Source organism: Jaculus jaculus, chromosome 8 (genome assembly GCF_020740685.1).
Source record: "Jaculus jaculus isolate mJacJac1 chromosome 8, mJacJac1.mat.Y.cur, whole genome shotgun sequence".
Taxonomy (NCBI): domain Eukaryota; kingdom Metazoa; phylum Chordata; class Mammalia; order Rodentia; family Dipodidae; genus Jaculus; species Jaculus jaculus.
Genome location: NC_059109.1, coordinates 132,424,952 through 132,495,334, shown reverse-complemented (window position 1 = coordinate 132,495,334; position 70,383 = coordinate 132,424,952). Strand labels below are relative to the sequence as shown.

Here is a 70,383-nt window from a genome sequence, read left to right as displayed (position 1 = left end):
TGGGAAAAGGTCAGGGAAGACGATCCACTTATCCTTGTTTGCCAGTCGGTGTTTTCGTCCTTCTGAGATGATGTCAAAGTTACTCCTCTGAGCAAGTGGGAACAAAACAACGTCTTAATATATGTTTAAGAGGACATGCTGGCTTGATCTCTGTCGAAGTATGTCAACCCAATGTGCTAGCCACATTTAAAAAATATTTATTTATTTATTTATTCATTTTGGTTATATATACACACACACACACACACACACACACACACACACACACACGTATGTGGTGAAAAAAAAAAGTGTATTTAGAATTAACCAGCTGGATCCAGTTTAGATGATCCCAATTTTGTTGGCAACATCCAAAGCATCATAACCGGGAGCCAGCCGGGCACAGGCCTTCTTCTGTCCACCAGGCGTGGTCAGGGCGGTGACTCGGGCCACGTCAGTGTCACGGCTTCTTCGCAGCCTGTCTGATCCGGGGCTTGCTAGCCTCGACCGGCCTTCGTGGCCGAGCTGGTGGCCAGGGGGACTCGGTGAGGGCACCGGGGTCCAGCTCGCTTCTCCTGGGGCGCTCTTCCCAGGGTCTTCAGGCCGCCTCCGGAGGTGGGGGGCCTGCGGATCCTTTTCTTCTTGTGGCCGTGGCCGCCGTTCGGCGCCACCTTCTCGGCTTCCAGGGCCTTTGCTTCGGCTTCCGCGTCGGGAGGAGCCGGAGCTTCCTGCTTCGCTTGCAGCGCCAACTTGGCGAAAAAGTTGGTTTTCTTTTTATTTATTTACTTATTTACTTTTCTTTTTCGAGGTAGGGTTTCACTCTAGCCCGGGCTGACCTGGAATTCACTATGGAGTCTCAGGGTGGCCTCGAACTCACGGCGATCCTCCTACCTCTGCCTCTCCCGAGTGCTGGGATTAAAGGCGTGCGCCACCATGCTTGGCTTTTCTTTTCTTTTTTTTTGTTTTTTTGAGGTAGGTTTTAACTCTAGCCCAGGCTGACCTGGAGTTCACTATGGAGTCTCAGGGTGGCCTCAAACTCACGGTGATCCTCTACCTCTGCCTCCCGAGTGCTGGAATTAAAGGCATGTGCCTTACTGGTCTCATGTTCAGGTCTCAGTTTGAGATCTCAGGTGGGGCTGGGAATGTAGCTCAGTGGTAAGAGAAATTGCTTAGCATGTACAAGGCCCTGGTTTCAATCCCAAGTACCACTAAAAAAGCAATGATGCTGGGAGTGGTGGTGCAGGCCTTTAATCCTAGCACTCAGGAGGCAGAGGTAGGAGGATAACCGTGACTTCGAGGCCACCCTGACACTCCATAGTGAATTCCAGGTCAGCCTAGGCTAGAATGAGTCTGTACCTCGAAAACAAACAAACAAAAAAAGTAATGATAATTGGCGAGACTGCTTAGTGGTTAGTGTATGCCTGCAAAATTGAAGGGCCTGAGTTCAATTGCTCAGTACCCAGGTAAAGGTGGCACATGAGTCTAGAGTTCATTTGCAGTTGCTAGAGGCCCTGGAGCACCCATTCTGTCTCTCAAATAAGTAAATAAATATTTTTAAAATAAAAAGTAATGAGCCAGGCATGGTGGCCAATGCCTTTAATCCCAGCACTCGGGAGGCAGAAGTAGGAGGATCGCCATGAGTTCAAGTATACCTTGAGACTCCATAGTGAATTCCAGGTCAGCCTGGGCTAGAGTGAGACCCTACCATGAAAAACTAAAAAAAAAGTAATGATAACATTATATTGGGAGGAAGGGGTTTAGTGGGAAAGGCAAAAAAGAAAGTAATGGGGTATGATTGAAATACAGCATAAATGTATGAGACTGTCAAAAATAAAATAAATAAGCTGTTGCCTGGACTAGAATGAAATCCTACCTGGAAAAAAAACCAATAAATAAATAAATAAAGTTGGGTGTGGTGGTTTATGCCCTTAATCTCAGCACTTGGTAGGCAGAGGTAGGAGGACTGCCTTGCATTCCAGGTCACCATACAATGACATAGTGAATTCCAGATCAGGCTGGACCACAGCGAAACCCTTCCTCAAAAAGCCAAAATTAATAAAATAAAAGAAATAAAAAAAGAAACCAATATAAAAAAAATAATGATCTCCCCAGTTCTTAGAAGGTGGAGGCAGGCGGATCAAGAGTTCAAAACCAAACTCAGCCACACAATAAGGTCACAGCCAGCCTGGGTTACATAAGACCTTGTCTGTGGTTGGGGAAAATGGCTCAGTGATGAAAAGAACTTGCTTGCAAAGGCTATCTGCCTGGGGTTTGATTCCCCAGGACCCACGGAAAGTCAGACAACAACAAAAAATATGGCTGAGGCATGTGGAGTTTGTTTACAAGGATGAGACTCTAACATGTCCCCCCTGAACTAATAAATAAATTAGAAAAAAAATTTTTTTTACAAGGACCTTGTCTCAACAAAACCAAAACCATTCAGACAAAAACCAAACAAGGCCTCAGGTGACTGGCTCCTGTCATCCTTGAGCCCATCCAGGCTGCGCCACAGTGCAGGCTTGGGTACCAGAAGTCTCTGAGGACCCTTGTGTTCATTTCCGGTTCCCTGACAGGCTTGTCCCCCCCACCACACCCTAATGGCATCCTGGGACAAGTCTCGAAAGCCCACTTAGGCGAGCCAGTGGGTCCCAACTTCCTGGGCCTGCCTCAGGTCCTCCATCCTCACTGAGAGGCATCCCCAGCAATGTTTTAATTTTCATCTTTTGAAAAAATATTTTACTTTTATGTATTTATTTGAGAGCGGGAAAGAGAGAGCGAGAACTCTGGAGAGGAACTCCAGACACATGTGCCACCTTGTGCATCTGGCTTATGTGGGTCCCGGAGAATTGAACCTGCTTCCCTTGGCTTTGCAGGCAAGTGCTTTAACCACTATTTTCATCTTTTTACTTTGAGACAGAATCATTTATCCATGCTAGCCTTGAAATAGCCCAAGCACTCCCTGAATCCATGTTCCTCCTGCCTCAGCCTCTTGAATAGCTGGGATTACAGGCCTCTATCATCAAGCAGTCATTGTGATGGTGGTGTGTGTTTATATTTTGAGCGTGATGGGCTGCTATGCCCTTTATCCCTAAAATGGAAGAAACAAGTCATAGTGAGGTGCCAAGGGTGTCTAAGCCTTGGTGTGAACCTGTAAAGCCAGATCCAAGGGCATTTCCCTTAAGCCCTACGGGTATCACTGCTTACAGAAGAGGCATTCTATGAGTGGTGACCCCTATGCTTATTTTGCCCCAGAAAGGATAGCACTTGACTTGGAAGAGACTCAATCAATGATTACCAACCTCTCGCTCTAGTCTCTTATTCTCTTAATGTCAAGGCCAAAGCCTTAGGTTCAAAAACAACCACATAAATTAACTAGGGTTTTTGGATTGGATTGGAGTAGAAGACCAGTGGTTTTTTGTTTGTTTGTTTGTTTTTTAATATGGAATGCTTCACGAATTTGCATGTCATCCTTGTGCAGGGGCCATGCTAATCTTCTCTGTATAATTTCAGTTTTATGTGCTGCCAAAGTGAGCACAAGACTACTGTTTTCCAACTAGAACGTGAAGAGAATTTAGTAGATCAGAAAGCTAAGTAACCTTGCACAACCTCAGTCTCCTTATCTGAAAGACGATATTTATTTATTTATTGGATTTTTTTCCAAGGTAGGGTCTTGCTGTAGCCCAGGCTGACCTGGAATTCACTACGTAGTCTCAGGCTGATCTCCTCGAACTCCTGAAGAGCCTCCTACCTCAGTCTCCTGAGTGCTGGGGTTAAAGATGTATGCCACCATGCCCGGTGGCATACAGTGGGTATTTATTTATTTACTTATTTGGGTATTTATTTATTTACTTATTTGGGAGGGAAAGAGAGGGAGGAAGAAAATAGGTGAACCAGGGCCTCCAACCACTGCAAACGAACTCCAGACACATGTGCCACCTTCTGCATGTGGCTTACATGGGTCCTGGGGAATTGAACCTGAGTCCTTTGGCTTTGCAGGTAAGGGCCTTAACCACTGAGCCATCTCTCCAGCCCTCTAGTGGGTTTGTTGAACAGGCTGTCACCATGAAGTTCAGGCTGATGACTCTTCTGCATCATCCCCTTCTAAGTGCTGGCCTTACAGCTACATAGTTTATATGTTTGAAAACAATTTATTGACTGGGCATAGTGTTGCATACTGTATTTTTGAGGTAGATGCAGAAGGATTAGGAGTTCAAGAACAATGACATCTGAGCTACCTGAAACCAGGAGTTCCAGGTCAACCTGGATTAGAGCAAGACCGATCTCGAAAAACAAAACAAAACACAGTAATAATAGCAACAACATAACTAAATTAAACCACAATTTATTGTTATTATTATTTTTTTTCTCCCTAAGGCAGGTTCTCACTCAGGCTGACACAGCAGTCATCCTGACTCCCAAACTGGAGTCTAACTCAAGATGACCCTCCTACCTCTGCCTTGTGAGTGCTGGGATTAAAGGCGTGGGCCACCACCCCCAACCCAGCCTGTTTTATTTTTTTTTAACTTAATTTATGTATTTATTTGAGAGAGGAAGATAAAGAGAGGGAATAGGCATGCCAGGGTCTCTAGCCACTGCAAACAAACTCGAGTCGCATGAGCCACCTTGTGCATCGGGCATACGTGGGTCCTGGGGAATTGAACCTTGGTCCTTTGGCTTTGCAGGCAAGCGCCTTAACCACTAGCCATCTCTCCAGCCCTCTGTTTTTATTTTTATTTGTTCATTTTTGCTTAGCCCAGGCTGACTTGGTGCTTGTTCTGTAGTCTCAGGCTGGATCGCAGCAATCCTCCTACCTCTGCCTCCCTAGTGCTGGGATTAAAGGCATGTGCCACCATGCCAGGCTTTGTTATGTTTTTATTTTTTAATTAATTAATAATTTTTCTGGTGCTAGGGATCCAACCCAGAGATTTGCTAGGCAAGTGCTCTATCATTGAACTAAATTGCCAGCACTTATTTTGATTTAGTTAAGATAGCCCACATTGGATTTGAACCTGGTGGTCGTCCTGCTTCGTATTCCAAAGGGCGGGGGTCTCAGGCCTATCCCACCTGGCCTGGCCTGTGCTGAGAACATTAAAAATCTCTTCTAACAATACATACTTAACCATGGTCATGCCGTTCAATCTCCAGAGGTGTTTTCTCCTGTCTAACTGGATTCAGTTACCCTTTGACCAACATTTCCCCATTGAGATATTCCCCACCCCCAATAACCGGCCCTCTATTTTTTGGTTTGTTTGTTTGATATTTTGAGGTAGGATCTCACTCTAGTGCAGGCTGTCCTGGAATCCACTATGTAGTCTCAGATGACTCCTACCTCTGTCTTCTGAGTGCTGGGATTAAAGGGACAACCTACTTTGTTTATTTTGAGAGATGGTCTTTTGTAGCTCAGAATGAGCTTGAATTTCTTACTCTTTTGCCTCCTGAATGCTGGGAGTTTTTGTTGTTGTTTTGAATTGTGTGTGTGTGTGTGTGTGTGTGTGTGTAGGGAGAAATAGAAGAGAGAGAGAAAATGGGCTTGCCAGGGCCTCTAGCTGCTGTAAATGAACTCCAGATGCACGTGCCACCTTGTGCATCTGGTTTATGTGCGTCCTGGGAATTGAACTTGGTCCTTTGGCTTCTCAGGCAAATGCCATAACTGCTAAGCCATCTCTCCAGCCTGTTTTTTTTTCATTCTACTGTATGTCTGTGAGTTCAACTTTTTCAGACTCAACAAGAGTGAGATCATGTAGTATTGTTCATTTTGTGTCTGGCTTATTTCGGGCAAGTATATGTTAATTGACAACTAATTTTCAATTATTTACTTAAAAATATAAATTTATCTTGAGCTGGCTGTGGTGGCCTATGCTTTTAATCCCAGCACTCTAGAGGCTGAGGTAGGAGGATTGCTTTGAGCTCAAGGCTAGCCTATGCTAGAGTGAGTTCTAGGTCAGCTTGGGTTAGAGTGAAACTCTGCTTTAAAAACACCCAAAGTAAGCCGGGCGTGGTGGTGCACGCCTTTAATCCCAGCACTCGGGAGGCAGAGGTAGGAGGATTGCCATGAGTTCAAGGCCACCCTGAGATTACAGAGTTAATTCCAGGTCAGTCTGGACCAGAGCGAGACCCTACCTCGAAAAACCAAAAAAAAAAAAAAAAAAAAGAAAAGAAAAAAAACACACCCAAAGTAAAATAAAGTAAGGGACTGTAGAGATTGTGCAGCCCAGGTTGACATCACCAGTACCCATGCAAAGACAGATTCATGAAATGGCACATGCATCTAGAGTTCATTTGCAGTGGTACAGAGCTTGGTATGCCCATAATCTCTTTCTTTCTGCTTGAAAATAAATAATAAATACAATATTTAAAAACAATAAAAGCAGCTGCACACCTTTAATTCCAGCTCTTGGGAGGCAGAGACAGGAGGAGTTGCTGAGAGGCTACATAGTGAATTCCAGGTCAGCCTGGGCTACTGTGAGACCCCATCTTGAAAACCACCAACAACAAAAAGCAAAACAAAAATAATAAACCAGGAGTGGTGGCACACGCCTTTTTATTCTATCACTTAGGAGGCAGAGGTAGGATCACTATGAGTTCAAGGCCAGCCCATGACTACAGAATGAGGTCCAGGTCGTTCTGTGCTAGAATGAGACCCAACGTCAGAAAAAGAAAAACCACCAAAATTAAAAGTAAATTAAATGAAATAAATAAAGTTGTCTTACAAAAAAAAAAAAAAAATCTACTATCAAACTACCAAATTGTCCTGACTTTCTGGCACATTCCAGATTGAATGACTTTCTGGGTGAGCCTTCCAGACTTTTACATATTTATTTATTTTTCTATTTTATTTCAATTAATGAATTTGTTTTTAGTGTTTCCAGGTAGAGTTTCACTCTAGCTCAAACTGATCTGGAATTCACTGTATAGTCTCAGGGTGGCCTTGAAGTCACAGTCATCCTTCTACTTCTGCCTCCTAAGTACTAGGATTAAAAACATGTGCCACCACGCTTGGCTTTTATTTATTTATCTGAGAGAGAGAGAGAAACAGAGAGAGAGACTGGGCGTTCCAGGCCCTTCAGCTACTGCAGATGAACTCCAAATGCATGTGCCACCTTGTGCATCTGGTTTTTGTGGGTCCTGAGGAATCGAACTTGGGCCCTTTGGCTTTGCAGGCATGTGCCTTAACAGCAAAGCCATCTCTTCAGACCATTTATTTATTTATTTATTGAGGTAGGGTCTCATTCTAGCCCAGGCTGATCTGGATCTCACTCTGTAATTCCAGGCTGGCCTTGTACTCACAGCGATCCTCCTACCTCTGTCCCTGGCGTGCTGGGATTAAAAGTTTAAAGACATGGACCACCATGACAGGTTATATTTAGGTATTATAATCTAGTTTTTTTTTCTTATTGGAAGGGGGTGTCTCTATTTATGTCTATATATACATACAGCACACACACACACACACACACACACACACACACACACACACACATGTATTTATTTATTTGAGAGAGAGAAAGAGGCAAATAGAGAGAGAATGGGCACACCAGGGCATCCAGCCACTGTAAATGAACTCCAGAGTATGCACCACCTTGTGCATCTAGTGGGTAGTGGGAAATTGAACCTGGGTCTGTAGGCTTTGCAGGCAAGTGCCTTAACTGCTAAGCCATCTCTCCAGCCCTGTATATTCTCTTTTTATATACAGGTTCGCATACTGTAACCCAGACTGTCCTGAACTCATTATGTGCCCTGGCTGGCCTTGAACTCATAGTCTCCTGCCTGCCTCAGCCTCTCAATTGCTGGCTTGAGCCTCACACGTGGGAACTGTGTGAAACTACTTATTTTATTGGTTTTTCTGTTTTAAATTTTTTTTTATTTATTTGAGATGGGAAAAGAGAGAGAGAGAGAATGGGCATACTAGGGCCTCTAGCTACTGCAGATGAAATCCAGATGCATGTGCCACTTTGTGATCTGGTTCATGTGGGTACTGGGGAATCAAACATGTGTCCTTAGGCTTTGCAGGCAAGCACCTTAACCTCTAAGCCACCTCTTTGGTTTTTCGAGGTAGGGTTTTGTTCTAGCCCAGGTGGACCCAGAGTTCACTATGTCATCTCAGGGTGGCCTTGGACTCATGGTGATCCTCCTGCCTCTGCCTCCCAGTGCTGGGGTTAAAAGCATGTGCCACCACGCCCAGCCCAAATGTGTGTAGTTATAAACATGCTTGGCATATTTTTTTTGCACATGATTATTTTAGCTCTGGTCTTGGTGATCCGGCCACATGGGGATGTGTGATATGAGTTCACGGCATCCAATTACTGTTTACATTCAGGAGAGTGGCCAGGGCAGAGGGTCTGAGTTTTCACTGTCATGAACAAGCTGTGCTGAACCCCTTTTGTGTGCTTTTTTGCACATGTGTGATGGTCTCTCCAGGGTTGATACTGCGATTACAGACTGGCCTCTAATTTGTGTTTATATTTGATGATTGTCTATTTCTGCTGTAGAAATGGAAGCTTCATAAGGGTTGGAATCTGATGTGTTCTGTGCCTGACTGTAATTACTATTTAGTCAGTCACTTAGGAGAAATGAGTGACCTGTAAATATTTATTGAATGAATCAGGTTGACAGGTTGGCTGGGGGCATAGGGCGGCTTTGCATCCTGGTGTTCTAAAAGTGTACTGTGAATTGTTTTGGTAAAGTAGGATGTTTTCATACAAGATGGTGTCTGAGGTGCTACAATGGCCCTGGGCTAGAAGGGAGCTGGGTGCCGGCCGGGAGGTAGGGGATGAACACAAGTCCAGAAACTCAAGCATGATGGGAACAGGAAGGAAAGGGGTACTGGCATGGTGGGTCTGTGAGACTTACTGTTAGCTTTGAGGGACAAGGGCAGGATCTGGAAAGAAATCTGATGCCTACCTTGGGATTTGTTTTGAAAAAAATTTGACTGGGGTGTTTGCCTGCAAAGCCAAAGGATCCCAGTTCAATTCTCTAGGACCCATTTAAGCCAGATGCATAAGGGGGCACATGAGTCTGGAATTCCTTTGCAGTGGTGGAGGCCCTGGCACACCCATTCTTTCTCCCTTTTTTCTCTCTCCCCCCTCCCTCTTTCTCTCTCTCAAAATAAATAAATAGCTGGCGGCATAGTGGTGCATGCCTTTAATCCCAGCACTGGGAGGCAGAGGTAAGAGGATCGTTGTGAGTTCGAGGCCACCCTGAGACTGCATAGGGAATTCCAGGTCAGCCTGGGCTAGGGAGAGACCCTACCTTGAAAAACCAAAAAAAAAAAAAAAAAAAAAAGAGAAAGAAAAGAAAAGAAAAAAGGTAGGGTCTCAGGGTGGCCTCGAACTCACGACGATCCTCTTACCTCTGCCTCCCAGTGCTGGGATTAAAGGCATGCACCACCACGCACGGCTCTTCTTTTCTTGCTGGGCTACAGCAAGATTCTACCTCTTTTCTTTATTTTCTTTTATATATTTTAATTTATTTGAAAGAGATAAAGAGGCTGAGAGAGAGAGAGAAAGAATGGGTATGACAGGGCCTCCAGCCACTGCAAAAAAACTCCAGATGCCTGCGTCCCCTTATGCATCTGGCTTACGTGGGTACTGGAGAATCGAACTGGGATTCTTTGGCTTTGCAGACAAATGCCTTAACCACTAAGTCATCCCTCCCTCCCTTTTGGTTTTTCAAGATAGGGTTTTGCTTTAGCCCAGACTGTCCTGGAATTCACTATGTAGTTTCAGGGTGGCCTCAAAATCACGATCCTCCTACCTTGCCTCCCGAGTGCTGGTATTAAAGGTGTGTGCCACCATGCCCAGCTTCTTTCTCCCTTCCTTCCCTCCTTCCCTCCTTTTTTCTTTCCCTCCTTCTCTCCTTCCCTTTCTTCCTTGCTTCCCTCCTCCCTCCATCTTTCCTTTCTTCCTTCTTCCCTCCCCCTCTCTCTTTCTTCTTCTTCCCTTCCTCTCTCCTTCCCTCTCTCACTCCGTCCTTCCTTCTTCCCTCCCCCTCTCTCTTCCTTCCTTCCTTCTTCCCTCCCCCTCTTTCTTCTTTCCTCTACCCCTCCCTCCTTTCCTTCTTTCCTTCCTTCCTTCTTTTTTTTTCCAGGTACGGTTAGGTATGCTATGAAGCCTGGCTTTTGTTTTGATTCTGTGTATTTGGAGCAGATCTTGCCATATTGCTCAGGCTGACCATAAACTTACTGTGTAGCCCAGGCTGGTTTCCAACCTGCGGTCCTTCCGCCACAGCATTCTGAACCTGGGATTATGGGCCTATTTCACCGTGCCCGGCTCTGGGAGAGATACATAAATTCTTTTCTTCTTCTTCTTTTTTGTTTTTGTTTATGGTATTTCTAGGTAGGGTTTCACTCTAGCCCAGGCTGACCTGGAATTCACTATCTAGTCTTAGTGTGGCCTCAAGCTCATAGTGATCCTACCTCTGTTTCCAGAGTGCTGAGATTAAAGGCATGCGCCACCAACCTTGGCTTTTTTTTTTTAAGCTGGGTCTCACTGGCTGGCACTTCAGACTGTGCCTCTGAAATAATGGAATGATTAGGTGTATGTCAGCAGGCCCACTGGGATATTTAAATTCTACAAACTTTTTTTTTTTTTTTTTTTCGAGGTAGGCCCTCACTCTAGCCCAGGCTGACCTGGAATTTACTATGGAGTTTCAGGGTGGCCTCGAATTCATGGCAATCCTCCTACTTCTGCCTTCTAAATGCTGGGATTAAAGACGTGTGCTACCACACCCGGCCTTTTTTTTTTTTTGAAGTAGGGTCTCACTCCAGTCCAGGCTGACCTGGAACTCACTATGTAGTCTCAGGGTGGTCTCAAATTCACGGTGATCCTCCTACCTCTGCTTCCCGAGTGCTGGGATTAAAGCCATCAGGCCCGGTTTACAAATGTTTATTGTTCTATGTCTCTGTGAGCAAAGCCCTGAGTCTGCATAACCCTTTTTACCACTTGCAGACATTTCAAGTCTGTTGGGGAACTCAAGGTTTGGGGTGACAAAGAAGGAACCACCTGTGGCTGACTGGTCAACACCTAGAAATTGTCAGGAAATACCCATTAGTGCAGATTTTGTTTATTTTTCACAATTGTGGGATGTATTTATATGGATATAATATAATTTTCTTGGCATAAACAAATATTGCCTTAGGTAGTATGGATGTCCAAACTTTTCCCTGTTTTTTTTTTTTTTTTTTTTTTTTTTTTTCAAGGTAGGGTCTCACTCTAGCCCAGGATGACCTGGACTTCATTTATGTAGTCTCAGGGTAGCCTGGAACTCATGACAATCTTCCTACCTCTGCCTCCTGAGTGCTGGGATTAAAGGCATGCGCCACCAGGGCATTATGCAACTGCAAGTGAACTGCAGTCACATATGCCACTTTGTGTATCTGCTTTTCATGGGTATGGGGCATTCAAACTTGGGCCATCAGGCTTTGCAAGTAAGTGCCTTTAGACACTGAGCTATCTCTCTAGCCCCACTTTCTACCTTTATGATCTGATATTTTGCAGTGGCATCTCATTAGTCTATTTTTCTTTATTTTTTCTGTGGTTTTTCGAGGCAGGGTTTCTTGACAATGCACCTACCTCTTCCTCCTCAGTGCTGGGATTAAAGGGATTAAAGGTGTGTGTTACCACACCCAATTGAGGGTGTTTTGTTTTTTTTTTGTATTTGGAGGTAGGGTCTCACTCCATCCCAGGCTGACCTGGAATTCCCTATGTAATCACGGGGTGGCTTAAACTCATAGTGATCCTCCTACCTCTGCCTTCTGAGTGCTGGGATTAAAGGCGTGCACCACCATGCCCTCCCAGTACCTAGTAATATCTTCACAAGACCCTCATAATAGGAGGAAAAGAGGATGACACCAAAATAAGAGGGACTAATTGAGAGAGGGAGGGGATATGATGGAGAGAGGATTTGTGAAGGGGAAAGTGGGGGAGGGAATTATCAGTTTATTGTCTATTATTATGGGTATTGTCAAACAGTTTATATTTATTTATTTATTTATTAAAGGCATGGGTGCTAAAGAGATGGCTGGCATGCCAATTCTCTCTTTCTCTCACTCTTGCACTAAAAAAAAAAAAAAAAAAAAAAAAAAGAGCTGGGATGGGGAAATGGCTTAGCGGTTAAAGCATTTGCCTGTGAAGCCTAAGGACCCAAATTCAATTCTCCAGGACCCATGTAAGCCAGATGCACAGGGGTGCAATCATCTGGAGTTTGTTTGCAGCAGCTGGAGGCCCTGGTGTGGCCATTCTCTCTCTCTCTCAAATAAAAATAAAACTTGAAAAAAGGCATGGGCTACCACTTTTGACTCTTTTTTAGATATTTTTATTTATCTGTGAGGAGAGGCAGACATAGACAAACAGACAAGTTACATGCTCACTTTATGCATCTAGCTTTATGGTGGGTACTGGGGAATTGAACCCAGTCTGGCAGGCATTGAAAGCAAGTGCCTTTAAAAGCTGAACCTTCTCCTCAGTCTTATCTTTTTTTTTTTTTTTTTTTTTTTTTTATGGTTTTTGAAACAGATTTATCTAGCCCAGGCTGGCCTTGAACTTTCTGTGTAGCTGAGGATGATCTTGAAAGTTTTAAAATGAGTTAAAAAAAAGTTTTGATTATAGCTTGTTATAACTGCTCTATTTTATGGTTAGTTACTATTAAGTCTTGAGAGTGTCTTATTCATAAATTCAACTTTATAGATAGAATGATACACACACACACACACACACACACACACACATATGTAGGCTTTTACACTATCCATGGTGGTAAGCTTTGGAGCATGTTCACTGTAGGTAAGTGGGGTCTGCTATGTCCTGAGTATAAACAGAATGCCTGCCAAACATCTTGCATGTGATAGTTGTTTCGTATATATTTACTCACTTTTGCTGGGCATAGTGGAGCATGGCTTTTTTTTTTGTTTTTGTTTTTGTTTTGTTTTTCGAGGTAGGGTCTCACTCTGGTCCAGGCTGACCTGGAATTAACTCTGTAGTCTCAGGGTGTCCTTGAACTCACGGTGATCCTCCTACCTCTGCCACCCGAGTGCTGGGATTAAAGGCGTGCGCCACCATGCCCGGCTTGGAGCACGGCTTTAATCCCAGCACTCTGGAGGCAGAAGTAGGAGGATCTCTGTGAGTCTGAAGCCAGCCTGAGACTACATAGTGAATTCCATGTCAGCCTGGGATAGAGGGAGACTACCTTGACCCCACCCCAAAAAAAAGAAATTAATCTGGTTTACATGGGTCCTGGGGAATTGAATCTGGGTCCTTTAGCCTTGTAGGCAAATGCCTTAACTGCTTATCCATTTCTCTAGCACAATTTTTTTTTTTTTTTTTCGAGGTAGGCTCTTACTCTAGCCCAGGGTGACCTGGAATTCACTATGTAGTCTCAGGGTGGCCTCGAACTCACAGTCATCCTCCTACCTCTGCCTCTCAAGTGCGGGGATTAAGGGCGTGTACTCCCATGCCCAGCTAGCTTCATGTTTTGTTACATTTTCTTTTATTTTGTTTTATTGTAGTGCTGGATATTGAAGGTAGGATCTGTTGCATGCTACACGAGTCTTATATCACAAAGCCCCCCCCCTTTTTTTGCCTAGTTAAATTGCCCAGGATAGCCTGGAACTCACTCTAACCGCAGGCTCCTTGAATCTAGGCAGTGCTCCTGTTCTGCCTCCCTAGTGCTGGGATTAGAAGTGTGTGTCACCACACCCAGTTGAAGGTTTTTTTTTTTTTTGATTTTTTTGAGGTAGGGTCTCACTCTAGCTCAGGCTGATCTGGAATTCACTATGTAGTCTCAGGGTGGCCTCGAACTCATGGCGATCCTCTTACCTCTGCCTCCCAAGCGCTGGAACTAAAGGTGTGAGCCACCATGCCTGGCGAGCATTTTATTTGAGTTTTTTTTTTTTTAAAAAAACTTAAAAATTATTTATTTGTAAGAACAACCAGGGTCTTCTCCTGCTGAAGGGAACTCCAAATGTATGCTCCACTTTGTGTATCTGGCTTTATATGGGTACTGGGGAATTGAACCTGGGTTGTCGGGCTTTACAAGCAAGTACCTTTAACTGCTGAGGTATCTTTCTTTCCCCAGGTTTTTTTTTTTTTTTTTTTTTTTTTTTTGTTGTTGTGTTTGGTTTTTCGAGATAGGGTCACACTTTAGCCCAGGCTGACCTGGAATTCATTATGTCGGCTCAGGGTGTCCTGGAACTCATGGTGATCCTCCTACCTCTGCCTCCTGAGAGCTGAGATTAAAGGAGTGAGCCACCATGCCCCACCCGTCAATTTTTAATCCTCTTGACTCCACCCTCCCAAGTGCTGATATGTAGACAGCAACCACACCCTCTATTTACCTTTTCATTTTGAGACCAGCTCTGGGTAAGCTGCTAGGCTAGTTTGAAGCTGTGATCCTCTGGCCTTCACTTCCTGAGAGCTGGAATAGGCCTGGGATATCAGGCCCTTTCCATCACTTTCTTTTATAGGTAAGGAACCTGCATTTTCACAGAATAATAATATCTTGCATCTCACAAGCATTTGAGCCACAGGATTAGAAACGTGTGCTCAACCAAGTCACATGTCAGAGCTCTGAACAGAGGGACAGGGCAGACTTCCTGGAGAGAAATGAGGAGAGTGGTGCGGGACAGGGTGATGGCCCTAGTAAGGGAAGGCAGCTGACTGTGTCATAGGACTGTGCTGAGGCGCTTGCAGAGTGGAGGCTGCAGTTCCGCAGGGGTCAAGGGGCTGCCCAAGAAAACTAGATTCTTTTCACCTCTAGGCATTAGGAAATCACTAAGCAGGGCGATGACATGATCTGACAGCCACTGTGAATGTTGCCTTGTGTTTGGGGTGGTGAAGTAACTATGCCCTAGAGAGAAAGTGGCAGATGCCTATTCACTGGCACTATGGGGTTGCAGGAGAGTGGCTGTTCTGTAGAGATGCATATCAGTGGGTAAAGTTGAGATATTTTTAAACTAATTTTGAAGTACTGGGGTTTGAACCTAGGGCTTTGTGGCATGTTAGGCAAGGGCTGTACCAGAGTTGGGAGAAAGGAGAAAAGGAGGATTTCTGTTGTGTGTTTATGTGTTTTATTTTTTGAGGTAGGGTTTCGCTCTAGCCCAGGCTGGAATTCACTATGTAGTCTCAGGGTGGCCTTGAACTCACGGCGATCCTCCTACCTCTGCCTCCACAGTGCTGGGATGAAAGGTGTGTGTCACCACATTGGCTTGAGTGTATGTTTAATATAATTAGACTTCAAGGGCTTCTTGTGTGTGTGTTTTATTTTATTTTGAGGCAGAGTCTTACTGCTGTAGCCCAGGATGACCTGGAACTCACCATGCAGCATAGGCTGGCCTGCAGTTCATGGCAAGCCTACCTCAATCTCAAAAGCACTGGGATTAAAGGATTAAAGTGTGGGCCACCACACCTTGCTTTGCTTTATTTTTTGTTTTGGTTTTCAAGGTAGGGTCTCACCGTAGCCCAGGCTGACCTGGAATCAGGATGGCCTCAAATTCACAGCAATACTCCTATCTTTGCTTCAGGAGTGCTTGTTTTTAAAAGGAAGTTTGTTAATTATAAAGCGACAATGGGCTAGGCTGGGTGGTAAATAGAATTTGGTTTATAACTTTTTTTTTTTGAGGTAGGGTCTTACCCTAGTCCAGGCTGACCTGGAATTCAGTATGGAATCTCAGGGTGGCCTCAAACTCACCGCGATCCTCCTACCTCTGCCTCCCAAGTGCTGGGATTAAAGGCGTGCGCCATCACGCCTGGTTAACTTTTTTTTTTTTTTTTAAGACAGAACCTCATGTAGCCCAGGCTAGGCTTGAACTCATTATGTTGTTGACTGTGGCTTTGAACTCCTGATCCTTCAGCTTCCATGTCCTATGTGCTGGCTTTATAGGTGTGCACCACCATATTTGGCTTCATGGTTTTGGTTTGAGTAAATGGGTGAATAGAAAACAGTTCTTTCCTTTTGTTTTTTTGAGGTGGGGCTCTCTCTGACCTGGAACTCCCTCTGTAGTGGAGGCTCCTACTTCTGCCTGCCCTTCATAGAGCTGGGATCAAAGGCGTGTGCAGCCAGGACAGGCTTGGGAACAGTTCTCTTGATGCAAACTGAATTTCCAGGAAGTTCCTTGCCTTCCTCTTCCCCTTCCTTCCCTCATTCCAAAGACCTCCATAGTAAATACCTGAGGGGAGGTGGGCAGTTTTGGGAGTTGCTGCCAGGGTGGGTCATGGCATGTTACAGGTGTAAATCTTTAAGGAAATTGACCGGACATTTTGGGTGAGGTCAATCTTTGAAAAGGATCCAGGACTTCAGAGGAAAACTTAGTTGTGCTTACCAGGGGAGGGAGAGGAAAACAAACTTGCCAGGGGAGCCCAGGTAGTTAAAAATCAGTGTTCTTAACCCAATCAGGCTTGATTTATTCAATCAAGACGGATTATATCTCAAGCTCTATTTAAATTGAGCTTTATGCCTGGCCCCTCCCTTTTGGGTTTGCCTGTAAGAACCAGCAGTCACATCTTCCTCCAGCATTGTTCTTCCTGGCGGCCAGGTGGAGTGGCAGGCTCCTAGGGTTTCCAGCTCCCGTCGCCGCCTTCCCTCCCGAAAGGTAATTTGTCCTGCGCACTTTTATTATACGCTAAGGAGCTATTGTAACAGAGCCGATGACTTGCGTGGGATAGAGAAACTTGGTGATCTCCGTCCAGTGCTGCCCCCAGCGCCGTCCCCCTCCCCCTCCCCTCCCCCCAGTGTCCTTTCTGGCTCTCCGGGGCCGCGCCGGGGAGGCCCGCCTTCATTTCGCGTCCCTGCACCCCGTCCCGTGCAGCCTTCCAGGTCTCCCCGCGCCCATCACCGACTTCTTCCACCTTGCGCTCTGTTACCGCTCGAGGGGTTGCGTTCGAAGTGTGCTTCTCTAATAAATACTTGAGAGAGAAGATGATCCCACATTCTGCGCCGCTCACTAAGGCTGAGCCCCCCCCCCACACCCCCGCTCCACCCCAAAGCTGGTGCCCATTACGTCTTAAACTGAGAGCACCGTAAGTTTTTGAACGCGGTTGCTTGCTTGTGGTTAAATCTGAGAATGTTGGGGCAGGCGGATCGGGATTAGAAAAATCAGATGTTAGGTGAAGGAAGGAGCACCAAGATTGAGTCAGATAATGGTGATTTCGTAAGCCCACGTTGGGTCTGCTTGGGCGGTGGGAGCTAGTTTGTGGCATTCGGAGGACGGTGACACGTGCGGAGTCGCTGGGGGACCCCCTCCCCCGGGGGTGCTGGTGTGGGGGGGGGGAGGACGGGATGCCCTCTTTGTGTCCGGTGTGTCCTGCGGCGGCACCTGATCCCCGAGGTGGCGGAGGCGCGGGGGGATCGCGCGTGGGCGGGGCGGGGCGCGGACTCCCGGCGTGGGATTTTCGTTTTCGCCCTGCTCGGTCAAGGGGAGTTCTGGACTCTCCCCGCGACGCGCCGCGTTCCGAGACCCCCCGCCCCCCGCCCCCGCCCCCGCGAGTTTCGGACTGGGCACTTGCAGGGGCCTCGCCCGGCACACGCTACCCAGGGCCACGCGACCCCCGGGGGGGGGGACCCGCGCCCCCCGGCGCCCCGCCGCCGCCTGTCAGTCACCCGCTCCCGGAGCTCCTCTCCCGGAAGGAGGTTCTTTGTAATTCTTCACCCAGCCATCGGGATCGCAGGCACCTCTCAGCAGATAATAGAGCAGGGAGTGAGTGAGTGAGTTCGCTTTCAATTCCAAAACCTACTACAGAGTTTTTTTTTTTTCCTTTTTTTCTCTCTCTTCTTTTTTTTGGAAAGGGGAGGAGAAACGGTAACAGTACGGTGCCAAAAAAAAAAGCCTCACAAAGTGGTGGCTTTGGTGAGGGGCAGAGAGAAAAAAAATACACTTTTTCTTTTTGGTGTGTGTGTGTTCCTAAGATATAACTCACTAGTAACAAGGTCTGAGCCAGAAACCTCATTGTTCTTAGTGAAACAATTGTTTGTTAAAATATTTGATTGTTTCCCTTATCCCTACTGAAAAGTTTGGTGGGATGATTTATTACTATTATTATTATTATTACTTTATTATGATTATTATTTTTGCTCCATCTCGACTCCAGGATTGGTAGTTGCGGGCGCTATTGTGTTTGCGGCATCCAGGGTTTCCGAGTTCAAAGGTTATCCATTAACATGTGGAGCGAGGCGGCGGGGTAGCCTCGGCCCCCCGCGCCCGGTCCCCGGTCCTTTGTTGTGCGAGCCGGCTCACCCCATCCTCGGCGTGGAAGAAGTTGCCTGAAGCCTCTGGATCATGAAGAATTAACGTGTTTGAGCCTTGTTAAAAAAAAAAAAGACAGTGAATATTTATATGGCCTTAACACATTATTTTAAGGAAAGAAAACCGGTGGTGCGAAAAGATAACTCTTTAACAAAAAAATCATCATATCCCTGTACTTGAGTGTTTGCTTAAGGATCCACTTCCAACCCCGGGGTAATTAATTTGAGTAACTGATTTACTTCCTTTTCTTTCTTTCTTTTTTTTTTTTTTTAAAGTTAGACCATATGTGGGGTTAGCAGATAACATGTAGCATGGCAGCAAAAACACTGTTCTAGGCGAATTCTCCGCCTCGGCCCCACTTCTCGCATTTCTCTTCCTATTTATTAAGGAGGATTGCCTGGGCCACCAGTTCCGGGTCGGCTGCTTCGCAGTGCCGCCCCCTCCCTCCCTTGGCTGTAGGAAGTAGCACACATTAGCTGCCTCGGATGGGGCTCGGAGGGCTCCCGCCGTGGGTGTGGCACAGGGCCGGTGAGGAGCCGAGGACCACTTTGGCCCCTTTGCTGGCGGCGCCTGGTACCCACCCTGGGCCCGGGACGTCTCTGGGGGCCTTGGCGGCCGTGGCTGCGCCTTGGGGCCCACTGGGAGGGAGCAGGGTCTCCCGGGTCTCCCCCACCTCCATCCTGCTCCTCCTCCTCCTCGTCGTCGGGGGAGGCTCCGCAGAGGGTGGGCGCAGCGCGGGAGGGGCAAGAGGCTTTCTGTTGTCTCGTCCCTCTGCAGCCTGGCTGCGCCCAAGTGAGTGGGGTCAGGACCTGGGTGCATGCTTGGCACCTCGACCCCCGTAGAAATCAGAAGTTCCAGCACAGGCGCCGTCCCAGCGTCCCGAGGAAAAATTAATAATGATGATGATGCCAGCCCGCTTCCTGGAAGGTACCGGGGAAGGGATGTGACCGTCTCCCTCCCCGGCCTTGCTCACCCCGGGCAAATCTGCACAATTGTTTGCGGCACACGGCTACCTCTTTATTTTTTATTATTGTTGTTGTTGTTGTTTGCCATTCGTAGTGACCCAGGAGTTGGTGACCGGCCCCTCCCCTCACCCGGGCGCACCTTGCGAGGGAGGGGGCGGCGGCGAGGGCGAGGGCCGGGTCTGCGCCTGCGCAGTGCCCTCGCGGCTCCCCCTCCCCGAGTACCTGTCACTTGGAACCGCCCGTGCGCGAGCCCGCCACGTTAGGCCGGATGGCGGGAGGCGCGGGGGGAGGAGGGGGGAGTGGGCGGCCAGGGGCGCGCGTGCGCGGGAGGCGCCGGAGGGGGGGGGGTGCGCAGGGGGGATGCGCGCGCCGGCCTTGCGGGCTCGCGCCCTGGAGGGCGGGGCCCGCGGGAGTGGGCGGGGCGGGGGCGCGCCTGCGCAGACCACGTGGGCGGCGGGCGGGGCGGGGCCAGGGCGGGGCGGCGCGGCCGGTGGAGGCCGGAGGCGGGGCGTCAGCGCGGCGGGGCCGGGGGAGGGCGCAACAGCTGCTCTGGAGCACTTTCTGACCCAACAGTCCCCCAGCGCTGGACGCGCCGCGCCGCGCCGAGCCGGGCGGCTCTAGGGACCCCCCGCGCCTGCACTGTCCCCGCGCGGACGAGTAGGGGGCGCCCGCGCCTCTGCCCCGTGCGCACCCCGCCCCGGCTCACCTTAGCCCCGCGCCCGAGGTGAGCCCGGCTCCCCCCACTACCTTCCGGCGGGGCGGGCGCGGGGCGGGCGGTGGGGGTGGGGAGCGCGGCCGGGTCCGCCGTGGGGAGGGTCTCGGCGGCGCGGGGACCCCCGCCGTCCTGCCCTGTGCGGGGGGGGGCTCCCCCGAGTGTTTTGTGGGGGGAGCCGCGGTGGGCGCGGGCTCCGCGACGGTGTGCTCACAAAAGGCCGAGGGAACTCGCGGCGCCGCTCCGCTCCGCTCCCCGCCCCCTCGGGCCCCATTCAAACCGCGGCGGGCGGGCGGGCGGCGCCGGGGACCCCCGGCCGGCCGTGCGGGTCGCGCTCGCTCGCTCCGCTTCCGCTCCCGCTCCAGGGCGCCCCTCCCGGCGGGGGCGTGCGGCGCCGCGCCGGGGTGTCGGGCCGGCCGGGTCCCCCAGAAGTTGGGAGACCCGCGGGCCCGTCCCTCGGGTTGAGGGGCGCAGCCGGGCGGGGTCCGGGGGAGGGCGCCGGCAAGTTGGGAACAGCCAAAACAATGCGACCCAGTAGGCGTCCCCTAGACAATGGCCCGCCGGGCCCCTCCGGTCGGTCGGTGGGTCGCGGTGGGGGGGGGGCTCGTCTCCGGCCCGGCCCCCTCCCCCGACCCCCCCAAGTCTCCCCGGGAGTCCGGCGCCCCCCAGCCCCGCGTGTCCCGGGCGTGTGCGCGCGCGTGTGTGGGAGACACGGCGGCTCGGTCACTGGGATCTGCCCAAAGCACAGCTCGTAACTTCCACGTCCCTGCCGTCGGCTCGCGGAGAACGCGGCCGGGCTGCGGGTCGCCGGGGGCCGCCCGCCGTTTAAAGGGCCGCCGCGCGCTCGGACGCCGCCCGGTGCGTCCCTGGCCGGCGCGCGCCGCGGGGACCCGGCTCGTAGTTGGGCTGGGCCACCGAGGACGGGAAACGCATTCTTGAGCGGCTCGGGTGGGGTGGGTGGGGGTGGGGAGAGCCGGCGGGAGTTTTCCCAAAAGGTTTGGTTACCGGAGACGCCCCCTTTTGGTCCCCCCCCTCCAGTAGCCTGTCCTCAACACCGAAACTTTTTCCTCACTTTTTCTCATCCCATCCCCCCCCCCAAAAAAAAAACGAGTGGCCGTTTAAGGCTTCAGTATGTTGTTAACACTTTGCAATTCTTTGAGCCTCGGTTTCTCTTCCTGAAATCATCCTTGTGAGACTTGACCATTCCCGAGGGCGCAAGGGGCGACGAGCAGTGGTCCCTGGGCCAGCTTGGGGTCCTGTATTGTGGGCCAACGTGTGGGTCACAGTTTCCTGCTTTGGAGATGGGTTGGAACCATTAAGCTGTATGTTTTAAGAGGCCCAGGTCTGATTTAGTTCAGGTTGATTCAATTATGTCTTCATCGCTTTTGAGTTGGTTGAATAACTTGACATGAGATTAAGGCCAACAAAAGAGGAGGCAGGGGAACAGCTGCTGGCCAGGCCTGGCGACTAGGTAGGGGCCTCAGGGGGCCTTTCACCTTCCCTTTGAATGTGTCAAGAAGTTTGCTCGCACCCCCCACCCCAGTGGATATCAGATCAGACTTAAAAATGCTAAGTTTTATAATACTTTGAGGATGAGTAACAGGTCTGGGGTTTCTAAAAAAGCTCTTCTGTATCTGAAGTGACAAGTGCAGAGAAATAATCTCAACTGCTTTTTGCCTTAAAAATTGTAACAGTCAAACCACTAGTTAATGTGTGCTGAGAACTTTTAAGGTGTGTCTGTAATGGTAGACGACTCTTCCTTCTGAAAAGCTGTTTGTTTTAGATACTGTTTTTCGACTTGAGACTGCTGTTGTGTTTTGGTTTTTTAAGGCTTATTTTTTAATTGTAAGTTTTAATGCTGTGTTATTAAAAGTCACACCCCTGGTCTCCCAAATTGTCATTTATGTCAGTTTTAAGTTTAAGAGGCAGTGTCTTCTTTAAAAATTTAAGTTGCCAATAGTTACCAGAAAGATTTGTAGTAAAAATTATTAGAATAGGATCAGTAGTCACTGGGAATTTTGTTTATATCCTTCAGAGTTGTACACTTATCTGCACACAGGAGGAGGAAGTAGAAGGAAGATGGCTTTTATTGGTGAATGATTATGCACATTTCTTTCCAGTATCTTCTAACCCCTTTATTTACCCTTCACACCACCTCTCTACCAACCACTTTGCAGTTTGACCATTGGTTTTAATAACTAGTGAGCTTGAAGTTTAGTAATTGTCTTGCGCTCATATTTCATTTCTTACTTTTTAGAAAAAGGAACTAAGATACCATTTAGAAAAAAAAAATTTCCCCATTTATGCTGAAGAATCTATTTTAACAATAGTTCCTTTTCCCCCTTTCCTCAGGTGGCGGGGGGGAGGAGGAGGGGAGAGAGCCTGACTTTGGCCGCCTTTCTTTAGATGGGGAAGATTTGCATTCTCTTTGGAATCCTCCATTTTTGGCAGTAGAGCTTGAGGGAATAGCAGCCCATAATCCTTTTCCAGTGGACCTGTTTTAGAGGAAATCTGAAAATAAGACTTAATCATCACTTCTTATAAACTGATGAAATAATTAAGGCATACAATGGCCGACGGTGACTAAAGTCTCTATCTCCTCCTGGCAGAGAAGTGCTAATCACCTTTTTTCTCTTTTCACATCATTTATTATGAAATGGTATGCTTTTGCCACAGCAGGGTTGCCATTCCGACCCTGGAGCCCTCTTAATTTTGAGATGCCTGATTAGAGCCTCGGGGGTCCCAGAAGATGAGCTATTTCTCCACTTTATCAAATAACATTCTCTTCTCACAGTTTTCACAAACATGATATTGGTTGATAAGAACTTTGGAGTAGTTTTAATGACCCTTGACTGACTAAAACATACTACTTTAAAAAGGACAGACTATTATCTGACTCACACAAATAAGTAATTGGGACTTAAAATGTTTTCTGTGCAGCTGGGTTTCCATTTGCTCAAAAACAGTTCAGTTTCGACCCGTCTATCTCATCTGACGCATGGCCTGTTCATTTTAGGTGGTTGGGGATGGTTTCTTTTTCTTTTTTTTTTTAATTTTTATTAACATTTTCCATGATTATAAAATATATCCCATGGTAATTCCCTCCCTCCCCACTCCCACACTTTCCCATTTGAAATTCCATTCTCCATCATATTAGGGGATGGTTTCTTTAACAGGCCCATTCTCATTTCCCACCGCAGTTCAATCCCTTGGCCCTCAATATAATTGATAAATTCGAAAGTTGAGGCTGAATTGCTGAAAAATGGCTATAGGTTTTCAAGATTTAGAATTTTATAAGTAGGAATGAAAAACACAAAAGATGGTTGTGTAAAAATACATGTGAAGAGATTATAAGTTAATGATGATAATTGACTGTGGGATTGTTTTTGTAGCACTAGTGATTATATAGAGAGCAGCTACCAGACCTGAATTATGTGAGATACCTAAGTAGGAAGGGTCTAGCTGCAAACATGGAAATTCAAGCTGTGAGGATGGAAGAGATTCATTCCCACACCTCCAGGTTTTGGGGGAAGGGTGGTAATAGTTTCAATGCAGTGGAAGGAAGAATGTATTACTACACAAAGACAGCAGGAAATGTCTCACATTTGGGCGAGGGAAGTCTGTTTCAGCATAACTTCATGGCCTCATTTTGGGGGCATGGTTAGGACGTTCCTGAAATGCTGGCTTCGCAGAGGTAGGGGATCTGCATGAAGGTCCCGGAGCCAGGAATACAGTCAGGCAGACTTGCAGTGGTATGTGGGGCAAAGGCTTTTCAATTCAGACCACGAGGGCAGATAGAAATCTGTCTTTCAGGAAGTAGAAGGCTGGGGGAGGGCTTCTTTCCTTAAATTGACAGCTCCTGATGAGCAAGCTAGATTCTTGGACACATCTATCTTGCAAATAAATAGGGGAGAGCCCCTGTTAACCAGCTGCCCCCACAAGCACCCTTTAATGTTCTCTAAAGAACTTTACATTTGAACATTTGTTGATGGCACTGTTCTAAACAGCTTCCTGCCTAGGCTATCAACATAACTGGTTTACTGGAAATTTGGGGCCAGTTTGGTAATTTCATGATAAAATTGAGAAATAAAATTACTAAACCTGGAAAGAGAGCTGAGTAAGTTGTATGAGAGTTTACTTTCCCTTTGTTCTTAAGCCTTACCAGTTTTTTGACCTACACTACCCTAGTCAGGCTAGGTTTTTTTTTTTTTTTTTTTAATGGATTTGTGTAATGATCTTTCAAATTTAAGATGTTCTTGAACCAGTGTTAGGAAAAGCACTGTTTTTTTTTTTAAACCTTACATATATCAAATGAGGACAGCTTAATTTAGTGATATCAAAAGAAGTGGTTTTTGTTTGACATTCAGTGCACATGTAATTTTACAGTTTAGTGTATAACTGATTTGTACTGTTACTTGACTTTTTTCTTCATTTGAATAGCTAATAGGTGACGTGAAAGTGCTGTCTGCTGGTGCCGTTTGTGTGGTAAGGAGGTCCTGGGCCTTACAGGAGAGGCGGCTGGGTGCCTAGCCTGAGTGATGAGACTGGGTCTGGTCTGTAAGCTGCCTTTTTGGCCTTCTGAAAAAGTGGCATATTGTGTGTGCAATGGGCATGGCTGTTTGCCTGTTGTGTGTATGTATGTACATGCATACAGATATTTAGTGTTGTCTTGTAGAACTAAAGAATATAGGTGAAAATATTTGCTTTTTAAATTTTCCCTGAGTGAAGTTAATCCTATTACATCTCAAAATCTTTAAGGTGGTTCTGGTTAGCTAGAAGAAAGAATGGAGAAGTCACTGACAGCAGTGTTCACCTTGTCTGATAAAAAGTGTTAGAAATGTCATTTTCTCTCATAGCTCCTTTTCTCCCCCTCCCCCCAGGTCAACATGGAGGGTTTTTGTTTTTGCTTTTTCTTTGTGTCTTTTTTTCCGAGGTAGGGTCTCCATCTAGCCCAGGCTGACCTGGAGTTCACTAGTGGTCTAAGAGTTGCCTTAAACTCACAGTGATCCTCCTACCTCTGCTTCCCAAGTGCAGGGATTCAAGGCGTGCGCCACCACACCCAGCTTGTTTTTGTTTTGTGGTAAGGTCTCACTGTAGACCAGGCTGACCTGGAATTCATTATGTAGTTTTAGGCTCCTACCTCTGCTTCCCCAGTGCTGGGATTAAAGGACTGCTCCACCATTCCCAGCCAACATGGAGTTTTTGAAGCCAGTCTACACATTACAATATCTTTTGAAAGTAAAACTAATGTTAAGTGCTTACTTAGGTCCTGTAGCTGAACTGATTTGGCCTGAGTCAGGCAGTTTCTAGTGAAGATGCTCCAATGATTTTTTTGTTTGTTTTATTTATTAGATATGGAGGGAGGGAGAGAGAGAAAGAAAGGGCGTGCCAAGGCCTCTAGCCATTGCAAATGAACTCCAGATGCATATGCCATGATGTGCATCTGGCTAATGTGGGACCTGGAGAATTGAACCTGGGTCCTTAGGCTTCATGGGCAAGCGCCTTAACCGCTAAGCCATCTCTCCAGCCCTCACATTGGATGGTACTTTGGTCTTCCTGTTTAGAAGTTGAGCATTTTTATATAATTATAAGAAAAATAGGTGGTTGTGTGTGGCGGTGCGTGCATTTTTATATAATTATAAGAAAAATAGGTGGTTGTGTGTGGCGGTGCGTGCCTTTAGTCCCAGCATTCAGACTGAAGTAGGAGGATCACTGTGAGTTCAAGACTAGCCTGGGACTACTTGGTGAATTCCAGGTCAGCCTGAGCTATAGTGAAACCCTACCTCGAAAAACCAAAAAAGGGTCTGGAGTGATGGCTAAGTGGTTAAAAAGCTTACTGCAAAGCCTGAACACCCAGGTTCAGTTCCCCAGTACCCACATAAAGCCAGAGGAACAAAGTGGAGCATGTGTCTGAAGTTCATTTGCAATGACTAGAGGCCCTGATGTATCTATTCTCTCTCTTTCTCCTTGCAAATAAAATTTTAAAAGTAACCCCCTCCAAATAAGAGATTATTTTCTCTAGACTATTCTAAAATTTTACCTGAATAATCTTGCCCATAATGGTTTTAGTGGTAATACTAAACATCAACTTTGAATATTTAACTTTTTCTTCCTCAGATCTTCCCCCCCCCCCAAGAGTCTTGCTTTAGCCCAGGCTGACCTGGAATTCACTATGTAGTCTCAGGCTGGCCTTAACTCAGAGCAGTCCTACTACTACCTTGGCTTCCTGAGTGCTGAGATCAAAGGTGTGGGCTACCACACCCAGCTTTCCTTTTTTTGGTTTTTCAAGGTAGGGTCTCCCTCTAGCTCAGGCTGACCTGGAATTCACTATGCATTACCAGTGTATCCCCAATCTCGCGGCGATCCTCCTCCCTTGTGTTGGGGTTAAAGGCGTACTTCACCACACCTGGCTTAAAATTGAATTTTTAAAAATATCTTACTGGAGAGAGAGAGGCAGAGAGAGAATGAGAACAGGCATACCAGGGCCTGTAGCCTCTGTATTGAACTCCATACACATGTGCCACCTTGTGCATCTGGCTTTACTTGGGTATTGGGGAATCGAACCTGGGTCCTTAAGCTTTGTAGGCAAGCATCTTAACTGTTAAGCCATCTCTCCAGCCCCCTTAAAGTTGAATTTCTGAAGACCATTTATTTGGACACTTAACTTGGGGGACAATCGAGTTGTGGGAATGTTGGAAACTGCTTGTAAATAGATGTTTGAATGTGCTTTTGCCAGTTCTTGAGGTCTTTGCACACCTTACTGCTCTGCATTGTGGTCTTGTGAGAAGACCGGTAGTAGCTGTGGGGGGACCTGACCGATGACATAGAAGGCTCACGGCTGAGCACATTTGTGCAGAGTCTTGTTGTCAGGTGGCGGAATGGCCAATAAGGTGGCTCTTGGGCTTGGTGTGTTGAACTTGACCAGTGTTTATTGGGCTTTGTATGACATAACGTGTAATGTGTAGCATTGCTGATTTTACAACCTTCATTCAGATACTGGTAGAATTCATAAAGCTTAATCTCAAATCAATGTCTCATGGCTTAGAGAACATTAGATATACTTCAGCAGTTTAAGCAATATGGTTCGTACTGAATTTCAGATTGTTGTGGTATAGTGAAAAAATTAACTGAGCAGTCACAATGCAGATGAAGCTCTTGTCTGCTCAGAATGTATGAGTTTATTGAATAGTCCTCCCTGACTTCAGAGGCTGGGGTGTAGTGGAGGTTTAAAATTTGCAAAGTCCCTTTTAACACGCTCTCTTGTCAAAATACTCCCTTCTTGCAAACTAAATAACCATTAGCATGTCTACTGACCTTTCTCGTTGCTTCCCCCCCCCCCCCCCCCACCAAGTAGAGTCTCGCTGTAGCCCAGGCTGACCTGGACTTCACTTTGCAGTCTCAGGGTAGCCTCGAACTCACAGCGATCCTCCTACCTCTGCCTCCCGAGTGCTGGGCCCGGCTCTCTCCTTGCTTTGTCAAGATGGACAGTCAGTGCTTGGCCGTGGGCTTGCTGTGCTCCTGTGCTCTGGGTTGGAGAAAGGCTAGAGAGTTCTGGCAAAGGTCTGTGAGCTAGCACACCCCATTTGGTTAGCTCATGTCTGTTCTGATAAGTTCTGATATGCTCGTCTGCTGGTGTTGAACAAAGGGGTTTAGGGGCTGTAGTCCTTGTGTCCACTTGCTACTTTACAGTTGAGTGTAGAGAGGCGGCCATTTGCTAGCATGTGTCTGCAGCATGTCTCTCTTGATGGGCCCATCACAGGACAGTAAAAATTCAAGTGACAGGTTGATTTATTTTGCAGAAAGAAAGAGAGGGCGTACCAGGGCCTCCAGCCACTGCAAACAAACTCCAGATGTGTGCGCCCCCTTGTGCATCTGGCTAACATGGGTCCTTGGGAATTGAGCCTCGAACTGGGGTCCTTAGGCTGCACAGGCAAGTGCTTAACCACTAACCCATCTCTCCAACCCTCTTTTTTTTTTGAGGTAGGATCTCTGGCCCAGGCTGACGTGGAATTAACTATGTAGTTTCAGGGCTGCCTGGAACTCACAACGATCCTCCTACTTCTGCCTCCCGAGTGCTAGGATTAAAGGTGTGTGTTACCACACCTGGCTTTTTATTATTATTATTATTGACAACTTCCATAATTATAGAAAATCATAATTATAGAAAATCAAACATAATTCCTTCCCCCACTTTCCCCTTCACAACTCCACTCTCCATCATATCCCTTCCTCCCAATCAGTCCCTTCTTTTGTTACCATCTTTTCTTCCTGTTATACTGTTCTTGTGTAGGTAGTGTCAGGTACTATAAGGTCATGGATATCCAGGCCATTTTGTGTCTGGAAGAGTGCATTGTGAGGAGTCCTGTCCTTCCTTTGGCTCTTACATTCTTCCCCCTACCTCTTCCACAGTGAACCCTGAGCCTTGGAAGGTATGATAGAGATGTTTCAGTGCTGAGTATTTTTTTTTTTTTTTTTTTTTTTTTTTTAAATTTTTATTTATTTATTTATTTGAGAGCGACAGATAGAGGGAGAGAGAGAGAGAGAATGGCGCGCCAGGGCTTCCAGCCTCTGCAAACGAACTCCAGACGCGTGCGCCCCCTTGTGCATCTGGCTAACGTGGGACCTGGGGAACCGAGCCTCGAACCGGGGTCCTTAGGCTTCACAGGCAAGCGCTTAACCGCTAAGCCATCTCTCCAGCCCCAGTGCTGAGTATTTTGTTAATTCTCAGCACTGTGGTGCCTTTTGAGTCATCCCAGGGGTCACTGGCATCTGAAAAGAGAAGCTTCTGTAACCAAAAGTGAGAGTAGCATTAACATATGGGCATGAACATTAAGAGAAGTGCTTACTGGACAGTTTGCTGAGCATGATATATGCATTTGGCTAGACTCCAGCAGATGTTACATCTCTAGGGCTCATGACTTCTCTGTCATAGGTTTTCAGTATTAGACATGTATTCCCTTCCATGGAGCAGGCCTCCAGTCTAATTAGAGAGCAGTTGATTTCCCCATAACAGACATGCCACTATTGCACCTGTTGGCTCATTTGGCTTAGGTGGCCCAACTTAAGGCTTGAAGTGTCCACTGTTTACCTCCACTGATGACTTCTCTCTCCCATGGAGCTGCATGCAGCATAGCTTTTTCCAGCTTTCTATCAGCTGGTCTACATTGAGGAGGTTTTCAGCTCATCTCCAGCAAGATTTTTCAGTGACCTTGCTGCCTGAGCATGTGGTGTCCTCAGTAGTAGGGTCTTAATCATCTATTTCTGGTGGGAAACCAAGAGCTTTGGTAATCCGATAGCCTGCAATATTTTTAGGGCAGCAGGGGCCTCCCTGGCCAACAAATCACTGGAAGGTATCCCATCCCTGGGACTGCAAATTTATAATAATAATAATAATCTATGGCTTCTGGATGCATCATTGTCCAAAGTAGGTTTCCATACAACTTACTCATACCTCTTAGGTTTTGATTAACCTTCGTCCCACCCTTCCTTTACTCACTCTCCTTCCCTGACCTCACTTAGGCCTCTCCACCTCCAGTAATCTGCTTTTCTTCCATATATCAATACCACCCCCTTAAGTCCTCCCATTTCCCCCCTCCCTTACAGCCCCTTTCTGGCTTACTCGCCTGTGCTACTGAGTTTTATTCCAACTTACATACAAGTCCAAACATTTGTAGCTGGTGTCCACATATGTCTTTACTTTTTAAAATTAAGGAAAAATTGCAAACACAGAAAGAAAGGGAGAGAGACAGATTGGGCGCTTTAGGGCTTCTTACAGCTGCAAATGAACTCCAGGTGCACGGGCCACTTTGTGCATTTGACTTTACGTGGGTGCTGGAGACTTGAACTTGGACCATCAGGCATTGCAAGCGACTGCCTAACCCACTGAGTCATTTTTCCAGCCCACCCTCCCTTTTAAAAATTTTTTTAACATTGATCTACTTCCTCATGGCATGATTTTGAGTATCTATGGGCAGCAATATGTGCTGGAAGGTGGTTAGGAGCTGCTTTGGGCAGTGGCTGGGGTAGATGGACCCTTGCAGCTGAGTCCTAAGAGTTGTTCTAACTGAAATCCTTTTCTGCTAGGTTCGTTGGGCACAGCTGTGACTATGAGAATCTGTTCTTGAAGCTTCCGTGGAGGAGGAAGCAGTGATTGCGCTTTGCTGGGAGGGGCTCTTCACTCTGACTCTGAGAACCTACTGGCCCAGCGCACCTTGCCCTGTCCCTTTTCTCTGCCCAGGTGAAGGCTGGAGCCTTTTGTGCCTTGTGCCCATCACTTGGAACGATGTCTTAGGAGGTTTTTATTATTTTTCAGTTTTTTTGAGGTAGAGTCTCACTCTATCTAGCCCAGGGTGGCCTTCAGCACATGGCGGTGACCCTCCTACCTCAATCTTCTAAGTGGTGGGGTTTATAAAGGTGTGCGCCACCACGCAGCAGGCTTAGGAAGTTTTCCTTCAGAGAGCCATGGCTGTCTGCAAAGCCTGATTTGTTCAGAGATAAAGACTGGAATGAAAGTAGCTTTTTCCAAGATACCTGTTAAACTATTACCCCAGGTGATAAAAGGAGGGTCAGTTCTTCATAGTTCAGTCCAAGATGTGTAATCTAAGTTTGGTGCCTTTTTGGAAAGGATGCTATAGATAGAACAGGAAAGGGGGGCTTAAGTTTAATGTTTTTGAGACAGGGACTCACTCTGACTCATACTTATCTGGTCCACATTCTAGTCCAGACTAACCTTGAAGTTACAGCCATCTTCCTACATTACCCTTTTGAGTGTTGGGTGTGCACCACCATGCCCAGCATGTCATTTTTAATTTTTCATATTCTTATGTATGAGAGAAAGAGAAAAGTATACGTGCTTCCACTGAAACATCAGGCATACACTTGGAAACGGATCACCATGGCAGCACTGGTTGGTTCAATGGCCAGGAGCTAAAAGAGTAATGCCCAGAACATTGGCATTCATAGGTACTGGTGAGGCATGACTGTGTAGAGACCTAATGCACTCCATATCCAGGCCATCACTCAGTGCCCCTTTGTAGAACCGTTCAGCATTCCCAAGTGTGGCTGCATCCCGCAGCGCTAGTTTTGGAAGGTGTAAGCAAGCCTGTGTTTTACCTACCACATCAAGTGTACGTAGACAGGAGGCATGTGGCAATGACAGTTGAAGGTTGTGAATGAGACTGGAATTCAGGTCGGTGTCGTGTTCTGTTATGTCACAGACTGGTGACTGACCCATGTGTTTGTGTGCCCTTGTGATGGCAAGAAAGAGAAGGCTGGAAGTGAGGCAGACACTGCAGTGTTCTTCCTACAGCCTTCAGTTTGAATCTCGTGTGGAATCTCTTGCTGTTAAAGCTCTTGTTTATTCAGAAGTGAAGATGGCAAGGGAAGGACATTTTACTGAGTGTAATGAAGCAAAAGAGATGGCCTCTGAGCTTCTGGGCCCTCTCTGACGAAGTTGTACAAGAGAAAAGAAGTTATCTCATTTGTCTGATGTGGACTGCTATGGGCCCTCTGCATGCCTTTCAGATTACTTGGGTAGAATGAAGTGACTTCAAGTTACTGAGTGGAAACTGTTTCAAAACAAGTCCTCGGGCTGGCGAAATGGCTTAGCAGTTAAGGCATTTGCCTGTGAAGCCTAAGGACTCTGGTTTGATTCCCCAGAACCCATGTGACAGATGCACAAGGGGGTGCATGCATCTGGAGTTTGTTCGCACTGGCTGGAGGCCTTGGCATGCCCATTCTCTTTTTCTCTCTGCCTCTTCTCTCTCTCTCAAATAAATAAAAAAAATTAAAAATATTAAAAAAATAAAAATAAAATAAAATAAAACAAAAGTTGGAAAAAAAAAAAAAGAAAAACAAGCCCTCTGCTTGCCGTGGGTGGAGGAGGGGATTGATATATGGGCTGATTCTCCAAGAGTGAGAGCTGTCCTGAGTGCGCACCTGCCCAGCTAAGTGAGCCCGCTCCACCTGGCCACCGCGTCAGTGTATTTAGAAGAAGCAGGCAGGTGGGCCTGGAGAGGCTGCTCAGCGCTTCAGGGCCTTCCCTGCAAAGCCTAAGGACCTGTTGTTGATCTCCAGATCCCACATAAGCCAGATGCAAAAGGTGACACCAACACAGGTCACACCTGCACAGTAGGTGGCGCAAACTAATGGAGTTTAATTGTGGTGGCTGGAGGCCCTGGTGCGCCAATTCTCTCATTTGCTCTTGCCGGCTCTCATATAAAAAAGAAAAAGTCAGGCACGGTGGCGTACACCTTTAATCCTAGCATTCAGGAGGCAAAGGTAGGAGGATTGCCACGAGTTCAAGGCCACTATTAGACTACATAGTGAATTGCAGGTCAGCCTGATCTAGAGTGAGACCCTACCTCAAAAAAAAAAAAAAATCAAAACAACACAAAAACACAAAGGCAGGGATCTCTCTTCTGCTCAGTGAGCCTCATGGGCAAGGTGTGTGGAGGGGTTGTGTGCACACGTGTGCACGCAGAGTAACAAGTGAGTGGCCTAGGGAGGCTCCCTACTGCAGGCAAAAGTTGTTAGGAACAAACAGATTTGGAGAGAGGACTGACGTTTGCAACATCCAGTAACCCAGTACATCCAAGTTGCCAGTGCAAGCAGCCATCCTGAGGTGTTCTGTGGATGGGAAGAAAGGCTCCTTCCTCTGTCTTGTGTTTGTTCTTACAATTTTTTAAATTTTGTTTTTATTTTCGAGATAGGTCTCACTGTAGCCTGGACTGACCTGCAATGCATAGTTTAAGGCTGGTCTTGAAGTCACAACAATCCTCCTACCCCTGTTTCCCAAGTGCTGTTAAAGGTGTGCATAACCTACCTTACCCTATTTTTAAAAATATTATTTATTTATTTGAGGGGGGCCAGAGAATGGTCATGCCAGGGTCTCCAGCTGCTGCAAATGAACTCCAGACACATGCACTACCTTGTGAGTCCTGGTGAGTTGAACCTAGATCCTTTGCTTTGCGGGCAAGTGCCTTAACCACTGAGGCATCTCTGCAGCCTGTGCTTAACGTTTTTAGCTTCATTGTAATCCTTGGGCATTTTAGTATTTGCTTCTTGTGCACATATTTGGGGTGGGAACAGTCTTAAGTGCACTATCTTCTAATGTAGACCTGAAGTTGTCTAATCTTTTCATAACTCTTTTGTAGTCTTCAGATTTTTGGAAGTTGTATATAGGATGTGCTGCTTTTTAGCGACACTTTAAAATGTATTCAGGAGCTGGGGAGATGGCTCAGCAATTAAAGGCATTGGCTTGTAAAGCATGAGGCCTGGGTTCAATACCCAATAGCCTTGTAAAGCCAGATATAAAAAGTGGCGCAAGCATCTAATGTTAGTTTGTAATGACAAGAGGCCCTGGTGTGCCCATAAAATAGTAAACAGTAAGTAGAACATATACATTTGAATTTGTTTCCTAGCTAAATGCCATTTATTTACTTCTATTTTTTTCTGAGGTTGTGTCACCGTGTGTAGACATGCTGGCCTTGAACTCACTTGTAGCCCAGGATGGGCTGTTACACATGATTTCCCCTGACTCACGGATGTTGGGATCACAGGCCTGAGGCTACTACCATGTCTTGTCTGCAGCCGACCCTTAGGTCTCACTGAAGCACCATATTCTCAGTTTCTTGGCTGGTTGGAACTGCACTCCTCACTTACTGAGGCTGCTGGCTCTCTGGGGAATATGCTGATGACTTAATTAGCAAACGTGTAACTGGATGCATTATGGGTTGGTTAGAGGTGAAGCAGTTGAATTTGGTCCCTTGGCCACAAGGAAAAGACGGTGACTCACCCTAACAGCCTCTGTCTCCTCTAGCCTTGCCCACCCTGCTCACCCGGTCTCTCTGTCCCTCCAGGTTTTGAAATCCCTGGTCTCCACACCGCCACGACTTCCTGCTGTGCAGCCGCTGCCCAATGGAGGCCCGGAGAGCTGGGAGCTCCGTGCGGATTCCCGTGTGACTCAGGGCGCGGGCCGGCTGCACGCCTTGCTTGTGGACCGTCTGCTGAGCTTGCACGGAGGTCCTGAGGAACATCCACTTCCCACTGCACTTGCTGGTAAATACTTGCTCACGTTTTGAAGTCCAGGGCTGCCAGAGGCGTGTGTGTGACAAATCTTACAAGTGACCTTATTCCATCTTAAATTCTCCAGGGGACCCAGTAAGGGTGACCCTAAAAAGACCGGAAACATGCCGACTCAGTCCCTCCTCGTGTACATGGACGGGCCGGAGGTCATCGGCGGGGCTCTGGGCTCGCAGGTGGAGATGGATGACGCCATGGTCGTCAAGGGGACAGCGTCCGTGCCATGTCGTGCCGCGCAGGAGAAGAGCGTCCTGCAGCTGGACGGCTGCATCCCGCTGGACTGCATGTTTTGCCAGCAGACCTTCACGCACTCGGAGGAGCTCAACCAGCACGTGCTGCTGCAGCACCGGCCCACGCTCTGCGAGCCGGCCGTGCTGCGGGTGGAGGCGCAGTACCTGAGCCCGCTCGACAGGAGCGAGCCCGGGCCGCCCGCCGAGCGGCCCTGCGGCCAAGGCCAGGGCGAGGGCGAGAGCGAGGGCGACGGCGAGGGCTTCAGCTGCGAGGTGTGCGGGCAGACGTTCCGGGGCCCCTTCGACGTGGAGCTGCACATGAAGCGGCACAAGGACTCGTTCACCTACGGCTGCGGCCGCTGCGGGCGGAGGTTCAAGGAGCCGTGGTTCCTCAAGAACCACATGCGCGCGCACAACGGCAAGGCGGGCACCCGCAGCAAGCTGCCGCCGGGCCCCGAGAGCCCCGCCACCATCAACGAGGTGGTGCAGGCGCGCGCGGCCGGCGTCGCCTCGCCCTACAAGATCTGCATGGTGTGCGGCTTCCTCTTCCCCAACAAGGAGAGCCTCATGGAGCACAGCAAGGCGCACGCCAAGGACGCCGCGCGCCCGCACGCCCCGCAGGATGCGGCGCCCGCCCTGTCCCCCAGGGAGGAGCTGCTGCAGTTTCTGAACTTGAGGCCCAAGTCGCGCCCCGAGGCCACCCGGAAGCCCGTCACCTGCATACCTCAGCTCGACCCGTTCACCACCTACCAGGCCTGGCAGTTGGCTACCAAAGGCAAAGTGGCCATTGCCCAAGAAGAGGTGAAGGAGTCGGGCCAAGAAGGGAGCACGGACAACGATGATTCGTGTTCGGAGAAAGAGGAGCTGGGAGAAATCTGGACCGGGAGTAAGTCTGAAGGCTCTGGAAAATCCAAAACAAACAGGAACAGTTGTCCAGGCCTCTCACAAGACAAAGAAAAGTCCAGACATGCCAACGGCGAAGTGCCTTCCTCAGATGCTGACTCCAAGTTGCCCACCAGCAAGGAGAAGCCCACACACTGCTCTGAGTGTGGCAAGGCCTTCAGGACCTACCACCAGCTGGTTCTGCACTCTCGGGTGCACAAGAAGGAGCGCAGGGCCGACGCCACCTCGCCCACTGTGTCTGTGGACGGGCGGCAGCCTGGCACGTGCTCGCCAGACCTTGCTGCCACTCTGGACGACGGTGGGGCTGTGGAACGAGAAGGGGGCTCCGAAGATGGGTCTGAGGACGGGCTCTCCGAAGGGCTTCATTTGGGTGAGTCTCCTGCTTACCCCAGGCAGCCGTGCAGAGAGGCTAGGGGCTGAGTGTGAATCCCTGCCCTTCCCTTGTGGTACACCCTTCAGCAGTCAGTCAGGGCACATGTCAGGCTTCCTACTTCCTTTTTATTTCTGTAATAAGAGGTTGAATTAAAACTCTGTCCAGGTTTCTTGTTCAGAAAAAGATCTCAAAAATGTTCCCTCTCTACCCCCAAGGTAGGGTCTTGCTCTAGCCCAGGCTGACCTGGAATTCACTATGTAGGGCCTCAAGCTCACAGCGATCCTCCTATCTCTGTCCCCCAAGTGCTGGGATTGATTACAGGTGTGCGCCACCACTCCCGGCTTCACTCTAGCCTAGGCTGACTTGAAATTCATGCTGTAGCCCTGGGATGGTCTCAAATTCACAGAGATCTTACCTTTGCCTCCTGAGTGCTGGGTTAAAGGTGTCTTCCACCACACCCAGCTTCAAATAAGTTTTGTCCCCAGTGAACATCTGGCAGTGTCAGAAGACATTCACCTACCTAACCTGACCTGTGTGAGGTTACGTGTGCTCATGGGTAGAGGCCGTGGATGCTGGCACAGGACACTCCCCCAGCAGAGGGTATCCATGGCATCAAGATGGAGAGACAGTAGCCTTCACCTCAACTTCTCTAGTATCTGTAAAATCATAACTGCTAAGGTCCAGGTCTCTTTCCCCCCTCCCCTCATTTAGGGTCCCACTCTAGTCCATGCTGACTTGGAATTCACTATGTAGTCTTAGTCTGGCTATGAACTCAGCGATCCTCCTACCTCTGCCTCCCAGTGCTGGGATTAAGGGCGGTCACTGCCGTGCCAGGCTCCCCCCAGGTCGGGATCTCACTCTAGCCCAGGTCATCATGTAGTTTAGGGCTGGCCCTGAACTCACTCTGAGCCTCCTACCTCTCCTCCTGAGTGCTGGCATTAAAGGTGTGTGCCACCATGGTTCAATTTTCACACATTTGTTCAAGGTGAGGTTCCTCATGGTCCCGGGAGGGCCTGGAAGGGTTTCTGGCTAAGCCAGCGCTCCTGGGGATCGTTTGGTGTGTTTTGACCATCACTCTGTCCTGGAAGCCTGCTTCCAGCTGCTTCCACCTTGGGAACAGAAGGGCCTGCATGGCTGCTATGCAAACTCTTCAGCAGTTTAAAACGCCTCAGAGGTGCATGTGTGCAAAGGGAAATGCAGAAGGCATGCATGGGTCTGAGAGACATTTCCTTGCTTAGAATTTAACTCCTTCTCATCTTTCTTTCTTGTGACTTGACTGTGTGTTAGAAGTCTTCGTAAGACCATGGACAGTGACAGGCAGGCTTGTCACTTGCTGTGCACTTGAGCCATTATCCAGGTTTTTATCTGGTCATGTGACTGGTTTGATATCAGATATTTAATAAGCTGAGTTTCCTGGGGCAGGAAGCCTCTCAGCGCGCTCCCAGTCTTCTGTTCCCATCATGGTGTCTGTGGCATCGCAGCAGTGACCTCACACAAAGCCTTTGGACACAAGCCTACATTGTTCGTTTGTGTCAGCGCTGTCCGTACTCCCCACTGGCCCTGGGCAAGTGACTGATTAGCCATTAGTGCTGTAGAAGCCTCGGGCTGGTCCTCCAGGAGTGCTGTATAGTCTTGTCATGCTGTGGTTCTGGTTCTGCCCACGGGTTGTAGATAGGCACATCATGTAGCCTTTTCTCTGCTGGTTTCTGTTTGTGGGCCCCGTCCTGCACCTCCCAAGGATACTGTCAGCAACAGTTCGCTCTCCCTGTGAAAGTCCAGTGGTGGCTAGAAGACAGCAGCTAGATGTGTGACATCCGGTACTTCAAGTAAAGGCATTTCTTGACTCGGGATGCAGCGGACACAGATGCCCACGCCTTTGCAGGAAGAGAGGAGACACTGGACTGCACCCTAAAACCCAGCTATTGGGCATGGCTAGGAAAGCAAGCTTGTGTCCCTCTGTAGGAAGTTGATTTTTGTGAGTTTACTGTGTGGCTTCCTGGTTCCAAGTCGACTGCACCAGCACCCTGCTTTCTTCAGGTGCTCTTATTTTTTGAGGTAGGGCATCGCTGTGGCCCAGGCTGACCTGGAATTCACTGTGTCGTCTCAGGCTGGCCTCACATTCAGCGATCCTCCTCTCTGTGCCTCCCAAGAGCTGGGGTTGAAGGAGTGGGCCACTATGCCCCACTGTGTCGCTTTTGTGCCTGGTTTTTCATGGTGTTGAAGAATTGAACTGGTTAAAAACACTTTGCAAATAAGTGCATTTAGCCTTGAAGACCTAGCCCCTAATTATTCTAAATTTTAAGAGATGACCAGATTTTTGATATGGTCATGAGCTGTGAAAGGGAGTACCTGGAGCTAACACATTCTCCCAGGAGCAGTCTTTGGTTGACCTGTGTGTGTGCGTGCGTGTGTGCGCGCGCGCGCAAAACATCATGGGTTTTTAATTAGAGCCCGTATTTGAATCCCTGCTTCTACTACAAAGATTGACCATCAGTCTTTCACCTTGCCTTTGGGGGCAGATTTTGCCTGGTCAGATGTAGCTGGCATGCGAAACTGCTTTGGCCATACCTTTGCTTTTCCCAAAATGCCAAGTATCTGGAACATTTCTAGGGGTGCTTGTCCTGCACCAGGTCATTTGCTCTTGTGCCTGCTGCCCTCTGCTGGTCACTTGCTTAATCTTTGGTGAGCTGTTTTCTGCAGGTGGTTTGCAAGGATAGTTGGTATTGGCCTCCCGGGAGGACAGTGACAAAAATTGCTCTTTTGGTTCATCATTTCCTGGGCACTGTGCTGGCCCCAGAAACCAGAATGCACATGGTGTAAGACCTGAAATACGTCGTGTTTATCTGGTGTGTTTCTAGCCTTTCTTTGTTTTTTCGAGGTATGGTCTCGCTCTAGCACTGACTGACCTGGATGGAATTCACTCTATAGTCTCAGGGTGGGCTCGAACTCACGGCAGTCCTCCTACCCTGCCTCCCAAGTGCTGGGATTAAAGGTGTGTGCCACCATGACCGGCAGAATATTTATCTTTTCCTCCTCCTCTTCCTTCTCCTCCCCCCCCCTTTTTTTTTTTTGTATGTGTGTGTTTGTAGCCTTTTGAAACTTCTACCCCAGCACTAGATAAACTTCTTCCATGGTTTCCCAAGATGTGCAGATGAAGAGTGTTCAGGCGCCATGCCTGACTCGGCGTGTTCTAACTTGTCTTCTCACACAGACATTTCTGTTTCTGCTTTAAGAGAAAAATGATGATGGAGGAAAAATGAAGCAGCTCACATCCTCGCGAGAGTGTAGTTACTGTGGCAAGTTTTTCCGTTCAAATTATTACCTCAACATTCACCTCAGAACGCACACAGGTAAGGGACTTGGGCTTAAAGCATGTGTTAATGAAAAAAATGGCATGTGGCTGTCTGCTTCAAGAGTGAGTGAGCTGGATGTGGTAGCTGCCCTTCCGCTCTGCTCGCTGCAACCCTGAGAACTGCCCATGGCTGACATGTCCCACCTCTCCTCTCATTCCGACCGCTGATGTTTGTTCATGCCACGTTCCCTCTGTTGTCATTAGCTTCACGAGTTAGGGAGACAGGAGCTTGTGTGTGTACGTACATACCTACGTCTGTGTCCCTGTGGCAGAGCGTAGGCAGTAGGAGCTGTAGCAGTGCATCGCCTCCTCTTCCCTGCTGTGAAGGCTAGCACATGCAACCAAGCCTCTCCATGACCTGTTTTGTTAGCTGGGATAGTGTGATAATCATTTCCATGGGGCTGTAGTGAAGATTAAATGAGTTAAAAGTGACACTATTAACTCTGGATTTTAGAGGTAGGATTTCACTCTAGCCCAGGCTGACTTGGAATTCACTATGTATTCTCAGGGTGGCCTCGAACTCATGGCAGTCCTCCTACCTCTATCTCCTGAGTTCTGGGATTAAAGGCGTGCACCACCACAACTGGCAAAATAATGACTTTTTTTTTCAATTTTATTTATTTGCAAGCAGAGAAAGAGAATATGAGAATATGGGTGCATCAGGGCCTGTAGCCACTGCAGATGAACTCCAGATGCATGCATCACTGTGCATCTGGCTTTACATGGGTACTGGGGAATCGAACCTTGACTGTTAGACATTGCAGTTCAAATATAAGTGCTATACATGAAGATGGGTAGATAGAAAGAAGGCCACATTGTCAGATTCCCAAGGTTCTACTTTGACTGTCTTAATTAGCTGGGGTAGTGACTGTGGCATTTTCCATTCTAGGTGAGAAACCATACAAATGTGAATTCTGTGACTATGCCGCCGCCCAGAAGACCTCTCTGAGGTATCACCTGGAGAGACACCACAAGGACAGGCAGGTGGCTGACAATGCTGCCGAAGTCAAGAGCGAAGGCAAAACCCAGGAGACCGGAGAGGCACTGCCGAGTGCTGACTGTGACCAGACCAAAAATTTAAAGAGACTATTAGATGGCGCCAAAGATGTTAAAGGCGGTCCACCTGCCAAGCAGCCCAAGGAGACACCGGCTCTGTTTCCAAGTGCTCTGGGCAGCGCCATCCTCTCACCAGCACACAGGGCTACTCAGGATTCCCATAAAGGTGCCGCTGACAATGGTGCTGAGAAAGTGAGCAGAAGTCCCGCCCCCACTTACCTGGATATGCGGAAAAGGAAACCAGCGGGCGAGTCTCAGACCACTGGCCCTGCTCATGAGCCAGAGGGGAATGGGGCCCTGCGGGAGACTGTGACCGACGGCAAGTACAAGCCTGTGGCGGACTACCAGGACAGACCCCTGAATTTGTCCCTGGGGGCCCTCCACGCCTGCCCTGCCATCTCTCTGAGCAAGACTGTCATCCCTAGTATCACCTGCCCCTTCTGTTCCTTCAAGACCTTTTACCCGGAAGTTCTGATGATGCACCAGAGGCTGGAGCACAAGTACAACCCGGACATGCGTAAGAATTGCAGGAGTAAATCTGTGCTGAGGAGTAGACGCACGGGGTGCCCTCCCGCCTTACTGGGGAAGGATGTGCTTCCACTGTCCAGTCTGCACAAGCCCAAGGCCAAGCCTGTCTGCCCAGCGCAGCCCAAGTCCCTGCCAGCCGAGAAGGTGCGACAGGGCCCCTCGGGGCATGGCAGAGTGACCCCTACTTCAGGGCCAGACTCCAGCACTTTAGCCCCAAGTAACCTAAAATCTCACAGGCTGCAGCCCAGTGCTGGGGGCCCGGGAGCCACCAGGTCGCAGCAGCCTGAGCTGTTACCTAAGACCAGTGTTTCTCCTGCTGTGGATAAGACGAAAAGACCTGAGCTGAAGTTGAAATCCCTGCCAGCCACCCCTTCTCAGTCCCCTCTAGGCAGCAGTAGTGAGAACGGTTCCATCGAGTACCCCCCGAAGGGTGATGCCCCATGGGCACCTCAAGGGCGAGACTATTTCTGTCATCGGAGCACCAATACTGCCGCAGCCGAGTTGGGCGAGCCACTTCCGAAAAGACTCAAGTCCAGTGTGGTTGCCCTGGAAGCCGAGCACCCGGGGCCCAATGGCAGACGGAGTTACGAGCTTCCCAAGTACCACGTGGTCAGGAGCATCGCCTCACTGTTGCCACAGGAGTGTGTGTGCCCGGCCCCGGTGCTGCCCACCAAAGCCAGGTTCCTGAGCTCGGGCGAGGTTGAGTCACCAAGTGTACTGGCCATTCAGAAGCCTTACAGCAACTCTGGGCCCCTGTATGCCTGTGGAGCCGCGGGGCACCTGGCACCCAGCCCGGCGCTAGAAGGTACTGCAACGGGGATCTCTCTGTGTCGGTGATAATTCGTTAACAGTGGGGCACAAGGGGCTCAGGCACATTCTTGCATGTCTGATGCGGCATTGGGTTCTGGTTCTGTAAAGCTTAATTCTCCAGAATTAAGTCTGTGTGATCATGAACGCCTGGCCTAATGGTGTCCTTTCGTTGCTGGTGCCAGCTGGGTGGGGTGGCCCATGCCTGTAACCCCAACACCTAGGGAGGCTAAGGCAGGAAGGTAGCTGAAAGGCCAGTGTGGGCCACACAGGGAGATTGCTTCCACCCTTGAAGCTCAAAGCAACTCAGATAGGCCTAGTAGCTTACTCCCTTCTGATAGCTCCTTTGCATGCAGTCATCTTGGCCTGCCACGCGTTGCAGCTCTTTCTTGCAGGTCTCCCTTCCCCCATATGCTGGACCTGGAAGAGTTGCATCCATGCCAGGGGCTTCTGCTTGTGGGAGTGTGGGCAGAAGGGCCCCCTGCATATCAGAGCAGAGGGAGTGGGAGCTGCTCGCAGAGCATCCTGAGCAGGGCTCGATGTTGCTCTTCTGCCCCAGCCGGGCACGCTGACTTCTGCGGCAGCACTGTGGTTATTTCATCGTTTTGTCTGGCACATCCAGGCACACAGGACCTTGGCACACACAACCGTTTTCCCACCCTTTACTCTAGTATGCAGTTTGGTTCATGTTAAGCGTGCTTAACTCTGTTAGAATTTTCTTGTAGCTTTCTGATTTTTTTTTAAAAACTATTTATTTATTTGAGAGAGACAGAGAGAATGGGCACACCAGGGGTTCCAGTCACTGCGAATGAACTGCAGATGGATGTGCCACCTTGCGCATCTGGCTTATTTGGGTACTGGGGAACTGAACCGAAGTCTTTTGGCTTTGCAGGCTAGAGAGATGGCTTAGCGGTTTAGCCTAAGAACCCCAGTTCAAGGCTCCATTCCCCAGGACCCACGTTAGCCAGATGCACAAGGGGCACATGCATCTGGAGGTCCTTTGCAGTGGCTAGAGGCCTTGGCGTGCCCATTCTCTCATCTATCTGCCTCTTTCTGTCTCTGTCGCTGTCAAATAAATAAATAAAAAACAAGAAGTTAAAAAAAAATAAAAGAGTGGGGGGTCTCCAGCTGGTGAGACGGTTTAGCAGTTATTAAGGTATTTACCTGTAAAGCCAAAGGATGCCAGTTCAATTCCTCAGGCCCACGTCAGCCAGATGCACAAGGGGGTGCGTGTGTCTGGAGTTTGTTTGTAGTGGCTGGAGGCCCTGGCATGACCATTCTCTCTCTGCCTCTTTCTCTCTCTCTCTCAAATGAATAAATAAAGTTCTTTTTATGCCTGGTGTGGTGGTGAATGCTTTTACTCCCAGCACTTGGGAAGCAGAGGTAGGGGGATCACCATGAGTTCGAGGCCACCCTGAGAATACAGACTGAATTCCAGGTCAGCCTGGGCTAGAGTGAGACCCTACCTCAAAAAACCAAAATAAATAAACAAAACAAAAGGAAGAGTTGGCGGGGGAGGGTGGGTTTCACTGTTGCCCATGCTGGCTGTAAGCACATGCACATGGTGGTCCCCTTGCCTCAGCTTCCTGTGTTCTGGGATTACAGATGTGATCCATCGCTCAGAGCTTGACTTTTTAATTCTTAACTAATGGCAAACCTGGAAGGTAGATATTTTGAGTTACTTAAGATTCTGTGCTAAGCCAGGTGGGGTGGCCCACGCCTTGACTCGTAGCACTCCCGAGGCACAAGTGAGAGGAGTGCCGTGAGTTCACAGCCAGCCTGACAGTGCAGAGGGCATTCCAGGTGAATCTGGGCTACAGCAAAACCTGACCTCGAAAAACCAAAAAATAAAATAAAATAAAAACAAACGAAAAACAAAACAAGATTCTAATGAATGTTGTCAAAAATCTTTCACAGGAACTTTGCAGACACAATGACATGTCTAGTGTTGGGAATCTGTGTGCCCACCAAGCTAGTGCTTGAACTTTACGCTGATGACCTTTTACCTTTCTCTTTAAGCAGGGAAGAGGCCTGTGTCCTACCAACACTTACCTAACAGCATGCTACAAAAGAGAAACTATGAGAATTTTATTGGAAATGCCCATTATCGACCAAATGACAAAAAAACTTGAATTCCTGTTTTTGAGGGAAAGAGGTGAGCGTGTTTTAGTTAAATATCATGTATTGGTTTTACTTACCATTTAGCCTTTTCAGTGAAATGCAAAATAATTCAGTTTTACTCTTTTTGTTTTTTAAGGCGCTTTGAAATTCAAAGTTCTAGAGGGCAGAAAAAAATGCAAGAGCTGCCTACCCAGGGTGGTGGGAAGGTGTATTCTTAGACATAGTCCTATCACAGACAAACTGCCACATTCATGACCCCACGTGATTACTGATCACCTTGCCTCTGAGGAGGGCCCTCAGTGGAATGGGTGGGGGGAGGGAACCTAAGAGTATCTATAACTTGATGGGAATATGACCAAATTGTATTATGTTCATATATTCAAGTTGTCAAGCCAGGTGTGGTGCATGCCTTTAATCCCAGCCACCTGGGAGGCAGAAGTAGGAGGGTTGCCGTGAGTTTGAGGCCAGCCTGGCACTGCATAGTGAATTCCAGGTCAGTCTGGGCTAGATGAGACCCTACCTCAAGAAAGCTAAAACAACAACAAAAACTCAAAAAGAAAAAAAAGAAATTATTATACTGATAAGAACAGATACTGCCCTTGATCATAGCCAAAAGGCTGAGAAGTGATCAAAAAGGAATTCTTTCAAAATAATTAACCCTTAAATTTTTATTTATTTATTTGTTTGCAAAAGGAGAGAGAATATGAATTAGAATGAGAATGGGTGTGCCAGGGCCACAAGTGAACTTCAGATGCATGTGTCACTTTGTGCATCTGTATTTACATAGGTACTGGGGAAATGAACCCGGGTCCTTAGGCTTTTCAGGCAAATGCCTTAACTGTTAAGCTGTCTCCAGCCTCTGAGCCCCTCCCCCCCCTTTTTTTTGAGGTAGGGTCTCAGGTGTGGCTCAGGTTGACCCGGAATTCACTATGTAGTCTCAGACTGGCCTCCAACTCATGGCGATCTTCCTACCTCTGCCTCCTGAGTGCTGGGATTAAAGGCATGAGCCACCATACCCGGCTTGAACACATTAAAAAAGTTAAGAGTACTTCATGGTCTTTATATTAGTGGTGGTATTAGTCAATCATAATGGCTTATAGTACTTAGTGAGCATTTACCTTGAACCAGTGAGTGAACTGGCCTTTATTTCTTATTTACTTTTTATTGTGGTGGGGTCTCATTCTCTCCCAGGCTGACCTGGAATTCACTGTGTAGTCTCAGGCTGGCCTTAACTCAGTGCAGTTCTCCTACCTCTGCTGAATACTGGGATTAAAGGTGTGCACCACCACTCCCAGCTTGAACTGGTCTTTTTGGTTTTTCAAGATAAGGTTTCACTGTGGCCCAGGCTGACCTGGAATTCACTATGTAGTCTCACAGTGATCCTCCTACCTCTGCTTCCCAAGTGCTGGGATTAAAGGCGTGTGTCACCATGCCCAGCTCTTTGAACTGGCCTTTTAAACAACAATTTTTTTTTTAATTTTTAATTAATTTATTTGAGAGCGACAGACACAGAGAGAAAGACACAGAGGGAGAGAGAGAGAATGGGCGCGCCGGGACCTCCAGCCACTGCAAAGGAACTCCAGACGCGTGCGCCCCCTTGTGCATCTGGCTAACGTGGGACCTGGGGAACCGAGCCTCGAACCGGGGTCCTTAGGCTTCACAGGCAAGCGCTTAACTGCTAAGCCATCTCTCCAGCCCTGAACTGGCCTTTTGATCTTTTGAAGAGAATCCCCCTCTCCTAGGTAGGGTCGCACTTTAGCCTAGGCTATCCTGGAACTCTGTAGTCTCAGGCTTGCCTCACATTCACAGGAACCCTCCAACCTCCGCCCCCCCAAGTACTGGGATTAAAGATGTTCACCACTCCTCCTGGCCTGTGAAGGTTTCAGTGAGATTCAGTCATGCTCCTGTGTTTACTGTCATGGCTGCTTCCCTGCTGCAGCAGAAAAGTGGGTATGTCCTTGTGACCGTGGGTGACCACAGGGCGTGCAGAGCTGAAAACTGACGCAGTGACTTAGGGCTGGGAGGCGCTCACTGCCACGTGCAGAGACCCGAGGCTTTGCGTGTGGGTGTGCCAGAGTTCCTCTTCTGCCCACCTGTGACATGGAGCTTGGCTTTGGAACTGGGTTTGTACAAATCTAAACCTGTGCTTAGCCTTCTAGTTTGAGTTTATTCATAGCCTTTTCCAGTCTATGTCTCCAGAGGGGGGGAATTGGGCCAAAAACAAGCAGAGATGTGTTGACTTGTGTCTCACATGTCAGAAGTGTAACTGAGCAGTGGAGGAGCTCTGGAGTGTTCCGAAGGCTCAGCAGTGTAGGCCTGTCAGCTTAGACTTCACAGTGGGTCAGTGACCAGGACATCTTCATAAGAGCCAACACCCAGGACTCTGAACAGTGCAGTTGCATGACAAGAACCGGGCTCCTGAACTAGAGGTAGCTCGTTTAGGCCACTCTAGTCCTATGAGCCAGGCACCAGGACTTGGGTGAAAAGGTTAGTATTTTCATGATACACAAGGATGAAGTTGCCCCTTGTAGTGACTTGAGTGAGGAGTGCATTACTGCAGTACTGAGGTTACACCTGCCCCGTTAGTGATGCCTTCGGAGGCTGAAGGTAGGAGTCAAAGAAGCACCATCCGCGGCCATGCACAGCCCACTGATGGCCAGTCTGCCTCTCAGCACCGGGCTTCTTGCTGCCACGGGAACATCCTGCAGCACAGCCTTTTGCTGATGCTCCACGGGGACCAGTTCACCAGTCATTTCCGTCAAGTGGCTGCTAGGAACTGGAAACATGCCCTTTTTTATGTTTCTTCTGCACGTGATCCATCTCTTTCATCCCATCTTCTTACCACAGGACCACTTTGCTCAGCACCTACTGGTTGTCTGCAGCTTCCTCCACATGAGCCAGATGGGGGCTGAAGCCCACCTGGGCTGCGGTCAGCTTCACGCTGCTGCAGGGAACACCTGACCGAGAGCAGCTGGTGGGAGGAGAGGGTTGAAGTTGGCCTATAGACTTGGGGAAGCTCCGTGATGGCAGGGGAAAATGTGGCATGAGCAGAAAACAAGATAGTGTGCCAAACACTGACAAGGGGAAGCTGGCTATAACACTCAAAAGCCCACGGCCAACAATACATCACCTCCAGGAGGATCCAGTTTCCAAATTGCCACCAGCTGGGGACCTGGCATTCAGAACGCCTAAGTTTACGGGACCCTGAATCCTGAGCACACACCGTTTTCACGGAGGGAGCTCATCTGAATTACGCTCAGTTCTAGTTCAGTCCATACTGCTTATGTAACGCTCTGCAGGAAGGATTTTTAGTTTTTTTTTTTGAGGCAAATTCTCACTCTGGCCCAGGCTGACATTCTGCATTCTGTAGTCCCGGGATGGCCTGGAACTCACAGTAATCCTTTGAGCTCTGCCTCCTGAGTCATGGGATTAAAGGGTCTGCTACCACGCCTGGATCCAGAGGTGGGGATTGAGACAAGGGTATGCAAGTGTGCCACTGAGCCAGTTCTCTAGCCACGTTATTTCAGCTCCCCACCCCCCGAAGAGCTCATTGTGTAGCCTAGGCTGGTTTTGAATGTTTCCATCCTCTTTCCTCTACCTTAGTGCTGGAATTACAGGAGCGCACCTCTGTTTCTGGTTTCAACGCCACAGTTTCTGATAGGGGGCGCTGTGCTTGCCAGGTTCTCAGTACTACAGTGTACATGGAAGCCTGTGTTTCTGGGCCCCGCTAGTTCTGTTAATTTGTGCAGTACACTTTGTTTTTAAAGTATTATTGCTTTATTCAAGAAAGGATCTACTGTAGCCCAGGCTGACCTGGAATTCACTGTGTAATCTCAGGCTGGCCTTGAACTCACGGCAATCTTCCTACCTCTGCTTCCTGAGTACTGGGGATTAAAGGCGTGTACCACCACGCCCGGCTAAACTGTTAATTTTTAAATTAAACTTAATAGCTCTTTAAACTTTTCTTTTCCTCCTAGATCTTGCTGGATATAAATACATACTCTCCATGACATGAAACTTGAGTTCATCTTCTGAGAAAGCAACTAGTGAAAGCTACTGAAGCAAGCTGTGATTGTACTGTCCATAGTCCATGTGAGGAACACTACACTTTTGTAAAGTTGTTCTGTTAACTTTTGTACCAAATAGCAATAAAAACTACTTGCAACAGTTGGGCTGTATACAAATGGGGACTGGAAATCTCTATTTTGTCCCTGAATAATATATATATATTTTTAGAATTGACCAAATGAGTTTTTTGCATACTTGAGCGCTGCTGAAAGGAACTGTTTGGGGCGGGTGGGCGGGGAGAGTCTGGCTGCTTCACCTCAGGTAACCTCCGTGCGTATGTACCTGCGCCTAAGCCTGCCTGTTGAAATACTGTGCATTCCTTTTCCCTGATGGGGCTCAGTGCTTGGAGCAGTTTCTGCTTTTCATGCTTTCATTTAGAACGTATGTTTTAAGCGCACCCCGTGACCCATGCTGTGCAGAACCCCTCAGCCTGCTGTTGGTCTTCATAAACCAGTTCACGGGATGTTGGCCTTTGTGAAGATGTGCTGTGGACCTTGAGTCGGCCGCTGCGCCTGGCCTTCTTAGTGTAGCGGCACTGGCACCGGAAGACACGGCCCACGTCGCCTGGAGCCCCGGCGCCCTTCGCTGCGGCTGGCGTGCAGGGCTTTCGAGCGAGTGTGCCTACGGCCAAGCCTTGCCTCTGTGGGGCAGCCAACGCAGCGACGAGCGCGGCTGCCTGCGGGTGTCTCTGTCTCCCACCGATTTGCCGTTTCTGTTGGGAAAGTCAGTTTCTTGGGGTGTTGCCTAAATTAGTCTATAAGAATGCCAAATTTACAAGTGTGAGGTAAAAATACTGGAGACAACTTTAAAGGAAATCAAAGGTTTGGGGCATTTTAGGTTGCATTTGGAATCTTGGTGTGTCTGGCATTTGCTGAAGTGTGGGGCACGCTGGAGGAAGTTAACTGTAGACACGTTGAGTCTGAATAAGGAGCTGCCGGCTGAGCCTCCCCGAGGTGGGCGGAAGGAACAGGGCTGTTTGTGGACCTCAGTTCAGTTGTCTTCCCAATTTTGGTTGTTTCGGAGCTGTGGCATTTTCACAGGGCACATGCAGTTTGGGTTTTAGGGAGGACAGCCACCAGGTGGTTATAAGTATTTTAAACTTGTGTTCCTTTAATGTCTGAGTTTATTCAGCAGTTCATGGGTTTAGACAACCCAAAATATTTTACTAAGAAACTGTTTCAAAAATAAATTTGCACTGCTCAGTTTTCTTGCCCCGCCCCTCTCTGTGGACCAAGGGCGAAGTGCTCAGAGTCCTGATCCCCCCTTTTCATTATGCAACACGAGGGTCCTCGGGAGCTGTCTGCTGGCAGTGCAGGAAGTGCTTTGTTCCGGGAAGTGGACACTAGGACCTGCTGTCTTCCCACAAGCTGAGCCATATGTACATAATCGAGACTTTGTTTCCATAGTTTTGCACTTTCATAGCCTATTTTTGAAGATGAACACATTTGCAAGATGATTGACTCAGTCTTTGCTTACACCCAGCAAGTGTTCTGGAAGCTTGCTCACTAGAATGCGAATCTATGGGGTGTGATGAGAGGGACCTGTATTTAAACCTGTATTAAAAAAAATCACCAAATCTATTTGAAAACAAGTCAGTATGTTATGCTGAAATCTTTAGGGGCTTTCAGATCTCCAACTACATTTCTGAATGCATAAACATACCAGTTTTTTTTTTTTTTTTCTAAACAGCCCTTTGTACTTCAAAACATGTTTTATTTTTTTGGTCCATCAGTATTAACTATTGGGAACTACTGGTTTTGTATGTTTTTTCCTTTAAGACAACAGTACATATAATAGAGGTACAATTCGTTGGATTTTTGTTTATGTATTTATTTCATTCCAGTTTGATTTATTTTAATTGTTGGTAAGTTGTCAAACAGTAGACATTACTTGTTTTATTTATGATATAATTCTGCTTAAAGTTATGTTATTATCTGTGGATGTAAATATAGATTTGGTGTTTTGCAATCCTGGCTTTCTGGTCTTTTATTGTGTGCTTGATTTTTTTTTCTTTAAACTTTTTAAAAAAATTCTACAAACTCAACTTTAAAAAGCTTACAAAGTAACCGGTTAGTGTAACAAATCCCCATGTTCCTATCAGCTCTTTTTGCTGTTCTCCAGGCCCACTCAATTAATCATTTATATTTGGAGGCAGGGTCTCAGTAAGTAGTCTGGGCTGGCCTGGAACTCTGTTCCCCCCGCCCCCAATTTCTGACATGGCTGTCACACCCAGCTTCTCCCTGGAGTACTATGTCCCTAAACCACCTTAGTGTATTGAACAGACAGGGACCGGGGACTTGGGGTCTCGCTTCCCTGCATAAGAAGCCATTCTCACCAACCTCTGGCCAGTTCACCTAGTTCCTGTCTGCCTCAGAAATGTCTTACAGAGCTGGGTGTGGCCGCACACCTCTTTGATCACAGCACTCAGGAGGCAGAGGTAGGAGGATGGATCACCAGGAGTTGGAGACCATCCTGGGCTACAGAATGAGTTCCAGGTAGCCTAGACTAGAGTGAGACTACCTTGTTTCAGAAAAAGTAAACAGAAGGCTCAGCCAGGCTTGATGGCACATACTTTTAATCCCAGCATTTAGGAGACAGGTAGGATTGTCATGAATTTGAGGCCATCCTGAGACTCCATAGTGAATTCCAGGTCAGTCTGGGCTAGAGTTGAGACCCTACCTTGAAAAAAATGAAACAACAGAGTCTCGACTGGAGCCAGTTCTGCAGCTGGTTGGTTTCTTACCTGCTGAGCACAACCACTCCCTCCACAGCACCCTTGATGTAATGCTGTATTTATTGGTGAAGAAACTGGGTTGTTCCCAAGAAGCTGTCATAGCCTTACTCTGTATTTTTGTTTTAATTTACCCAGTTTTTTTTCGGGGTGGGGGGTTTTGAGATAGGGTCTAAGTCTAGTTGAGGCTGACCTGGAATTCACTATGTTGTCTCAGGCTGGCCTCGAATTCATGGCAATCCTACCTCTGCCTCCCGAGTGCTGGGATTAAAGATGTGTGCCACCATGCCCAGCTTAATTTATCTAATTTCTGTGACCCATGTCCTGGAGACCTGCTTAGTCAATCTTGGAAGTTTCGCATAGGTTTGAGTTTAGTTTTGCAGGGACAAGGGCGATGTCTGTCTTAATTACCTCCTTTTCAGCCTGTGGGGATGTGAGCCGCGGTAAGAGATGATGTTGCCCCTCACCTTTCCCCTTAGGGTTTTAGTGGTCATGGATTAACTTTGGGACTGTTGAAAAGGTAGTTGGTTGTTTTGTAAGATTCCATTGTGCTGGATATATAGTTCAGGAGGTAGAGTTCTTTTTTTAAAAAAAAAATTTATTTATTTCAGAGGGACAGACAGAATGGGTGTGCCGGGGCCTCCATCCACTGCAAACGAGCTCCAGATGCATGCACCCCTTTGTGCATCTGGCTAACGTGTGTCTTGGGGAATCAAGCCTTGAACCAGGGTCCTTAGGATTGACAGGCAAGCGCTTAACTGCTAAGCCATCTCTCCAGCCCTAAGATTATTTTATTTTATTTTTTTATTTTTTGAGACAGAAAGAGAGAATGGGCATGCCAGGGCCTCTAGTTACTGCAGACAAGCTCCAGATACATGTACCACCTTGTGCATCTGGCTTAAGTGGGACCTGGAGAATTGAACCTGGGTCCTTAAGCTTCATGGGCAAGTGCCTTAACCACTAAGCCATCTCTCCAGCCCCCATGTTCTTTTCTCTTTAAATTTGAGAAGCTGGGTGTGGTGGTACACACCTTTAATCCTAGCACTTGGGAGGCAGAGGTAGGAGGATTGCCATGAGTTCAAGGCCACCCTGAGAGTTAGAGTGAATTCCAGGTCAGCCTGAGCTAGAGTGAGACCCTACCTCAAAAAATAAAAATTTTGAGAGAAAAAGCAAGAGGGCAATAGAATGGGCACACCAGGGCCTCTAGCCACTGAAAACAAACTTCACAGATGCATGTGCTACCTTGTGCATCTGGATTTACATGGTACTGGGGAATCAAACTTGGGTCCTTCAGCTTTGCTGGCAAGTGCTATAACCACTAAGCAATCTCTCCAGCCCTAGAGTGCTTTTGTAGCATGAACAAAAACCTGAGTTTGAGCCCCAGCATTGCATAAAGAGTATGGTGGTGCCTCTTGGTCATCCTAGTACTCAGGAGGATCAGAAGTTCAAGGTCATCTTCATCTATAGCTGCAGAAGGAGTTGGAGATCAGCCTAGACCACATAAACGTGCACTATTGCATGGTACTTCTGTTTAGGAAATACGTAAAGACCACCTTGCACTGTGGTGCTGCAGGTCTCTTTGGTAGTGCTTCGGCTAGAGTTCCGAGCCGCCTTAGGTTACACAAACAAAACGGGACTCCTCAACAGGAAGTGCCTCCAAACTGGTTACCCTCTCATGGAATTCCATCACCTACAACAAGACTAAATGCTCTTGACGCCCCTCCCTCACCCTGGCCTCATTAAGAGCTTCAAGACCAGCGAATGATTCTCTAGGAATGGGCATGTTACATGACCTGAGGGGCTCATCCTTCCATGTTGATGTGTGTATTCTGTAGAGGAACAGAAGCGACAGAATGAATTGTATTAAAAGGGAATTTATTGGATTAAGTTTATGAGAGCCCAACGAAAGCAGTCTGCAGGCCCAAGAGTCAAGGAGCCTGGTAGCTGCTCAGTTCAGGAGGCTGGATGCCTCAGCAGTGCCTGTCTGGCAGTGAAGGCGTGGAGCCCTGCTGGTCTTCAGTCCACGCTGGAAGGCAGCCAGCAGCCTGGGGAGGGAGGGATTCTTTTCTTTAGATAAAGGAGCCCCTCCCTAGAGGGGCTGTCCACTTTGGGGAAGGACTTCTTCAGTTAACCCTTCCTGAAAGCAACCTCAGAGACCCACTCAAGAGGAATGTCTGGATTTCTAAACAGATCAAGTTGACACTGGAACTTATGCAACTGTGGTTACCGCTGATGTCTGGGTCTCTTGTGTGACCAGTGGGAGCTCCTTCAGCCAGCCCAGGGTTTGTTCGGCCACGCTGAGTGACTTCTCCCCTCTGGGCTGAGCAGACCCAGTGAGCCTGGGTTCTTTTCTAGGTAAATGGTGGGAGAATTGACTTGGGAGGTTGGCGCATACTGCACCTGGTTGCTTGAGTTACCATTTTTCTTGTAGAAAATGGAAATGCTTTGGTGTGTGTTCACAGAGGCTAGAGCAGGTGTCCTCTCACTCTTCCTTGAGGCGCAGACTCTTCTCTGAGCCTGGAGCTCACACCACTGTTCAAGTAGTCTGGCTGACCAGCAAGTTCCATCGATCCTCCTGTCTGTCCCTGGTCTCTGCCCTCCACTGGGACTGACCTTGCAAGCATATGTAGTCATGCCTGGCTTTTTTTTTTTTTTTTTTTGTATTTTTATTTGCAAGCAGAATGAGTAAGAAGAGAGGAAGAGAGAATGGGCATACCAGGGCTTCCAACCGCTGCAAACGAACTTCATACACTTGCATCACCATGTGCATCTGGCTTATGTGAGGACTGGGGAATCAAGCCTGGGTTCTTAGGCTTCATAGGTAACTGCTATCTCTCTGGCCCCCTACCTTAAAAAAATTATATAAATGATAGCAGATTCTATACTCTTATCCCCTTGCCCCAGCTCCTTATACCCTGGGGACCCTCCTTGGTGGGGTTATGGTATTCATTGTGGAGTCATGAAGGCTGCAGTCTGTGGGGTAGTGTGTATGGGGCGGCTTGTGCCTCAGAGTACTTCCACCCACTCTGTGGCTCTTAACAATCTTTCCACTCCCTTCCACCATGTTACCTGAGCCATGGCAGGCCTCTTGGCAGTCTGACATAGTGTTGAGTTCTCTGTGGCCTCTGTATTTCTGTTTTCATAGGTTTTGATTGATCACTGTGTCTGTCACAATCACCCTGGGGCTGGTTGTCAGGCTAGCAGTAAGAGCAGTATTCATGTCGCCACTTGTTCTATAATTTCTCCTGGGCCCTGGCAGATGTGGTAGAGGTGGCACATCTGGTGGGCAGTCAGCTATCTTCTTGTCTTATTGATGGATCTCAGTTCTCCATTTTCTCTGCCATCTGTAAAATAAAGCAGGTTCTCCAAATGACAGTGAGGGCAGCTTGGGTTAAAAGGGGGTATGCAAAGTTCTTTGAGGGATGTGTGTGTGTGTGTGTGTGTGTGTGTGTGTTTGAGCTCACTTTTCTACAGAGGGCTGTGAGGGCTTCTCTCTGATGTCTGAGTTTCCTGACCATGGATTCTGACTTGGTTTCCAGTACCAGATATGAGTTCTCTCCCTCTGAGTGGGTCTCAAGTACAATCAGAGCAGTTGGTTACCCACAGAGGCTGTTTGGACAACTACGTACTTCTTGTCTGGCTGGTCGATTTCATAGTCTGCAGGGTCCCCCGCTTATTCATGCTGCTGGTGACTGTTGTCCCCTAGTGGCTCCCACAGGGCTTCTCCAGCACCATGAGGGCTAAGCAAGAGGGAGCTAGTTTCCATTTCTGTTCCGCTGTGGCATTCCTGTGCCCGAAGCCTCTGCTGTCTCTGCTGTCTTCAGCAGTCGGGTCTTACGTTTTAGCTCTGGCAGGTAATCAAGTGTTTGGCAACGGCCTACATTGTTTTTGGGACCTCATGGGTCTCCCTGGCAAACAGCTCACTATGAGGGGCCAACTTAATTCTAGGCCTGGGATTTACCAGTCAGGATTCGGTTTTAAGGTTAAGCTGCTGCTACTTTTTTTTTTAATTACAATTTTTTTTTTTTTTTTGAGGTAGGGTCTAAGCCCAGGATGACCTGGAATTTACTATGTAGTCTCAAGTGACCTTGAACTCACAGCAATTCTCCTACCTCTGCTTCTTGAGTGCTGGGATTAAAGGTGTGTGCCACCACACCTGGCAGAATATAAGCTTTTTCCACCTTCTGTCCAGACATTCCTCCCCTCCCCCTTTGTTGGTTTTATCTTGTAGAATGCTAGTCAGAATGAAGCTTTCTATGAAATTGATTCATGTTGTCCTTTGTGTAATGTCCTTCCTGCTGGCCCTACTCCCTAATCCTCCAAGCCGCCCTGTACCCCAATGTTCTGTCACCACCCTAACATGTCAGGGAACTCCTCTCTCATTTCACTTTTGGTTTTCGAGGTAGGGTCTCACTCTAGCCCAGGCTGATCTGGAATTCACAATGTAGTCTCAGGGTGGCCTTGAGCTCATGGTGATCCTCCTGCCTCTGCTCTTGAGTGCTGGGATTAAGGTGCTCTAGGTCCAGGCTGGCCTTGAACCCCTCGTGATCCTCCTGCACGTGGACCACCACGCCTGCCATCTCCTTATTTCTTCTCTTTCCTGCTCTCATTCTGGTTTTGAGCCCATATATATATATATGCATATATATATATATTTTAAGTATTTACTCTTTTATTTTCTGAAACTTTGTTTTTTTTATTAACAACTTCCATGATTATAAAAAATACCCCATGGTAATACCATCCCTCTCCCCACTTACACCTTTGAAACTCCATTCTCCATCATACCCCCTCCCCATCTCAATCAGTCTCTCTTTTACTTTTGATGTCTTGATATTTTCTTCCTCTTATGATGGTCTTATGCAGGTAGTGTCAGGCACTGTGAGGTCATGGATATACAGGTCATTTTGTGTCTGGAGGAGCATGTTGTAAGGAGTCCTCCCCTTCCTTTGGCTCTTACATTCTTTCCACCACCTCTTCTGCATTAGACCCTGAGCCTTGGAAGGTGTGGTTACAGATATTGCAGTACTGAGCACTGTGGTAATTTCTTTCCATCACCATGATACCTTCTGAGTTGTCCCAAGGTCACTGCCATCTGAAAAGAGAAGATTCTCAACCAAAAGTGAAAGTAACATTAATGTAATGGTATGAACATTAACAGAAGTGCTTACTGGGAAGTTTGATAAGCATAGTATATACATTTGACCACACGACAGCAGACGTTACACCCCTAGGGCTCATGACTACCCCTGTTTTAAGTTTTCAGTATCAGAGATGTATTCCCTTCCCATGGAGTGGGCCTCCAGTCCAATTAGAGGGCAGTTGGTTTCCCCCATAACAGACGTGCCACTATTGCATCCGTTGGCTCATTTGGCCTGGCCGGCCAATTATATGGCTTGCAGTTTCCACTGATGAGTATCTTCATTGGTGATTTCTCTTTTTCCCATTGAACTGCATGCAGAATGGCTTCTTTCAGCTTTCTGTCAGCTGGTCTACATGGAGGAGGTTATCAGCTCAGATCAAGCAGGATTTCTCAGTGGCCTTGCAGCCCAAGTATGTAGAGTCTTCAGCAATAGGGTCTTACCATCTATTCCTGGTGGGAAACCAAGGGCCTTGGCAGCCTGTATATATTCTTATTTTTCTTTTTCCGTATATATTCTTGATGTTCACCACCGTTGGCACTCATGTCCGGTGGTCCCAGGTAGGAAGTGCAGATGAGAGGGAGGACACACTCTCCTGGCCTTTGGTCTCGAGGCTGGGGTTGGGACTCCCGATCATGAGCTTGTTCAGCACTGAGCCATCTCCAGCTGTCCACACATTTTTAAGGCTGTGTGGGGCACACACCTCATTGGGTTATGTTACTGCTGACAAATCACATTCTGTGGTTGCTGTTGCTTTTTGTATGTTTTAATTTGCTTTTGAGGCAGGGTCTCACTTAATCCCAGGTTGACATAGGATTTACTCTGTAGTCCCAGGCTGGACTTGAACTCACGGAGATTCCTGAGCTCTGGGATTAAAGGTGTGTGCCGCCACTCCTGACTTTCACAATTTGTACGGTTTTCTGAATACATGGGTTCCTAAGGACTGTGACTAGACCATGCCAGGTCACTAACATGATTACAGGAGGAAGCTTTTACATTCCCTTCTGTGGTGGTTTGATTGTAGCAATGGTTTATGAATGAGCACCCCAGAACAGCAAAATCATCCTCACTGAGAAATCGTTGGCACCCCAGATTATCAGACTACCCCAGACCTGCTGTGTCAGGGTTCCATGGGTGGGGCCAGTGTTAGGGCCTTGAAGAAGCTTCTGGGCTACTGGATAAACTCTTCAGGACAGTCACCTGCAGTATTGATGGTAATGAACCAGTGGATGTATCAACAAACCCCTTTCCTGCTAAGATTCATTTTCAGACACACCATTCCTCCAAAAATGTAATAGTGTTAGCTAACACAGAGTGTTAGTTCCAAGACTTAAAGCCCAGTGTATTGAGCTTTTCACCTCTCTCTGTTCTCTCACAATTTTTCTTTATTTGAGGGGAGGGGTAGAGAATGGGCACGCCAGGGCCTTTAACCACTGCAAACAAACTCCAGATGCATGTGACACTGTGTGCATCTGGCTTACGTGGGTCCTGGGGAATCGAACCTGGGTCCTTAGGCTTTGCAGGCAAGTGGCTTAACCGCTAAGCCATCCTTCCAGTCCAACTTTTCTGACTTTAGTTTTTGAGGTGGTCCCATTCTGTAACCCAGGCTGGCTGTACATTCGTGGTAACCCTTCTGCTTCAGCGTTTATAGGCATGAGCCACGATGTCTGTGTGAAGTGATTACTTGTATAAATTTTTGAGACAGAGTCTCTAGGGTAGTTCAGCCTGGCCCCCAGTTCATTATGCAGCTGATGGCGACCTTGACCCTCCTCGTGCATTTGCCCCCCATTTTCCATTCCCTTGTTTCCAGCTTTGCTATTCAACTTCAGTATTTGGGGCAGGTCTTCAAGGGTGGACCACCTGGGTGATTTTGTTTATTTGAGAGAGAAAAAGGCAGAGAGAGAGAGAGGAGACAGAGAGAATGGGCATACCAAGGCCTCTATCTAATGCAAACGAGGTTCAAGATGCATGCACCACCTTTGCATCTGGCTTACATGGGTCCTGGGGAATCGAACCAGGGTCCTTTGGCTTTGCAGGCAACCGCCTTAACTGCCAAGTCATCTCTCCAGCCCTACATTTTGGTTTTTTGAGGGAGGGTCTCACTCTAGTCCAAACTGACTTGGAATTTACTGTGTGGTCTCAGGGTGGCCTCAAACTCATGACGATCCTTCTACCTCTGCCTCCCAAGTGTTGGGATTAAAGGTGTGCACCACCACGCCTGCCTTGTTTTTAACTGTTGTTGGGTATGTGGCAGGGCTGCCTGTGGAGGCAAAGGAATGCCCGACAAACACTTGCATCACTTTTTGTGTCCAGCTCTTTGAGGGTGGTGGGGAATTGAACCCGGGCCAGCAGGCTTTGCAAATGAGTGTCCTTCAGTGGCTGAGCTGTCTCTTCAGTCCCTCATCTTATTTCATTTATGTACTTTTTGCATGCTAGGCAAATAGTGCTGTCCTGAGTAAACTCCCAGCTTGAGATCCATTCATGTAATGTACAGGCTACCACTGGTCAGAGTTTGTATTAAAAAAAAAAAAAGGTTCATTTTTGTCTTATAGACTTGAGGGGAAGCTCCATGATGGCAGGGGAAATGATGGCATGAACAGAGGGTGGACATCACCTTCTGGGCAATAGCAGGTGGACAACAGCAATAGGAGAGTGTGCCAAGGGGACACTGGCTATATCACCCACAAACCTGCCCCCAACAATACACCGCCTCCAGGAGGCATTAATTCCCAAATCGCCATCAGCTGGGAACCTTGCATTCAGAACACCTGAGTGAATGGGGGACACCTGAGTCACACCGCCAGTTTCCACTGCATTTACCAGCGCCCGGGAGAGGTTACAGAGGAAGCAGCATCTGTGGGTTTTGTGACAGGTGGGCATTTTGTGAGTGACGCTGGTGTGAGCATGTGACAGAATTGGTTGTAAAGCAGATGGTGATGGTGTGGGTTGTGGGCTGGATGACATTTGAGAGAAGTGTATTTTTTCAAATGTTTTTTGTTTATTCTTACTTTATTACTTATTTGAGAGTGGTAGAGAAAGAAGCAAATAGAGAGTGGGCATGCCAGGGCCTCCTGCCACTGCAAACGAACTCCAGATGCATGTACCACCTTGTGCATCTGGCTTACGTGGATCCTGGGGAATTGAGCCTCGAACCCTGGTCCCTAGGCTTCACAGGCAAGCGCTTAACTGCTAAGCCATCTCTCCAGCCTTAAAATGTTTTTTTAAAAATATGTAGAGAGAGAGAATGGGCACATCAGGGCCTCCAGCCACTGGAAACGAGCTGCATATGCGTGGGCCACCTTGTGCATCTGGTTTACGTGGGTCCTGGGAAATTGAACCTGGGTCTTTAGGCTTTGCAGGCAACTGCCTTAACCACTAAGCCATCGTTTCAGCCCAGAAGTGCATCTTTTGTGTGCTTTGTTGTTTTAAGAAAGCATCTTATTGTCCTTTTATTTTCCGTAATATCTGTCATTATGTCTCTTTTTAAAAATATTTATGCTATGCGTGGTGGTGCACACCTTTAAATCCAGCACCCTGGGTACAGAGGTAGGAGGTTTACTATGAGTTTGAGGCCAGCCTGGGACTACATAGTGAATTCCAGGCGAGCCTGGGCTAGAGCGAGAACCTTCCTCGAAAAACCAAGTCAAAACAAAAATCTCTGTGTGTGTGTGCGTGCGTGCGTGTGTGCGTGCATATGTGTGTATGTGTGCGTGTGTATGTGTGTATGTGTGCGTGTGTATGTGTGTATGCATGTGTGCACACGCGCACAGCAGTCTCTTGTCATCACTAACCCGAAAATCACTGTTGAGCATAGTGATGAAAGGCGTGTGTCCCCAGGCTTGGCTTTCTCGCCATCGCTTTTTGTGTTTGGTTTTACAAGAGTGTCCGGGGAATTGAACCCATGCTGGGAGGCCTTGCAAACAAGCACTTTTAAACACCGAACCATCTCCCTGGCGCTGTCTTGCTGTGTATTTATCCCAGGCTGACTTGAAGCTCATGACCATGGCCTGCTTCATTCAGCCTCCCAGTGTTGGGGTTACAGGTGTGACCCCCCCCCCCCCCCCCAGCATTGGTCTGTTTTCATTTTTATTCTGGAGAGGTGCGTTTTGAGGCTTTTCCCTCTTGGATCTTGTAACCAAGGGCCATGGACATTTCCCTGGAAGCTGCAGCGTCACCACCAGGTAGCTACAGGCTTGACGTGAGTCACCATTTCTTCAGTCTCAGCTTTGCTGTGTAACTTTGATATTGGAGGCAAGTTTTTTTTTTTTTATTTGAGAGCGACAGACACAGAGAGAAAGACAGATAGAGGGAGAGAGAGAGAATGGGCGGGCCAGGGCTTCCAGCCTCTGCAAACGAACTCCAGACACGTGCGCCCCCTTGTGCATCTGGCTAACGTGGGACCTGGGGAACCGAGCCTCGAACCGGGGTCCTTAGGCTTCACAGGCAAGCACTTTACCGCTAAGCCATCTCTCCAGCCCGGAGGCAAGTTTTTGAAGATGGAAAATTTGGGTCATTTTAAATGCTTCAGAAATGTGACCTATGGAAACATTTTCAGTGCTGCTAGTACAAAGAGTGAGTCTCTCTGTGTGTGCCTCAGATGAGATGAGACACGGTACTTCATGGTGTCTTCTTCCAGCCATGTCAAACCTGGTCTATTTTATTTTATTTTATTTTTATTTTTTGTTTGTTTTTTATTTATTTATTTGAGAGTGACAGAGAGAGAAAGACAGATAGAGGGAGAGAGAGAATGGGCGCGCCAAGGCCTCCAGCCACTGCAAACGAACTCCAGACGCGTGCGCCCCCTTGTGCATCTGGCTAACATGGGACCTGGGGAACCGAGCCTCGAACCGGGCTCCTTAGGCTTCACAGGCAAGCGCTTAACCGCTAAGCCATCTCTCCAGCCCAAACCCGGTCTATTTTAGGAAAGAAATTATCTTGTTACAGCCTTCTCTCTCTCTCTCTCTTTTGGTGGTAGGGTCCCACTCTAGCCACGCTGACCTGGAATTCACTATGCAGTCTCAGGGTGGTCTCGAACTCACGGTGATCCTCCTACCTCTGTCTCCAGAGTACTGGGATTAAAGGCGTGCGCCACCACGCCCGGCTGTGGTACAGCCTTCTCTCCTGTACTCATGTGCTGGATGCCTGGGGCTGACGGTGCTGCCCTCACCTTCTGGCTTGGACAGTGGAAACAGGGTGAGGGGACTCAGGTAAGCCACCCTAGCCGGGCATGATGGTGCACGTCTCCAATCCCAGCACTGAAGACGTAGAGGCACGAGGAGCGCAAGTTCAACTCTAGCCTCCGCTACATAGCAAGTTCAAAAGTTCAAAGCCAGCCTGGGCTACGATGAGAGCTGGCCCTAAAGGGAAGAGGAGGACATGCGTCCCGGGCAGGAGTCTCACGTCCCAGGCTCAGTGGATGGGCTGTGTCGTCTCTCTCTCGTTCTCTACCACCCTTCTCCTGCTTTCTTGTCTCCCACTTCTCTTACCTGGCCCCTCATTAGAAGGTGACTACACCAAGAACTCCCAGAATTGGACTGTGCTTAGCATGGCTTTTGGGGATTTACTGGGACTAATAGATCAATACTCAAACTTGCCAGGCAGCCCCACACAGGAATGAAGACTGCAGGATGACAACAGCACGTGAAGAAGTAAAAGGGCCTGGCTTAGAGGTCAGAGGTGTGCTTGCAAGGCCATTTGGTAGCAGTGGCAAGAGGCCCGATGCGCCCCTCATTCTCTGAGTGCTGTTTCCAGCCTCCTGAGTGCTCGGACTACAGGTGTGAGCCGCTAAGCCCGGCCCTACCTTACTACACATGTTCTTAGTCAAAAGGCTGAGATGCGATTGGCTCTACCTTACTTAAAAATTTTTTATATTTATTTATTTATTTGACGAAGAAAGAGGGAGAGAGAGAGAATGAATGGGCGTGCCAGGGCCTGCAGCCATTGCAAACGAACTCCAGATGCAGGCACCCCTTTGTGCATATGGCTAACATGGGTCCTAGGGAAATAAACCTGGGTCCTTTGGCTTTGTAGGCAAATGCATTAACTGCTAAGCCATCTCTCCAGCTCCTAAAAAAGAAATTTAAAATTTTCAAGGCGAGGGCTGGAGAGATGGCTTAGCGGTTAAGCGCTTGCCTGTGAAGCCTAAGGACCCCGGTTCGAGGCTCGGTTCCCCAGGTCCCACGTTAGCCAGATGCACAAGGGGGCGCACGCGTCTGGAGTTTGTTTGCAGAGGCTGGAGGCCCTGGTGCGCCCATTCTCTCTCTCTCCCTCTATCTGTCTTTCTCTCTGTGTCTGTCGCTCTCAAATAAATAAATAAAAAATTAAAAAAAAACATTTAAAAAAATTTTCAAGGTGAGAGAGAATGAGAATGAGAATGGGTATGCCAGGGCCTCTAGCCACTGTAGGTGAACTCCAGATGCATGTGCCATTTTGTGCGTCTTGGTTTTATGTGAGTACTGGGGAATCAAACCCAGGTCTTCCGGCTTTGCAGGCAGCTCCTTAACCTCTGAGCCATGTCTCTTCAGCCCTACCTTTCTTTTTGAGACAGGGTCTCTCAGTGCCCCTACTTCACCCATTTGATTAGGTAGCCGGTGAGCCCCAGAGATGCCCTGTGTCTGCCTCCCAGGCACTAGGATTACTGTTGCATGCCACCATGCCTGGCGTTTTCACATGGGTCCTGGGAGCCATATTCAGGTTCTCACATCTGTGCGGTCTCCCAGCTCCTCCCACACTTTGTTTTTGAGATCGAGCCTCAGCGGACCGCAAGCTGGGATTGCAAGTGTGTGTCACCGCACCCGACTACCCTTCTGATTTTGATACTTGCATCCATATTTATTCAATTTCAAAACGGAAAGAACGGGGGGGGGGAGTCGCTGGAGAGAGGGTTCAGCAGCTGAGGTGCTTGCCTGCAAAGCCTAAGGACGCAGCTTTGATTTCCTGGCACCCACGTAAAGCTGAATGAACAAGGTGATGCATGTGTCTGGCATTTGCAGTGGCTAGAGGCCCTGGCTCTCCTATTCCCTCTTTCTCTCTGGATCTTTAAAATAAATAAAAATAGTTAAAAATGGAAAAAGCACACAGTTAAACATTGAGAATGATGGATTTTTCTTCTTCTTCTTTTTTTTTTTTCCTTTTTTAAACCAGAAGCTGTAGGATGTCTCAAAGGATAAAGTTGTTTGCTTAAAAACCCAGGACAGGGCTGGAGAGATGGCTTAGTGGTTAAAGACACTTAGCTGTGAAGCCTAAGGAACTAGGTTCGATTCCCCAGAACCCATGTAGATGCATGGTGGCACATGCATCTAGAGTTGTTTGCAGTGGCTAGAGGCTCTGGCACACTCTGTGTCCTCTCTCTCTAAAATAAGTAAATATAAATAAATATTTAAAAAATTGGAGAGATGGCTCAGCAGTTAAGGTGCTTGCCTGTGAAGCCTAAGGACCTAGGTTTGATTCTCTAATACCCATGTAAGCCAGATGCACAAGGTCATGCACCTGGAATTTGTGGTAGCTAGAGGCTCTGGTATGCCCATTCTCTCTGTTTTAGTCTCTCTCAAATAAATAAATAATATTTAAGTAAAACAATAATGAAGTCTTTAATCCCTATACTTGGAAGGCAGAAGTAGGAGAATAGCTGTGAGTTTGAGGCCAGCGTAGGACCACATATGAATTCTGCTTGGACTAGAGTTGAGACCCAACTGCAAAAAAACAAAACAAAACAAAACAAAAAACCCACAAACAACAACAATAACAAAATACAACAGCTGGGTGTGGTGGCGCACGCCTTTAATCCCAGCACTCCGGAAGGCAGAGGTAGGAGGATTGCCGTGAGTTCAAGGCCACCCTGAGACTACATAGTGAATTCCAGGTCAGCCTGAGCTAGATTGAGACCCTACCTCGAGCCCCCCCCCCAAAAAAAATAAAAGTGGAAAGCAATTGAAGATGCCAATGGACGTTGAACTCTGGCCTCCACACATGTCCACTCACCCCCATGCCATACGTACATGCATGTGCACCGCACACACACACACAGGTGAAAGAAAAATGTTCCAGTGGTCGGAAGCTTTTGTTTACATTCTTGCCACATGGTGGCGCCTGTTATCAAGCAAACAGATGTCCTTGGTCTCCTGAACGTGGCTGCTCAACCTGGCTTTGAATGCTGTCTGGGGCTTGGGGCTTTCTAGCTTTGGAGAGAGCAGCTAGCTGCCGGGGAGCTCCTGCCGGGCATGCCTTAGCCTCCAAAGGCGATTTGGGCAAGGGGAGCATGCAGACTGACGGATTACAGCTCGCCCGGTCGTCCAGGAGTGATCGCACAGTCTCCGCCACACGGCCGCAAATCCCAGTCAAACCCACAAACCGTGAAGCTTGGATCCTGAACCCCTCCTTCTCTGCACGCTTCTGTTCTCCGGCTGGAAGGACCTTTTGCTAAGCCTTTGCTGGGCCATGTGTTTCGTTGCTCGCTCACCCTCTTTTTTTGCAAATGTATTTAATTTTTTTTTTTTTTTTTAAGGTAGGGCCTCACTCTAGCCCAGAAGGTAGGGCCTCACTCTAGCCCAGGCTGATCTGGAATTCACTATGTAGTCCCAGGCTGGCCGCCAGCCAACTCACAGTGATCCTCCTGCCTCTGCCTCCGGGTACTGGTATTAAAGAGACAGGCCCCACGCCCGGCTCTCATTCATGAAGCTTTTTTTTTTTTTTTTTTTTTTTTGGTTTTTTGAGATAGGGTCTCACTTTAGCCCAGGCTGACCTGGAATTCACTATGGAGTCTCAGGGTGGCCTTGAACTCACAGAGATCCTCCTACCTATACCTCCCGAGTGCTGGGATTAAAGGCGTGCGCCACCATGCCCGGCTCATGAAGCTTTCGATTAGTACCACTGGTCACTTTCCTGTTTGTTCCACAGACAAGGGGGGCTGAGCTCTCCCAGCCAAGCCTGCCTGGGAGGTCTGGGAGGAAGGTGGCATCTGCTTAGGTCTTCACACCCCTCTCTCACGACAAGGGAACGGAGCATCTTTCCATTGCCAGAGGAATGAGAAAGCAGTGGGGTTGGGGAGATGGCTCAGTGGTTAAAGCCTACCAGCGTGAGTTCAGTTCCCCAGGACCCAGAGCCAGATGCAAAAAGTGGCACAAACATCTGGCATTCCTTTGCAGCTGCAAGAGACTCTGGTGAGTACACACACACACACTAAAATAAATACATAAATATAAATAAAGGGGCCGGGGAGATGGCCCATTGGTTAAAGGTGCTTGCTTGCCAAGCCTGTGGCCTGGTTTTGATTCCCTACTACATAGGTAAAGCCAGATGCACAAAGCGGTGCGTGCATCTGGAGTTTGGAACAGCAAGAGGTCCTGGTGCAGCCATTGTCTCTCTCATTAAAATAAATAAATGAAAAAAGAAACCAGGCTGCGATGGTTAGCAACTTGCCAAAGATGCTCAGGCAGAATGTGTTGAGCTGGGCTCGCAGTACTGCCTGCGGGGCCCTGCCTCTCTCTTCCTCTGCGGAAGAAAAAACAAAACAAAACGAAAAACCCAAACAAACCCAAAACAACAAACCTACTATGTAGCTGAGGATGATCTTGAACTCCCGACCCTCCTGCCTCCACTTCCACAGGGCTGGAGTTTGCCCAGTTCACACAGTTCTGGAGATGGAATGCAAGACTTTGGCATGTTAGGTGTGAAAGTTTATTTATTTTTCTTTTTTTCTTTTTTGGTGTTTCAAGGTAGGGTCTCCCTCTAGCCCAGGCTGACCTGGAATTCGCTCTGTATTCTCAGGGTGGCCTCACACTCACAGCGATCCTCCTACCTCTGCCTTCCTGAGTGCTGGGATTAAAGGTGTGCACCACCACGCCCAGCCAGGTGTGAAGGTTTAAATTGATTTTCAACTTGACTAGAACTAGAATCACCTGTGAGGGATTATGTAGGTTAAGTTAGTCTCTGTGAGGTGTTATCTTGATTAGGTTAATTAAGGTGGGGGAAAAAAAAGAAAAAAGACTTTTGGCAGGTGTTTTGTCCCAGCAATCAGAAGGTAACTAAGAGACCGTACAGGCATGCTACCAAATATGCCACATCCTCAGCCCCTCACAGCACTTGTTTTTTTTTTCTTTTTTTTGGTTTATTGAGTTTTTTGAGGTAGGGTCTCACTCTAGCCCAGGCTGATCTGGAATTCACTATGTAATCTCAGGGTGGCCTTGAACTCACATTGATCTTCCTACCTTGTGCATTTGGCTTTACATGGGTACTGGGGAATCAAACCTGGGTCCTTTGGCTTTGTAGGCAAGTGTCTTAACTGCTAAGCCATCCCTCTAGCCCCTGCTTTTTAATCTTTCCTTTAGGGCAATTCTTAATGACAAAAATTGTCAAGATGTCCAGTTAACAGATGACTTTCTAATTAGGACCTGACTGATTGTTGCGCGTGCTTACACTTGAGCAGCTGTTATGCATGAGGTAGGCCTTTTGGACACTGACTCTACAGAGACCATAGTAGTGGATGTTCACGCAAGAGCTTAGGCTGTGTTTTGCCTTTGTATTTTCTCACTCATGTAGCGTGTGGGTGTACTGTTCCACTGTACTAATTAGGAAACTGAGTCTGGGGTCGGGATGCTCTTGTGGCGGAGTCTAGGTGCACGCCCACGTCAGAGTAGCCTCTGGAGTGACCAGAGTCCGGGTACAGGCAGAGGCCGCTGCTGGCTATAGTTCTTTCAGCGTGTGTCAGTTGACCCCTCTCGCCTCCATGTTATTGCAGATTGTGGCCACACGAGGGCAGCATTAGCTAACAAGAGCCACCGATTGTAACTGGGAGACAAAGGCGTGGGAGAGTGGGTTAGAGGGGCGGCCCCTGGGACTTCTAGGCCAACTTCAGGAAATTAATCAGCAGCAGCAGGTCTCTGGGTAAACAGATACAGAACAGACGAGGCATCAAAGACCATCAGACCATCAAAGCGAGGACTCCGACCTATGAAGCTGGAGAATGGGGGCCCCTGGGCGCCCCTTGCAGCGTGAGGAAGGGGTCGGGATCGCTGGCCTTCCTGTCACACGGCCGAGGTCGCTGTCCCAGGAAGATGCCGAGAGGAAGACGCTGCGCAGCCTGCCAAGAGCGCGCTGGCTCTAGTTCCTCTGGCACAGATGACAGTTGCATGCCACTTGCTTTATTTCCAAGAGGACGAAGCAGGGGTCACCCAGGACTTGAGCTCTGTAGGGGCAGTGGTGCCCAGATGTGTGCAGTACATCAGCAGTGTCATCCTCTTTTAAGATGGCAGGGACCGTGGGATGACTCAGAAGGCTCCGTGGTGCTGAGATGAAGTGCTCAGCACTGAACTATCTCTATCATGTCATAATGGTCATGAGGAAGGGTATTCAAACATGCACTCAGGGCTGGAGAGACGGCTCAGCGGTGAGGGCGCTTGTCTGCAAAGCCAAAGGACCCAGGTTTGATTTCCCAGGTCCCACGTAAGCACAAGGTGGCTCATGCGCCTGGAGTTGGTTTGCAGTGGCTGGAGACCTTGGAGCGCCCATTCTCTCTGTCTCTCACTATCTCTCTGTATCACTGCCTCTTTCCCTCTCTCTCAAATAAATTAAATACAAAACAAACAAACAAACCAAAAAGTGGGCTGGAGAGATGGCTAACCTGTTAAGGCATTTGCCTGCAAAGCCAAGGGATCCCCGTTCAACTCTCCAGGACTCACATAAGCCAGATGCACAAGGTGGTGCATGCATCTGGAGTTCGTTTGCCGTGCCTGGAGGCCGTAGTGTGCCCATTCTCTCTCTCTGCCTCTTTCTCTCTCAAATAAATAAATAAAAATATGTTAAAACAAAACAACAACAACACACAAACAAGCTGGGTGTGGTGGCGCATGCTTTTAGTCCCAGCACTTGGGAGGCAGAGGTAGGAGTATCACCCTGAGTTCAAAGCCGCCCTGAGTCTGAATTCCAAGTCAGCATGGCTAGAGTGAGAGCCTACCTCACTAAACAAAAACCAACAACTAAAATGCATCTGCTGCAGGGCTGCATGATGCATACCTTTAATTCCAGCACTCGGGAGGCAGAGGTAGGAGGATCGCTGTGAGTTCAAGACCACCCTGAGACTAAATAGTGAATTCCAGGTCAGCCTGGGCTAGAGTGAAACCCTACCTCAAAAAAAAAAAAAAAGAGCCTATGCACTTAGGGTCTTTTACCAGAGAGGTCAGGAACACGTGAACTGCTGTGGGATTATCCTTTACATTGAAAAAATAACAAAACAAAAGAAAGAAACCCTAAATCAAATTAAATGAAACAACAGCAACAGGAAAAAAGTTAGCAAAATCTTCATTAAGACCTGAACAAAAGCCTGACATGGTGACGCAGCTGTCATCCCAGCGTTTGGCAGGCAGAGGCAGTAGTTCAAGGCCAGCCTGGGTATACAAGGTCATGCTTAAACAACAAGAAATACGAACTACTGTCGTGCACACACACACACACACACACACACACCTTTAGTTCCACCTGTCAGGAGAATGAGGTAGGAGGATCGCTGTTAATTCAAGGCCAACCTGGGCTGCAGAGTGAGCTCTGAGTCAGCCTGGGCTAGAGACCCTGCCTCAAAAAAACCCAAAAAACAAAAACAACAACAACAACAAAAAACGAAGCCGGGTGTGGTGACGCATCCCTTTAATTCCAGCATTCAGGAGGCAAGAGGTAGAAGGATCACTGAGAGTTTGAGGCCATCCTGAGACTACATAGTGAATTCCAGGTCAGCCAGAGCTAGAGTGAGACCCTACCTTGGAAAACCAGGGAAAAAAAAAAAAAAAATTAACCAATCAGCACAACAAACAAAAGCAACCAACCAAATGAAGCAGCTAGCCAAAGTACCCTCCGCTCCCCGCAGACAATCAGCAAGCAGTGCACACAGATCACGTCTGGGAAGCATTATTCTTATCACTGTTATTTTGAGGCATGCACCTTAAAGGTGGTGCTGGGGATCAAATTCAGGACTCGTGCATACTGGGCAAGCTCTACGGAGCTGCATCTCGGGCCATTCTTGTTACTATTATTACTAGTAGTGTTCTGAAAACGTTAATCATTTACGTTCAAGAACCAATTTTTAAATTTATTTAATTTTAAGCATTTATTTATGAGAGAGTGAACGTGGGTGCACAGGGCTTCATGCTGCTGCAAATAATAAATTCCAGATGCATGTTCCATCTTGTACATCTGGCTTTATGTGGGTGCTGGGGAAACCTGGGCCATCAGGTTTTACAGGCAAGTGCCTTTGACTACTGAGCCATCTCTCCAGCCCAAGGAGATTTTTTTTTTTTTTTTTTAATTAAGGAGAGGGGTGAGGAGAGAGGAGCAAATGGCTTGTTTTTACTGAACACAGCGATGGTCTCCTGTCTTCCATGGGACAGCTTGTGTGGTGCCCATCGCTGCCTTTTTTTTTTTAGTTTTTCGGGATAGGGTCTCACTCTAGCCCAGGCTGACCTGCAATTCACTAGGGTGTCTCAGGGTGGCCTTGAACTCACGGCAATCCTCCTACCTCTGCCTCCCGCATGCCTTTTTTTAAAATTAGTTATGTGTATAGCGTGTATACAGCCACAATGGTACCATCGTTCGCCTTCTCCCTGTTGAACCCCTTCCGCAGATTGTGGGTGTTGCGTTGTGGGAGTGGCTTTCAGTTATGTGGGGGTCACCACTGCCTTTCTTTTGGAAGGCATGTCCCCTCTGCATTTTATGGGGAGGAAACCAAATCTAGAAGAGTTCATGGAACCTGCCCACACCATGGTGGTGCTTAGATTTGAATCCAGATGTTGGCAACCAGTAGGCTCCTCCCTCCCCTTTCACCGTGGTGCTATGCGGCTTTTGCTGCTGTCGTGGACAAACTAAAAAGTGACCACCAGCTGGTATGGTGGAACCCACTTGTAATCCCAGCACTCAAGACTAGGCAGCAAGATCTCAACTTCTGGGGCCGGGGGGATGGCTCCACAGTTATGGTTGCTTGCTTGCAAAGTCTGACAGTCCCCAGTGTTTACAAACAGCCAGATGCACAAAGTTGCACCCAAATCTAGAGTTTGTTTACAGTGGCAAGAGGCCTTGGCATGCCCATTCTCTTTCTCTCTCTCTCTCCCAAATAAATAAAATAAAAATATTTTAAAAAGTATCTCAGGGCTGGAGAGATGGCTTAGCAGGTAAAGCATTTGCTTGCAAAGCCTAAGGACCCACGTTCAACTCCCCAGATCCAGGTAAGCCAGACACATGCATACAAGGTGGCGCACGTGTCTGGAGCTTAATTACAGTGGCATACCAATTGGTATACCAATTCTCTCTCTCTTACTTTCTCTTAAAAAAAAGGCCAGTTGGGCTTGCCTCACAAAATAAACAACAACAACAACAACAACAACAAATCTCAGCCAGTCATGGTGGCAAACGCCTGTAATCCAGTACTCAGGAGGCCAAGGTAGGAGGATCACTGTGAGTTTGAGGCCAGCCTGAGACTATCAACTTGGGCTAAAGCAAGATTCTTACTTCATAAAACCAAAACAACAACAACAGCAAAACCCCTTAAAACAAAACCCTTAAATTCCAGGCCATCCTGGGCTACATAGAGATATCCTGTCTCACAACACACACGCACATGTGCACACACACAACCACACAATCAGGTGAGGTGGCTCATGTTTATGATTCCAGTGCCCAGGAGGCAGGGGCAGGAGGATCACTGGGAGTTCAGGGCCACCACACCCGGCTTATTTTACTTTGGGGAAACATCTATGTTAGGGCCCTTAAGGAAGAAGGTTTTGTTTTGGGGCAGAGTCACTGGAAGATGTTACTCTATATCATATATTTTTAAAAAAGTATATTGTATTTATTTGAGAGAAAGAGACAGAGAGAGAGAGAACGAGAGAAAGAGAGAGAAAGAGAGAGAGAGAGAGAGAGAGAGAGAGAGAGAGAGAGAGAGAGAGAGAGAGAGGGGTGCGGGCCTTCTGTGCCATCTTTGCATATCAAACGCTTTGCCCACGGAGGCATTTCCCTAGCCTTTATTCCTCCCTTTTGTTTCAGTGTTTGTTTTTCAAAGTAGGGTCTTGCTCTAGCCCAGGCTGACCTGGAATTTACAATGCTGTCTCAGGCTGGCCTCAAACTC

The 70,383-nt window shown here is 48.0% G+C and overlaps 1 protein-coding gene, 1 non-coding gene and 1 pseudogene across 4 annotated transcripts; 1 reads left to right on the top strand and 2 right to left on the bottom strand.

Annotated features, from left to right (window-relative positions):
* Nucleotides 1–3,412: 3,412 nt before the first annotated feature.
* Nucleotides 3,413–3,514, bottom strand: LOC123463102. The gene has a single exon (XR_006638714.1). It is a non-coding gene; the product is annotated as a U6 spliceosomal RNA (small nuclear RNA).
* A 12,953-nt stretch (nt 3,515–16,467) lies between these two features.
* On the top strand, nt 16,468–47,629 carry Znf217 (zinc finger protein 217). Of its 3 annotated transcripts, XM_045157296.1 has the most exons (7): nt 19,820–19,900; nt 33,748–33,946; nt 34,041–35,473; nt 38,710–38,826; nt 39,718–41,217; nt 43,239–43,374; nt 47,318–47,629. In XM_045157296.1, exons 3-6 carry the CDS (start codon nt 34,078–34,080, stop codon nt 43,349–43,351), a joined length of 3,126 nt encoding a protein of 1,041 aa, XP_045013231.1. In that variant the 5' UTR covers nt 19,820–19,900; nt 33,748–33,946; nt 34,041–34,077; the 3' UTR covers nt 43,352–43,374; nt 47,318–47,629. The 3 variants fall into 3 exon arrangements, with proteins under 3 accessions (XP_045013230.1, XP_045013231.1, XP_045013232.1); XM_045157295.1 differs by lacking the exon at nt 19,820–19,900 and adding an exon at nt 16,468–16,561 and having other exon boundaries at nt 33,748–35,473; XM_045157297.1 differs by having other exon boundaries at nt 33,748–35,473; nt 43,242–43,374.
* On the bottom strand, nt 43,795–43,969 carry LOC123463008 (annotated as a pseudogene).
* Nucleotides 47,630–70,383: the final 22,754 nt, after the last annotated feature.

Bases quoted from the DNA above. Each gene is read 5' to 3' on its own strand.
- Znf217 (XM_045157295.1), top strand. From the start codon at position 34,078: ATGCCGACTCAGTCCCTCCTCGTGTACATGGACGGGCCGGAGGTCATC. The intron at 35,474-38,709 runs GTGAGTCTCCTG...TTCTGCTTTAAG, and splicing joins CTCCGAAGGGCTTCATTTGG to AGAAAAATGATGATGGAGGA. The intron at 38,827-39,717 runs GTAAGGGACTTG...TTTCCATTCTAG, and splicing joins TCACCTCAGAACGCACACAG to GTGAGAAACCATACAAATGT.